Source organism: Vulpes lagopus, chromosome 5 (genome assembly GCF_018345385.1).
Source record: "Vulpes lagopus strain Blue_001 chromosome 5, ASM1834538v1, whole genome shotgun sequence".
NCBI classification, from domain to species: domain Eukaryota; kingdom Metazoa; phylum Chordata; class Mammalia; order Carnivora; family Canidae; genus Vulpes; species Vulpes lagopus.
The window spans coordinates 131,660,082-131,721,029 of record NC_054828.1 but is presented as its reverse complement, the minus strand read 5'-3'; the positions used below and the strand labels follow the sequence as shown (position 1 = coordinate 131,721,029).

The 60,948-nt window shown below is 55.0% G+C and overlaps 3 protein-coding genes and 1 long non-coding RNA gene across 11 annotated transcripts; 2 read left to right on the top strand and 2 right to left on the bottom strand.

The window, feature by feature from the left end:
* Positions 1-5,021: 5,021 nt before the first annotated feature.
* Positions 5,022-14,066, bottom strand: ADI1 (acireductone dioxygenase 1). The gene is made up of 4 exons (XM_041754741.1): positions 13,805-14,066; positions 10,787-10,906; positions 6,340-6,519; positions 5,022-5,428 (listed from the first exon to the last, which is right to left on the bottom strand). Exons 1-4 carry the CDS (start codon positions 13,922-13,924, stop codon positions 5,309-5,311), a joined length of 540 nt encoding a protein of 179 aa, XP_041610675.1. The 5' UTR covers positions 13,925-14,066; the 3' UTR covers positions 5,022-5,308.
* A 4,636-nt stretch (positions 14,067-18,702) lies between these two features.
* RNASEH1 (ribonuclease H1) lies at positions 18,703-44,648 on the bottom strand. Of its 7 annotated transcripts, none has more exons than XM_041754735.1 (10): positions 44,424-44,641; positions 43,899-44,014; positions 40,219-40,377; positions 38,050-38,149; positions 37,051-37,105; positions 36,764-36,848; positions 36,058-36,182; positions 34,441-34,559; positions 20,191-20,279; positions 18,707-19,589 (listed from the first exon to the last, which is right to left on the bottom strand). In XM_041754735.1, exons 1-8 carry the CDS (start codon positions 44,552-44,554, stop codon positions 34,473-34,475), a joined length of 858 nt encoding a protein of 285 aa, XP_041610669.1. In that variant the 5' UTR covers positions 44,555-44,641; the 3' UTR covers positions 18,707-19,589; positions 20,191-20,279; positions 34,441-34,472. The 7 variants fall into 7 exon arrangements, with proteins under 7 accessions (XP_041610672.1, XP_041610668.1, XP_041610669.1 ...); XM_041754736.1 differs by having other exon boundaries at positions 18,709-19,208; XM_041754738.1 differs by having other exon boundaries at positions 18,703-20,279; positions 34,441-34,537; positions 44,424-44,648.
* Positions 21,382-23,440, top strand: LOC121490758. Of its 2 annotated transcripts, none has more exons than XR_005987761.1 (3): positions 21,382-21,870; positions 22,051-22,229; positions 23,037-23,440. It is a non-coding gene; the product is annotated as an uncharacterized LOC121490758 (long non-coding RNA). The 2 variants fall into 2 exon arrangements; XR_005987762.1 differs by having other exon boundaries at positions 21,384-21,870; positions 23,245-23,436.
* An 11,251-nt stretch (positions 44,649-55,899) lies between the features above and the next one.
* Positions 55,900-60,297, top strand: RPS7 (ribosomal protein S7). The gene is made up of 7 exons (XM_041754740.1): positions 55,900-56,046; positions 56,261-56,344; positions 56,544-56,615; positions 56,705-56,848; positions 57,168-57,232; positions 59,553-59,703; positions 60,189-60,297. The coding sequence occupies exons 2-7, from the start codon at positions 56,270-56,272 to the stop codon at positions 60,264-60,266; spliced, it is 585 nt and encodes a 194-aa protein (XP_041610674.1). The 5' UTR covers positions 55,900-56,046; positions 56,261-56,269; the 3' UTR covers positions 60,267-60,297.
* The last annotated feature ends 651 nt before the right edge of the window (positions 60,298-60,948 follow it).

Genomic DNA, 60,948 nt, shown 5'->3' with positions numbered 1-60,948 from the left:
GCCGATCAGCACTGGGCACCCCGGGTAGAGCAGGTGTGCAAGGGTGCAGGGGTGCAGGGGTGTGGGTGCGTGGGTGTGCAGCAGTGCGGGTGTGGGTGTGCAGGGGTGCGGGTGTGCCGGGGTGTGGGGGATTCGGGGGTTTGGGTGTGCAGGGGTACGGGGGTGCGGGGTCTGGGGGTTGCAGGTGTGCAGGGGTGTGGGTGTGTGGGTGTGCAGGCATGCAGGGGTGCAGGGGTGCAAGGTGCAGGAGGGCAGGGTGCAGGGGGGCAGGGAGCAGGGGGGCAGGGGGCAGGGGTGCGGCGCCACCTGCCATGCTCGCCTCGCCCGACCTCCGCAGGGACCCTCCACAGCCCAATCGCCTCGCGCAGCAGAAGCCTGCCTGGGGCCACACGCGCGGTGGGAGGCCATCCAGGACACCTGGGACACCGGGGACACCCAGAGGGCGCCTCGGGGGCCAGCACCCGCTCACCCTGGGACAGGAGCCGCGGCTGGCAGGGCTCCGTGTGCGCTGGGCGCTGCTGACCTGGCCTGCCCGCCCGCGGGATTCGGGGGGCCGTGGCCCGGGGGCTGTGTGGCGGCGGCAGGTCGGGCCTCCCCGGGCAGCAGGGTGGTCCGCCTCCTCGGGTCACCCACGCCCCGTCCTGCCGCACACGGCAAGCGCCGGGCCGCCGGGATGAACCGATCACGTGCAGGGAACACCGAGGCGCGAGGCAAAGCACCGGATCTCAGGACTCCCAGCAGGCTGCACCCGCGCTCCGGGACAGGGGCGGGGCACCGGGTCGGGCCAAGCAAGTACAGCATCTTGGGCACGGAGGGGACACTGAACCCCCGGACCGGGCAGAGGCAGGGGCTCCCGCAGGAAGAGCGCCAGGCGACCCCGAGCCAGACCGGCCCCGGGAGGCCGCGCACACAGGCCGCACCCCCCATGGCCTCGGGTGCCCCGGCCCCGCTGCCTGGCACAGGGTGTCCTGGGACTCTGCGCCCTGGGGCAGGAGAGGGAGAGCGGGAGGCGAGCCAGACGCCCCCAGGTGCACCTGCGCCCCAGCCCCTGGCCCAGTGTAGGCTCGACCTCAGGCCGCCCTGTCCCCCGGGGCCTGGGGCGTCCTGTCCCCCAGGGCCTGGGGCAGCCAGGTGCACACCCTCGCCCGAGGCCTGGTGGGCAGCCTGGAGGCGGAGGTGCATGTTCCCACCGACAGAAAGAGGTTCAACTCCCGTTTCCAAAGGAAAGGCCTTTGCTTCTGCGGCTGTGCGTGCGCCCCCCAAGCTCAGGTGAAGGCCTAGACCCGGGGTGCCACAGGGGAGGCCGGGCCTCCGGGGGCGACTGGGGCCGGGGGGCCATGAGGGCGGGTGTCGGGGAAACCGGCAGCTCCAGAACCGTCTCCACTCCCCGTGAGGCCACCCCAGCAGGCGGCCCCTGCAAGAACCCCACGGCGCTGACCCCAGGGGCGCCCGGCCTCCAGGACCGCGGGAACCGAGGTGGCCGGGGGCGCCCTGCGAACCCACCGAGGAGCTTCTCGGGTGTCAAGGCGGCTGCTGAGGGGCACAGGGTACGGGCCGGGACCTGCCGCCCCCGGAGGCCGCACGTCATCCCGCGGGGCTGTCTGCTGAGCGCGGCCGGTGGCCAGGGTGGCGCACTGTGCAAACGGGGCTGCTCCCCTCTCTGGACCCGCCGACCCAGGGGCCGGTAGGAGGGGACGATGGGCAGCCGGGGGCGGGGGATGAGGGCTCCAGGCCCATCCGCGTCATCAGGGCGGCTGGGGGGCGCCCCGATCCTCTGGGGCCCGCGGCGGAAGCTCCTCCAGCCTGGTCGCCTGCAACCCGAGGCGACAGACAGGGTGGGACCACCGGCGGGACGGAGAGGGCTGACCCCGGGGTGCGCACTGGCCTCCGAGCACCTGCCGTGGCCGCCAGGGGCCCCACACATGCGGGGACAGGACGCGATGGCTCCGCACTCGGGGGGCCAAACCCACTGCCACTCCCGCTGGGCCGACTCCGCGGGGCCAATTTCTCAGACTTCCCGGGGCACCCACAGCCCGGGGCGGAGGGGCACCCGGAAGGCCTGGGGCGCCTCTGCCCTGTGCGGCGGTTAGGGACTGGGTCAGGGGCTGGGTTAGGGGCTGGGTCAGGGGCTGGGTCAGGGGCTGGGTTAGGGGCTAGGCTAGGGGCTAGGTCAGGGGCTGGGTTAGGCGGCCTGGGTAGGGCTGGGTCAGGGGCTGGGTCAGGGGCTGGGTCAGGGACTGGGTTAGGGGCTAGGCTAGGGGCTAGGTCAGGGGCTGGGTTAGGGGCTGGGTCAGGGGTTGGGTCAGGGGCTGGGTCAGGGGCTGGTTCAGGGGCTGGGTCAGGGACTGGGTCAGGGACTGGGTTAGGGGCTGGGTTAGGGGCTGGGTTAGGGGCTAGGTCAGGGGCTGGGTTAGGGGCTGGGTCAGGGACTAGGTTAGGGGCTGGGTCAGGGGCTAGGTCAGGAGCTGGGTTAGGGACTAGGTTAGGGGCCAGGGTAGGAGCCAGGTTAGGGGCCGGGTCAGGGGCTAGGTCAGGGACTGGGTTAGGGACTAGGTTAGGGACCCGCGCCGGCCCTGGAGGCAGCGAGGCCACACGTCACGGTCACCCACGAGGCTGTGGACAGTCACCCTGCTCGGGGGGGCTGCCCGGCCCTCCCCCCAGTCCTCCCGTCCATGGGGGCGGCTGGGGGCGCCCGTGGGAAGGACGGGCTGAGCGGGGGTGGGGGGCCACAAGGTGGACACGCCGAGGTGTCAGCTGGGGCGGGGCGGGGCAGGGTCTGCCCCCAGGCGGGGCTGCAGGTGTCTGGGGTCCAACAATCTTGCCCAGGACGCGGCGTGGGCGGAGAGCGCGGGGATCCCGGGCACACGCGGGGCAGCAGGGCGCCTGGTTCACGCGCACACCCGAGGCCCGCGCTGTGGGCACTGGGGGCACAGTCGGGGCACCACCCACTCGTGATTTCGGCCCAGGTCACCATCTCTGGGTCATGGGATCCAGGCCTGTGCTGGGCTCCGTGCGGGGCCTGGGACCTGCTTCAGATTGTTTTTTTTTTTAATCCCTTAAGAAAGGTCAGTGATGTTGGGAGGCGCAGAGGGGCACAAGCACGGCCCCTGGGAGCTCCCGAGGGGCGGGGGCAACGAAGGCCCAGCCGGGCTCCTGACAACCTCCCGGCCCTACAGGAAACATGGGCCGCGGGGGGCATGGGGGGCCATGAGGGGTGCGGGGGGGGCGGGGGGCCAGAGTGGGGTGGGGGCCCAAGGGGGCGCGAGGGGCGCGGGGTGGGCATGTGGTGGGCAGGGGGCGTGGGGGGGGGGCGAGGGGGCGCGAGGGGCATGGGGGTGGGGTGCTGGGGGGCGCAAGGGGCACGGGGCTGGCCGTGGCCGGACACCTGCAAAGAGCAGGCACGCAGGAGCCTGACAGGCCGGCTCCGAAGGTGGGGGGTGGCCGCGGGCTCGTGGCAGCAACACGCGCAGGGCTGAGCCTAAGTGGGAACTAGGCCAACAGGGAGGCCACTCGCAGCTCGGAGTGCGCACCCGGCTCCCAGCCCCCCCGCCCCCCCACACCCCGCCCAGCGCCTTCCACAGCAGGGCACCTTAGGGTGCCTGGCAGCCCGGGTGCTGGAGCCCCCACTCTTGATTTCAGCTCAGGTCATCTCAGGGTCGTGGGATGGAGCCCCGGCAGGTCTGCACCGGTTGGGGGGGGCACCGGTGGGCCTGAGACTTTTCTCTCCCTCACTCCGCACTGTCTCTGATAAATAAACCTTTAAAAAATAAGAATAGGGACGCCTGGGGGGCTCCGTGGGTGAGCGTCTGCCTTGGGCTCAGGCCGAGACCCCAGGGCCCCAGAACCGAGTCCCGCATCGCGCTCCCTGCAGGGAGCCTGCTCCTCCCTCTGCCTGTCTCTGCCTCTCATGAGTAAATAAAATCTTTTTTAAAATAAATAAAATAAAAATAAGCGGCACTTGCGAAGTGACAGCGCGGAGACCTACCCTGTTCAGCAAGCAGACGGCGGGCGGGCCGCGGGCCCTAAGCTGGGAAGGACACGGCCCCGAGGACGGCGGAGCCAGGACCGTTCTCCTGGGAGGCCGCGCTGCGACTCAGAGCCCGGGGGGGGGGGGGGGGGGGTGGTGACCGTACGAAGAAGGATCCCTCCTCTCGGGCTTCAGCCACCCACCGGCGCAGGGGCGCTGCCCTCAGGGGGCCCCCCACATCCCGGCGGGGTCAGCGAAGCCCGGATGCCCGTTGCCAGCCTCGCGTGGCCTGCACAGGGTCCCGTCCTCAAACTCCGTTCACTGGACCGTCTAAGACGGGAGTTTAATCCGTGCCTCAGACCCAGGGGAGGCGATGAGAGAGGAAGATTTTTAATCCGGTTTTAAAAATCTTTAAAATAATCTGCCCTTCAGGGCTACTGGGTGGCTCAGGGGTTGGCATCTGCCTTCAGCTCAGAGTGTGATCCCCGGGTCCTGGGATCGAGTCCCCATTGGGCTCCCTGCATGGAGCCTGCTTCTCCCTCTGCCTGTGTCTCTGCGTCTGTCTGCGTCTCTCACGAATAAATAAATAAAATCTTTTTTTTTTTTTTAATTTTTAGTTATTTATGATAGTCACAGAGAGAGAGAGAGGCAGAGACACAGGCAGAGGGAGAAGCAGGCTCCATGCACCGGGAGCCCGATGTGGGATTCGATCCCGGGTCTCCAGGATCGCGCCCTGGGCCAAAGGCAGGCGCCAAACCGCTGCACCACCCAGGGATCCCAATAAATAAAATCTTTAAAAAACACACAGGAAAACCCAATCTGCCCTTTAAAACATGAGGTTGGTTTGGAGTCTTCCTATGATCACAACAAATTAGGCAAAATTGTATCTCAGAATTGTTGAGGATAAAGATCATGTGCTAGTTTTCCTGTTCAAGGCAAACGCTTGGTTGTAAGAATTCACAGGGAAACGAGCCTGGAAATCTCAGCGACCGGACGGTAACGCAGGTACAACGTGAACCCATTGAACGCGCGAAGGAACGACCACGACACCGGGTGCGGCGGGGGGACTTTAATGAGGCCGAGTGAGCGCACAATCAGGGCCGCTGCTTTACGTGGAACAAGAAGGTGGCGCCCGCGGCTGCGACGCCCCAGGACGGGTGCGGGTGCACTGGGCCCCCCACCGGCCGCAGAGGAGCGTCTGGGCCTGGCGGGCCGGCGTCTACAGGGCCGGCCGGCGGCTGCACGTCTGCTTCACAGCCGGGTCCGAGGGGCGGCTCCGCTCACAGGGCTCAGGCGACGTCCGGCGCGGGGCAGCCCGGGCGCGAGGCGAGGCAGCCGGGCCTAGGCGGTCTGCGCCAGGAAGCGCACGTACTGGCCCCGGGCGTCCAGGTGGTCGGCGGGCCGGCCGTACGCCGTCCACACGGGTTGCCCCACGAACAGCCGCATGGCCTTCACGTAGTTCTGGAAGACACAGACACACCGGGCGTGAACAGCGTCCCCGTGACTGTGCTCGGGGCTCCACGCCTCAGCCACGCGTCGCCGGGGGAGGCCGAGGCTTGGGCCCCAGCGCCACGTCTCCGCCGCGGGCCCAGCCCCACTCGGGAGAAACTGCCTTCCGCGCCCACGGGCACCGACCCACGCCCGGGCTGCGGCCTCGGGACCAGGGGACAGCGCGCATCACCCCTCAAAGTACAAACGTGCGGTGACACTTCAATCCAGTTTTCGCTTCAGGAGCTTAAAGTCGTGTGACAAACGTGTAAGGTCACCAACTCCAGCCGCGCTTCCAGCAGGGAGAGAGCAGACGCCACCTGCACGCCCGACGTGGGGGGTCGTCCCCCAGGGACAGCCACGCGGTGACCCCGGAGCACGGCTGGCACCGGGGGACACAGGGACATGCCCTCGGGGCAGAGGACAGACCGGCGGGCGCTCGGCGGGTTGGCGGCCACTCCCTTTCCCGGGGTCCACCCCGCGGGACGCTGACCTTACCCGGTGCCCTCGGTCCCAGTTCAGAGTGTGCTTGTACCTCGGTCGGGCCCACGTCACGTCGGAGAAGCCAGCACTCGCCCACTTCTGTGCTCACCGCCACGCTCCGCGCGGGGACCACACCACCCCGACGCCCCAAACCGAAGCGCCCGGAGACGCCCCACAGAGCCGCACCCCTAGACCAACCCCGCTGGCTCACCCGGGACCCCCACCCCCGCACAGAGCCGGGGCCCCCGACGTCCACACGGAGGGGCTGCGGGCTCGGGGGCTCCCCGGCCTCCCCTGGGCCACAGGCTCATAGCGCCGCCGGCCTCCCCCCGAGCGCTGCGGGGGCCCCGGTTCCGACGGCCGTGCCCGCGCCACTTGCACCTCACGCACACGCGGCCGACCTTCTCGTCCAGCGTGAAGCGGTGATAAATCCCTGCGGGGAGAGTGATCATGTCTCCCTTTTCCATGAAAATGCGGATCCACTTGTCGTCTTTGTCTCGCACATCGAAGTACCCGCTGCCGTCCAAGATGTAGCGGATCTCCTCATCCACGTGCAGGTGCTCCTCGTAGAACATCCTGAGCTGCGGGCAGGCACACGCGGCTCTCAGGCACCATCGTGCCAACGGCACAGGTCCCGGCACCCGCCCGCGCCCTGCAGGCCCGGGGCCGGGGCACAGGATCCTCGCGACCACACTCGGACTACACGGGGAGCACGGGGAGCACGGGGATGCGGGGGCAGGGCAGGGGCTGTGACCTGAGACAATGAGCACTGACACTCTCCCCCTCTCCTCTCCCCCATCCCCTCTCCCCCTTCTCTCTCTCTCTCACACACACACACACACACACACACACACACACACTTCACGGCCACGTCCCCTCAAAGGCCTGGACTGGGCCCTGGAGCAGGGACCCCCGAGGAGCCATGAGGACTCACGGCGGGCTTCTAGGCCCGGGCACAGGGGGACTCCAGGGCCAGGTGGGGGGACGAGGCGGCACCGGCCCAGGGGGATGGAGCAAGGACAGAGCACGCAGGAGGATGCCAGGGACCATCAGAAGGAAGGAACCGGTCAGAAAGCCTCCTGCCTGCTCAGCCGGGGGCAACGCGACCATCGGAACCCATCACGGCAGGCAGGGGCTTCGGGCCAGGGAGCAGAGCTGGCATGCGTGAGGCCGCACCGACGCAAACAGAAGGGAAGGGGCGGCCTGTCCTTACACCCGGAGCGGAACTAGAGGACGGCGGACGGGCAGCGTGCCCAGCACCCCGAGGGCGGGACGGCCCAGCCGGGAACCATCCAGGCTCCCTGCAGGGTCAGAGTTCGAGAAGCAGCAGCCTGTTTACAACGTGACTCTCCACAAACGTCTTCTTAGGTAAGAGGGAAAAACGGTAACTTCACAGCGACGAACCTGATGAACACGAACCTAACCAAGCCTCCTGTCACCAGGAAAGGTCCCCGACACCACGCGCCTCCCAACGGGGCGCACTGAGCGATGCAACATCGGCCACGCAGGATTCCCGCCAAACGCATCACCTGACCCTAACCACGAGGGCACCTACACAAACATGACAGAGGTACAGAGTAAAGGTTTGCTTTAGAGACACGAGAGAGAAGCCCGTATCAGCAACAGAGTTTTCTTCCAGGAGAGAAGCTATTGTGCAAGCCTACGGCCACAGAGACAACATAATCACGAACGTCAACAGCACACGAGCCCCTTTGATGTGATAAGACAAAGCATTCTGGGGCACCTGCGTGGTGTTAAGTGTCCGACTCTTTTTTTTTTTTTAAGATTTATTTACTTATTCATAGAGAGAGAGAGAGAGAGGAGGGGCAGAGACACGGGCAGAGAGTCCCTGCATGAGGCCTCCAGAAAACAATGGGGATCCCTGGGTGGCTCAGCAGGTTAGCACCTGCCTTCGGCCCAGGGCATGATCCCGGGTCCCAGGATTGAGTCTCACACTGGCTCCCTGCATGGAGCCTGCTTCTCCCTCTGCCTGTGTCTCTGCCTCCCTCTCTCTCTGTCTCTCATGAATAAATAAAGAATAAAAATAAAAATCTTTATACTGCAGAAAACAAAAGAGCAAAAAACCTTGAAAGAAGCCAGAAGAAAATAACCTGCAGAAGAACAAGAATAAGAATGACATCAGACTTCTCAGAAACCATGCATGCAAGCAAGCAAAAAAATCCACCAACCTAGAATTCTGTTTCAGGTTAAGTTATCCCCTAAAACTGACGGAGAAATAAAGGCTTTCTTGGACAAACAAAAACAGGGAATTTGTCACCAGCACACCTTGCCTTGAAAGAATGTTAAAAGAATTTCTTCAAGTGGAGAGGATAACGATATAGGTCTGCAACTCAGATCTACATGAGAAGGAAAAAAGAAGAAATAAAGGTAAAATAAAAGATTTCACATTCCTAATAATAACAGTAACAACACCATGGGTAATTATAACATATGGATAAATGAAATGAAAGACAGCAATGTCATAAAGGACAGGATGGAAGGGTTGGGAACACTTAGTCACAGGATAAATGTGTATTGCGAGCTCTAAGGCAATCACTAAAACATTTTTTTTTTAATTATAAGCCAAGAGAAGAGAAAATTAATCATATAAAATGCTCAATTAAAACCAGACAAGGGATCCCTGGGTGGTGCAGCGGTTTGGCGCCTGCCTTTGGCCCAGGGTGCGATCCTGGAGACCCGGGATCGAATCCCACGTCGGGCTCCCAGTGCATGGAGCCTGCTTCTCCCTCTGCCTGTGTCTCTGCCTCTCTCTCTCTGTGTGTGACTATCATAAGTAAATAAAAATTTAAAAAAAAAAAAAAAAGTCAGGGACTTTTTTAAAAAAATAAAAAATAAAAAAAATTAAACCAGACAAGGCACAAAAAGGAAAATATTTTTTTTAAATAAAGGATAAGTGCTATAAATGTTTAAAATGTATAAATATGGTAGAAAATAATCAACAATACCAATAATCCATTTAAAAGACAGACTGTCAGAATAGACTTAAAAAAACACATAAACACACAAATCTCCAACTATATGTTGTCTCCAAGAAACCCATTTTTCTTTTTTTTTTTTTTTTTGAGAGAGAGCACACATGTACACAGGCCCAGAAGTGAGGGAGGGGAGCATCAGGAGAAGGAGAGAGAAAATCTTTTGTTTGGTTTTGTTTTCTCTGTTTCTCAGAGAGAGACCACAGGCAGGCATGAGCGAGGGGAGGGGCAGAGGGAAAGCAGACCCCAGCTGAGCAGGGACCCAACTCAGGGCTCAAGCCCAGGACCCCAGGATCATGAGCTGGGCCTAAAGCAGATGCTTAATCAACTAAGCCACCCAGGCCCCTCAAGAGATAGAGAATCTGTTTGTTCGTTTGTTTGTTTGTTTGAAAGATTTTATTTATTTATTCATGAGAAACACAGAGAGCGACAGAGAGAGAGAGAGACAGAGAGACAGAGAGACAGAGGCAGAGACACAGGCAAAGGGAGAAGCAGGCTCCATGCAGGGAGGCCAATGTGGGACTTGATCCCGGGTCTCCAGGATCGCGCCCTGGGCCAAAGGCGGCGCCAAACCTCTGAGCCATCCGGGCTGCCTGAGACAGAGAATCTTAAGCAGGCTCCACACCCAGCACAGAGCCTGACATGGGGCTCAATCTCACGACCCTCAGATCATTACTGGAGCAAAAATCAAGGGTCAGACACTTAACTAACTTCCTGGGTTTCCAGAAAAACCAAGAAACCCAATTTGAAATAAAGACACAGTCCGGTGGAGTCACCAAATAAATAAATAAATAAGTAAATAAATAAATAAATAAATAAAGACACAAATAGGTTAAAAGCTCATTTTTGGAGGAAGAGACACCATGTTAACAGTAGTCAAAAGAAAGCCTGGGGAGCTGTATTGTTTTTCAGACAAGGCAGACTTCAGCACAAGAAAAATAATTAGGGATAAAGGTGATTATCATGTAATAACAAAAGGGTCAAATCTCTAAGATGACATGACAACCTTGAACAGGTATGCGCCTAACAACAAACGTCAAAATCACAAGGCAAAGACTAAGAATGAGAAGAACAGATGAATCCTCTATTTTGTTGCAGATTTCAACACACCCATCAATAAGTGTCAGGTTCAACTAGCAGAAAATCAGTAACAGTCACTGACCAGCAGCACCAATCAACACTCATAGAATACACATTCTCCTCAAGCTCACATGGTACATTCACTAGGATAAACTACGTTCTGGCCCATAAAACAGCCTCAATATATTTACAAGGACTCAAGTCTTGCAAAATATATTCTCAGACTACAGTGGAATTAAATTGGAAAGCAACGAAAGTCTCTGGAAAAGTCCCCATGTAAGTGGAAATTAACACATATCAAAAAATCCACAGGGGACAAAGAAGAAATCAAAAAAGAAATTCATTTGGAAATATTCAAAATGAAAATGAAAATGATTCAAAATTTGGGTGATGCCACTTAAAGTAGTACCTAGGGGAAATGTACAGCACTAAATACCTACGTTAAAAGAGAAGGCTGCAAGTCGATGACCTCAGGAACCATGTTAAGAAATTAGAAAAAGGATAGCTCAGCCGGTTGAGCATCCAACTCTTGATTTTGGCTCAGGTTGTGATCTCAGGGTCATGAGATCCAGCCCCACATCTGGCTCCCTGCTCAGTGGGGAGTCTCTCGCGATCGCCCTCTGCCCCTCCTTCCACCTGCATGATCTCTCGCTCTCTCTCAAGTAAGTATGTCTTCTTTTAAAAAAGGATAAAAACAAAAAAACAAAGAGAAGCTTGTGTTCGATAGGGGTGAATATAATGATTCCCCTCTTCGAAGAATTTAGAGCTCCCTTACCTTTTCTTCATAATTTGGTAGTTTATCCTTGCTTATGGTTATTATGTCCATCCAGGAGTAGTTTCTCTCTTTTCGGATCTTTTCTAATTCTGGATCATTCTCATGTTTGTCAGCATCCAACTATTAGGGTTTAAACAAGGAAAACGGAGGTCACATTAACGCAAGGAAACTGAAACGTTCTCTTTCTGGGTCTCCAATATGATCACATTCCAAATTTATCATCCGGTCCTCCGTCAGTCGCAAATTAACCTTCCTTCCCCCACCTTCCCTATTCCTCGAGGGTTTCCCCATTCTCCACGACAGCTAAAGAGACTGCGCTGTGCTTAATTCTTGCCTCTTTTCTCCCCGGCAATTCTTCCCGGGGATTCTGTGTCACCGTTCTAGCCCCACTGCCAAGAGCCCAGGCGAAGCGCCCATGCCCAAGCCGGTCCGAAGGCGCCAACCCCACCTCCGCTCCAGCCCGCTCCTCCAGCACCAATCCCCTGCAGGTCTAGGGGATCTCTCTATGGTCAGCTGTTTCCCTGAGCTGAAATGACGGATACTCGGAAGCCTGCAAATACAACCCAAGTTCATTATGGCGGGAAGAGAGGACTTCCATCGTGTGGCCCCAGCTGCCTTTTCTACTCCATCTCTACTCCGTTTTTTTCTTTAATCGACGTGCTAAACCAAATACGATCATTTGCTACTCTCCAAAAGATACGTGATGCTTCACATCCCCACACCCTTGCTCCTGACAGCCTCCTGTACCTAGACAGCTCCTTCACCACTTTCATTCATCCCAGTTCTACCGATTCTTCAAGGTCCAATTCTAAGATGTCTGTCATGAAGCGTTCCCCTAGGACCCCAGCCAGAGACAGGAGTGCAGACCCCCTGCACTCCCACTTCAAAGTACCGGCAATGATTTTAGCGTACTTTGCATTATGCTGCAATACAATGCACGTTTTCTCCCAACTAGGGAATAGCAGACTCCAGGATATCGTGGTCATCAACCCATTAAACTCTACAAAGAGGACTCCCAAAATTATCAAATCCACCTCACGCTGTGCACAGTACTGCTCCACGCCCAAGCCACCCAACTTCAAACTGTATATAGGAGACAGAGCTCTCTATCCCTCTGCCACGTTCCTGGTAGCACATCTGCAAAAACGCTCCATTTGTACCCACTGGTCAAGAGTAGTTATTATGAAGAAAGTATAAAAACAGCAGGACGCCAAAACCACAGAGTATCTATTTATTTACACGTTCCACGTCCAACATGGGGCTTGAACTCACCACCCTGGCATCAGGCGTTGGATGCTGTGCAGACTGTGCCAGCTGGGCACCCCTACACAGTTTAACTTTGATAACCCTTTGACTTTCGCAGAACAGATCTAGAAGGTAGGAGAAACTGAGTCTGACCCTGTGGGACAGCTAAAAGATGCCTTTAAAATGTGGTATTTCGGGATCCCTGGGTGGCGCAGCGGTTTGGCGCCGGCCTTTGGCCCAGGGCGCGATCCTGGAGACCCGGGATCGAATCCCACGTCGGGCTCCTGGTGCATGGAGCCTGCTTCTCCCTCTGCCTGTGTCTCTGCCTCTCTCTCTCTCTCTCCCTCTCTCTCTGTGACTATCATAAATAAATAAAAATTTAAAAAAATAAAAATAAAATGTGGTATTTCATCCTCTGGATACATTCACAAGTTGACCAGTATCTTGGTCTTAAACTGTAAAAAAAGCAGCATGAAACCCCCAAAGTGCAGTAACTGGACTCTCCTGACGGCTCAGACGGCACATAAGTTGATGTCAGTGATGAAACAACTTATTTCCATGATGTACCACGTGACTGCCTCAAAGACGGTGCCTTCCAGCAGGGTAAGGACTACATCCTACTAGCCTGGGGAAAGATGAACATTCTAGAAAAATTAACGGGGCGGGGGGGGGGGGCACAGTGTTGAGCAGGGAGGCTGCTCACCGGGACCCGGAGGCCGCAGGGGGCCCCTCCGCAGAGGCCGCTCGGCAGGTGCAAGGGCTGGAGACCCGGCTCCCAGGGGCAGCGGAGGGCGCGTCTATACCCGCCCCAGCCCCAGCCCCAGCCCCACCGCCACCCCCGCCCCTTCGTTGAACCAAAGCTTGCTCGGCTCACTTATTGGGGGGACTCGCCTGTGGTTCTGCTTACAGGCTGGGCCGCAACTGTCTGCGATCCTAAGCGAACCCACCTGGGCGCCGGGGGCTCGGCGGGTTAGCGCCGCCTGCGGCCCAGGGCGTGACCCCGGGGCCCCGGGATCGAGTCCCGCGTGCAGCCCGCTCCGCCCTCCGCCTGGGTCTCTGCCCCCTCCTCCCTCCCTCTCTCTCTCATAAATAAATAAATAAGAATCTTTTCAAAGATGCCAGATGCACCCAGTTTCGCTGGTGGAGTGACTGGCGGGGACAGCGGACGCCGCCAGGGCGCGGCTGGGGCCGGGGAGCCCGCGGGGCCAGCGCCGCTCCGGGAGGTCCCCTGAGGGCCTGCGCAGGGCGCACAGCCCGGGGGCGGCGGGGAGGAGCCACTCGGGCGCCCGAGGAATCAGGAGCGCGCGGTCCCGCGGCGGCTGACGGAGCCCCCGCCCGAGGGCGCACCCGCAGGGGCTCCCGGGGGTCCCCAAGGCCTCCCGCCTGCGCGCCCCCCGGGGACTCCACTCCCCGCGCAGGCGCCCCACGCCCCCCGCGCACCCCCAGCGGCCGGGCCCCGCTCCGAGACCACCTGGGGCGTCGGCCCCGCACTGAGCATGCGCAGGCGCCCAGGTGGCCTAGAGCCCCGGACGCCGACCACCCGGCGCCCGCACTGAGCATGCGCACGGCGTGCAGGTCGCCCACGGCTCCCGACGCTGCGATTGAGCATGCGCGGCACGCTCCGGGCGCCGCCGACCACCCGGGCGCCCTACTGGGCACGCGCAGTGCCCCTGGCCCGTCCCGGCCAAGTGCCCTCTAGCTGCAGCTTGGGGCTGCGGGCGGCGCGGGGTACCCCAGGGGGGCTGCCCCCGCCCCCGCCCCCGCCCCGCGTACCTTCCAGTAAAGCACCCCAAGGCGGCGCAGCTGCTCCAGGCCGACTGGGCGGCTGGGCTCTGCGCGGTGGGGCCGCCTCGGGTCGTCGGCCGACTCGTCCATGTACCAGGCCTGCACCATGGCCGGACCGGGGCGCCGCGGGCACGCCCTGCACGCCCCCCACCCCGGCTTCGGCGCCCCCCGGCCGCGGGCTGCGGGAGGTGGCGGAGGGACAGCGGGTGCGCGGCGCCCAGGGGGCCCTTATCCCCGCGCGGAGACGGGGCGGGGCCCGGCGGGGGGGCGGGCGGGGGGCGGGGCCAGCGCCTCGCGGTCGCGGTGGGGGCGGGCGAGGGGCGGGGCTGCGGGGGGCGGGGCCAGCGCCTCGCGGTCTCCAGGGGGCAGGACGCGGACGCGGCAGGGCCAGGCGCCCGAGGTGCCCCGGGGGCGGGAGGAGGCCGTCGGTCCTGTCGACAGAACAATCAGGTGGACCAAGCAGTCCTGACCTTAGCCTGCACTGTGCGGAGCGGTAGCGTGATGGCACCCCTGGGCCCCTGGGCCCCTGGACCTCTGCACCCCTGGACCCCTGGACCCCTGGACCCCTGGACCCCTGGACCCCTGGACCCCTGGGCCCCTGGACCTCTGCACCCCTGGACCCCTGGACCCCTGGGCCCCTGGACCTCTGCACCCCTGGACCCCTGGACCCCTGGGCCCCTGGACCTCTGCACCCCTGGACCCCTGGACCCCTGGACCCCTGGACTGCAAGCGACGTGGGGCGCAGCGAGGCCTGAAGGCCGTGGTCAGCCCAGGCCCAGGTGTCGCTGGGGGGGGGGCCGCGCCCCCGTGCCCCAGTGGGTGCAGGTCCACCGGGCCGCCCGAGCACCCTTCTCCCTTCCCCAGGTTCCGGCGCCCCCTTCCCAGTCCGTGAATCATCAGTTTAGACGAGGAAGGGTCCGTGTTTCGGGCCAGGTGAGACCAGCGCAGCGGCCGGCAGCCGCCAGGAGCATCCTCCCAGCTGGCCCTGAGCCCGGCCCCGCCGCCTGCCAGCGCTGCGGGCCCAGGACCTCCCCCGCGGGCTGTGCATCTTCCCCTGCCCCAGGACGTCTCCGACGGCGATCCCGGCGCCCCCGGACCCCACCGGTGCAGCCCCAGTGCTCGCCCGTCCCTGGACACTGCTCTCAGAGTCGCCCCCGCCCCGAGCTCCCACACCCAGCCGGCCCGCGCCTTCCTGCAAGGGCTCTTCTCCCTTCCCTCCTGCGCCCTCCCGTCCTGCTCCTCCCCTGACCGCAGGGTCATGCAGGTCGGTCCTCTATGCACGCACAGTCCAGGCGACCTCAGGGCGTCCAGCACACGTGGTGACTTCCACATCCTCCTCTAGCCTGGATCTCTTTTGAGACCTGACTCGGGCACACGCGGTGAGTGAGGGTCTGGAACCTAACTCGGCAGAGACACGTCCAGATGTGTCCCTCCCCAGCCTTTGCCAACCCAGTCCGCAGCCCCACCAACCACCCAGGGCCTGAATCCCAGGGTCTAGGGGCTCGCGTTCCCTCTCCCTCACCCTCAGCATCCGGCCAGATCTAGCAGCAGGTCCTCACACCGCCACAAACCCACGCACTTCGCCCCAGCTCCTCCACCCTCTTTTCTTGATTGATTGATTGATAAAATTGTTTAGTGAAGTCGGCCCCCTGCTTCCACGCTGGCACCACTGCAGGCCATTCTGTGCAGAGCATGTATTTAAAAATACAAATGGGGCGGGGGGGGGGGGTTGCTCAGTCGGTTGTGGGCTCAGGTCGTAATCTCAGGGTGCTAAGTTCAAGCCTCGCCTTGGGCTCTACACTGGGCTTGGTGCCTACTTAAAAAATAAAAAATAAAAAATAGTAGAAACTAAATAAAAATACCAACAGGATCATGTCACTTGTGTGTTTAACCCTCCTCTCCCGGCTGCCCTGGCTCTGACCACCTCTCCAGCCGCCTTCCTCCCGCCGGTCCTCTGCCCACCACACACTCAGGCCCCTCCGCATCTCAATCTCACATCCGTGCCACTGGGCCTTTGCCCATGCAGCTTTCCCTCCTTGCGCCCTACGCGTCCTTCCCTACAGAGGCCTTCCCTGGCCCTCTGCGTGGCTGGGGAGGCCTCCCTGTCACCCTCCTGGAGCTGGTGTGCAGTGATCTACTTGGCTACTGTCAGCCTCCCCCTGAGGACCGTCAGCCCCACGTGCGTGGTACTCGCCGAGTGAGTGGGTTTGCGCTGCCGCTGACCACTTGCGTGTTGGGGTCAGGCTGAGTCTCATTAGTCTTCCGGGGCTGGGGGCCCACCCAGTATGTCAGTGAAGACGGTAAAGGAGAATCTGCTGAATGAACGTGGAAGGATGTAAAGAGAAGCCCCTCGCAGAGTTCACAGCCTTACTGCCACTGCCCTCACCCAAACCAGATCGGGTGACAGCCTGGAAGTGACAGCGCTGTGTGCGGGGAAATCTCACAGAGGCGCCATGCACGGTCTCATCCAGCCTCATGAGCAACTGGGGCACACGCAGCTCGAGCAACTCGCAGGGAAGGAGCAAGGCTGCGATGTGAGCCGGGGAGCCAGTCCCAGCCCTCTGACATTGGGGTGACAGCACCACGGGGACGGGGGTGCACAAGGCTGATCTTGGTCAGCACACGCAATCCCGCATCACCATTTGGGGGGGGCTTCCGACTTAAGCAGAGAAGGGGCTGTTTTATGTTGTTAAAAAAAAAAAAAAAAAAAAAAACATCCTACTTTGGAAAAGCAAGATGATTGGGACGCCCTGAAGGACTGTCCCCAGGAGCGGTTCAGGCAGGCTGGAGGGGATCAGAGCGGCACTCATTGTATTCCTGTGGCCACGCCGCCATGTGATTCCTCCTTGAAGGGACGTCTTTTGAAATTGAACTACTTCTTCCAGAAGAATCGCCAGCAGCAGCCAAAAAAGATGTTTTGTGACCAGAATTTATCACACGGCAGTAGGCAGCTTGGGGAGAATCCGTTAGACGTTCTGAAAGACAAAAGGCCCCTCGCCGCAGAGCTGCTGCGCACCCGGCCCAGGGACCCTCCCAGGAGAGCCGGTGCTCCCAGCCCAGGGATCAGCCCAGGAGAGCCGGTGACCCGGCCCAGGGACCCACCAGGAGAGCCGGTGACCCGGCCCAGGGACCACCAGCCAGCAGTGCAGCAAGAGCCAGAGCCGGGCCGGGGGCCTGGGGACGCTGAGACGTGACGCCCCTGGTCGGGCAGCCGACTTCCTCTGTGAAGGCCCAGGGGGAGGATCCTTCAGGCTCTGCAGGCCCAGAGGCAAAACTGAGGACAGGGGGTGGGTCCTGTCCTTGGGCAACGACCATTTTCAAGTGTGAAACCCATTCTTAGCTCACAGGCATCAGGCTGGACGGTGCTGGCCCCACTGTACCCCCTTAGTGACATTAACATTCCATGCGGCCACCCCTGGCCTGTGGGGACAGCTCTGACGGGTCCGGGCTTTCACCCCACTGACAAGCCACAGAGGGAGCCTGCCGTAAGCTCGCCGCCACTGAGGCTCCTGGGTCAGAGGCCAGGCCACTGTGCACTGCCAGCCTGAGCCGCTGGCAGCAGCTCCGCCCCCGCCCCCCCCCCCGCCCTCCCCCGTCTCCCGGAAGCTTAGGACGTGCTCCACGGGTGGCATTAGAGGCCGAGAACCAAGGCCTTGATTATCCTGGGTGGGGAGCACACCGGCCCTTGCTCCAGGGGGACCCTACGCCTGTCTTGCAAAGGCCATTCCCTTAGCAAATATCCCCGAAAGGAAACAGGATGTCATCCGCGGGTGCCCGGAAATGTCACAGGCCCTTGGAGAACTGTCTCCCGATGTTCTGTGTTATTTGCACGAAGGGATATAGTCTTAGAAGCGTGGCAGAGGGCTCTCAGCCCTGCACGCCTCAGCGTCCCACGGGGGTGCACACAGGGTAACTGGGGCTGCGGCCTTCCTGGAGCGGGCGCTTGGCACGGCCTGTTTTCTCCCTGGCTGTCGACCAGGAGCTGCTCTCGGTCCTTCCGTGTCCGGGGATGCCCGGGGCCCTCCGCCTGTACCAGAGAAGCTCATTTCTCTAAGCCGGCAGGAAAGGCTTTACCCCCTGGAGTCTCTTTGTCCCAGGAGATCTCGCCTGATTAGTTCAGGCTCACCAGAGATGATCTCCGTTTTAATGATCAGCTCAGAGACCAGCGGTCTGGGGCCTTCGTTCCATCTGCGAAATGCTTTTACCTCCAGCAGTGGTTTACCCAGCAGTCCCATGCAGGTTCCACCCGCACCCAAGGGTCTGCTCGTACACCCGGGGTGGAAATCTCGAAGGGCCGCCTACCACGGTAGGAGGTCTGCGTGTGGACTCGCTGTCCCAGTGCTGAGCAGAGCCTGCAGATGGTCACAACCGTGGCACCTGTCCACCTTTATATGTTTACTCGAGTCCGAGTTTTGGGTACAAGCACAGGGAGTGAAAGTCAGTGTTTCTTTGGAATCAGGTTAAAAGGCAGTGAAGCGAGCTCTCCGGAGGCGATCAGAATCACCTTTAGTCAAGCTTGGCACTGGGGGACACCATCACAAACCTGCCCCCTGGAGGGGAGGGTTCCGCAGGCTGTAGGCAGCGGGACCCCGTCCTCAGTCGGGGCTGCTTCCCTGGCGTTCCCGGCGCCCCTCCAGCCCCGCGTGCTGAGTCCGGCCACACCTCGCAGGCTTAGTTCATTCTTGGGGACGCGTCTGCCAAACCTGCTTTGCTGGGACAGTCATGGTGATCTGGTGGCGGGCTGGGCTGGCAAGGCCATCGTACGGGTCTCTGCCCTAGGAACCATCACCCTTTGCTTTATTTTAGTATTATTTTTTTAATGTTTGAATTATTTCTATTTCTTTTTTTTTTAAGATTTTATTTATTATTCGTGAAAGACACAGAGAGAGAGAAGCAGAGACACGGGCAGAGGGAGAAGCAGGCTCCCCGCAGGGAGCCCGAAGTGGGACTCGATCCCGGGACCCCAGGGTCACGCCCTGGGCCGAAGGCAGGTGCTCCACCGCTGAGCCCCCGGGCGTCCCACCCTTTGCTTTAAAGCGCACTTGCTTTCTGCGTTTTTCCCATTTTGTCACGAGAACATCAACATGTCAACTCCAAGGTCAGGATTTAGCAGAATCAGTTTTTACGGTTTCGCCAAGGACGTTCTGGAGAAACACCGGGCTTCGTTCTGTTCTGTCCCGCTTTGCTACACGTGCAGGCGGGGCAGGGACCGGGGCAGCTCTGGGCCACCGTGAGCCATGCACCAGCGCTGCCCTCGGCGGCCTTTGCCCCCTCACCGCGACATCCTGGCATCATCGCAGAGCTGCTGGCACCGCGCACGCCCTCGTGCCTGTCAGGACGCAGCTCTCATCTTTGCGGCTCCGGATTCGGGCAGCCGGTGCCCGGAGTGCAGCTTGCCAGGCAAACAAAACAAAGCAAAGCCGAGTTGGCTCAGGAGGGGGAGGCGGCCCCAGCCTCAGGCCGGAGGGCACTTGGGGCTCAGAGGCGGGGAGCAGCTCCCTCCTTCCCTGCCCGCCCTCCCCTCTGCGGCCTGGCCCGATTCCCTTCCCCCTGGGGGAGCTTCCTGCAGGTGCACGGAACACCCCAGTGGCTCTCAAACCACACCTGCTTGGAATTCAAGAAATAGGAGCTCTTTGGTGTGGTGCCCGGAGATCCAGTGTCATGGAAGATTCCAGATGGCTCCCTTAGAACCCCATGCCAGCCCCGAGGGTCTCTGCAGGGCCCGAGGTCAGGCTGGGCAGCCATGTGGGTGGCCCTGGGGGCAGGCCAAGCCCTGGGATGGGTGCAGGGAGAGGGCGGGGTCCAACAGGGGTCTGGGCAGACAGCCCGTCGGGGTTCACCATCACCAGACTGCCGAGGCCCTCCCGAAGGGAGCTGCTCTGGGCTGGGTGCTGCCCCTGGGTCCCGGGGCCCCTGCCTCCCGGCCCCTCCACATCTCAGCTCCTTTCCTGTCAGGGCCCCCACTCAGGAAAGTAACTCTTCTAAATGGAAAGCCTGGGGCAGCCCGGGCGGTGCAACGGTCTGGCACCGCCTTCCGCCTGGGGCGTGATCCTGGAGACCCAGGATCGAATCCCGCGTCCGGCTCCTTGCGTGGAGCCTGCTTCTCCTTCTGCCTGTGTCTCTGCCTCTCTCTCTCTCTCTCATGAATAAATACATTTAAAAATATTAAAAATAATAATAAATGGAAAGCCTGGAGGGCTTTGTGGATAGGAGAGCGAATGCTAAGGGAGGATGGGCGGCATAAATAACGGCAGACGGCCGATGGCCGGAAGCTGCACGGGGGCACCTGGGTACAACGGCTGTTCCGGGGCATTCTGGAATAAAGAGCTGAAAATAAGGTTTGCCTTGAAACACAAGGGCCCATCTATACAGACCTGGGACTGAAAACCGGTGGGAGTGTCCCCCGTCCTACGAGTCCAGAAAACCCGGCGGGCTCACGGACAGAGCCTCGGCTGCAGCGACCCTGGGGGACAGAGACAGGTGGACATCATGGAACTATTCTTTCTGTAGGGCCATCTGATTAATCCCAATGATATTTAGAGGAAGCTGTGGTATTTGGAATTAGACACCAGCCATCTGTGCTTGGACTTTCCTTACCTGGAGACGGGAGCGGGGAGAGCGGGCGCTCGGAGCCGCCCCGAGGCCACCGGCAGCAGAATCGCTGAAGAGCATTTCTCTGGGTCTTAAGACATCTTTGGAACAAGTCAGGAGCCCTTCAGCGGCGCGCGCCCTCCCTCCCCGGGGCCAAGGCAGGCCTATTGCCGGCCTTCCCCGTCCCACACGTCCCACACCGCGGCGCCTCCGGGAGGAAAATAAAACTGCGGAAAATAATAAAACTGCGTGTTTACTACAGCGGCAGGCGCCGGGCTCATCCTCCATTCGTCATCGTTTCTGGGATCGTTCTGTCCCCCGAACGCTCGCGCCAATAAAACTCTTCCCCAACCGTGCCCCACGGCACATACATTGAGAGAAATGATTGGCAAAAACCGTTTTGAGGTCAAAAACTTTGAGGGAATGGGGGCACTGGGGTGGCTCAGACGGTTACGCATCTGACTCTTGGTTTTGGCTCAGGTCATGATCCCAGGGTCGTGGAATCAAGCCCCACGTCGGGCTCCACGCTTGGCATGGAGCCTGCTTGGGATTCCCTCGCCCTCTGCCACCCCTCCTGCCACTAGTGCACACACACGTGGAAAGAAAGAAAGAAAAGAAGAAGGAAAGGGAAGGGAAGCGGAGGGGAGGGGAGGGGAGGGGAGGGGAGGGGAGGGGAGGGAAGGGAAGGGAAGGGAAGGGAAGGGAAGGGAGGGGAAGGGAGAAAAAAAAGAAAACCCACAACAAAAAACACCTTTGAGGAAATCTCCAGTGCTGCGTCTGTTCTGGAAAGTGCTAAGAAACTGTTTCTGGGTAACAAACCCTTCCCCGTGGCCGGGTGGGGCATCGCCCCGATTCCAAAACGACCCCAACCAACGTTCCTTGGGCAACACTGTCAAAGGCGCGGTCAATCTCCGAAGCGGTAGTTTGCGGGACATACACCAAGGAGACGGATTGCAGACCCGGAGCCCTTAAACCAAAACAAGGAGGGGGCTCGGGTGCTGAGGAGGGGCGAGGTCCCCGCTCCCAGTAAGTGGTTACAACATTAGAATTTTCTTAAATGCCAGAGAATTGGTTAGTGGGTACCTCCTACCAACTTTTGGGAAACACTGCGCTTGGCTCACGATTTCCGGGGGCACGAGGGGAGGTGACCCAGGTCAAGCTAGCCTTGCCGAGCTAATCTGTTTGTATGACCGAGCTGGGGTTGTTTGCTCAGGGAAGGCTCAAGGCTGGTGTCTGTTTGCTTTGGATGCTGACACGCACCGGCGCTGGCGGGCGGGGAAGGGGGCCGAGCGCACCGGGCCCCACCGTGAGCGGCAGGACCCGATCTTCTTAGTAATAAAACCCACAAGAATGTATAAATACTAGACGCCGAGGGCCGGACCGTGAGGGTAGTTTCTCAGAAAGCCAATCCCACTCTCATGGAAAATGAACTTCGACCCGCGTGATAGATTCTCACGGGCCAGGTGTGGGCGGGGAGGATGGGGGGGCACCCCCCAGAGAGACAGCGGGGTCCCCTGGGGCACAGGTCTCACCGAGGGGGCCCAGTACCCCCTACGCCCGCCCCCCCACCCCGTCAGTCCTCAACCTCCCTGCTCTGCCCCACTTCCCGCTGAGAACTGAACCTGCTTTTCTGCTTCGCTCAGACCCCGGCGCTCCGTGTACCAGTCCATTCCGCAAATATCTCCTGCGCCAGGACGTGCTCCAGGCCCTGGGCTCCCTCCACACAGCCGCAGGGAGCACGCAGGCAAAGGGAATCCCTGCCTCCACAGAGCTTAAATCCTAGTGGGGGAGACCAACCGAAAAGCCCTACCTGGGGCTCCAGGTAGGTCAGGGGAGGTGGGAGCATGACGCGGGGAGAGGGGAGTAAGGGTGACGGCGTGAGTGTGCGCAGACGTGTGCGTGTGGCAGAGTCAGGGAGGCGGGAGGAGGGGCAGGGAGCAGAGCCACAGGCCTGCAGGCGCTGAGGGAGCACCCCCCCCCTGCCCCCAGCAGAGTGGAGGAGGGGCCGCGTGCACCTGCAGAGGCTGCCCCAGAAGAGAAGGCCGGGTGCGGGCCTGGGTGCGGGCCTCCCTACCCGGGGGAGCCCCTAGGGAGCTCCCGTGGCCCTGGGAGCAGAGGCTGGGGCGCGACAGGACAGGTTCTGGAGTGGATCTGAGGAGGCAGGCGGGCCGGGGTGTCCACGGCCGCGGAGGACACTGCGCAGGTGGACGCTGAGTGGGGACGCTGGGCCTTCGGGGCAGGGGTGACGGTGGGGTCCCGGCAGGGTCGGTGTCCTGCGAGCTGCAGCAGGAGCTGTGAGGCCACCCCTGGAGCACCGCAGGGGCTGAGGCCCTGTAGTCTGTCCAACCATCCGTCCGTCTGGGGGAGAGAAGGGGTCGCCGGGCATCCCCCCACCCACCCAGCCCCGCCGGCCTGGTTTCCCTCCTCGCTCAGCCCCTGCACCCCTGCCCAGGCCCAGCACAAGGTGCGTGGGGGACAGAACCCCAGGAAGCCCACCTGCGCTCCCCTTCCCTGACCTGCATGTGCGATGCGTACCTGTTTGTATTAGACACGGTATGTTAGTTGGGAAAAATCAGAAAAATAACTCGGGGCTTCCAGAGTGTTCTCATGCACACCCTTCCTGTCTCAGTGAAGGTTTTCACGGACCCCGGACCCGAAGGAACACCGGCCAGCTCCACGTAGGAAGGAAGTAGTTGGGTCCAAGAGCAAGAGCATTTGGGGAGCAGAGGGGAGGCTGGCACCTGCGGGGAGGCAGGGGGAGGCGACGGAGGGCACCGCAGAAGTGCGGCATGGAGCCCGGACGGCCCGGTAGCCCCATGACCACCCGTGTGACACAGGAAAACCGCGCGGGGCACTGGACGCCGGGGAAATGCCAGAGAGGCCCGAGGCGGCGCTGTGACCTCTACACAGGAAGCACGCGTGGCCGAAAGTGTTTGGCTCAGGGCGTGACCCCGGGTCCCAGCCTACTTCTCCCTCTGCCTGTGTCTCTGCCTCTCTTTCTCTCTCATAAATAAATAAATAAATAAATTTTTTAAAGAAAAAGAAGAAGAAAGTGTTTTGCTCTGCTGCATTCCATCGCCTCAGTGCACGGGCTGCGGGGGGGACGGTCAGGAAGGGCCAGAGGAGGCCGTCACACGTGGGGCTGTCGCAGGGACGTAAGGACAGGAGAGAAGAAATGAAACGACTATTTTTTTTTAAAATATTTTATGTATGTACTTGACAGAGAGAGAGTAGGGCCAGGGGGAGCAGCAGAGGGAGAGGGAGAAGCAGCTCCCCGCTGAGCAGGGGGCGGATGTGGGGCTGGATCCAGGGACCCCGAGATCACGACCTGAGCCCAAAGCAGACACTCAACCAGCGGAGCCACCCCGCTGCCCCTGAAATGACTATTCTTAGCAGATGACAGGATCGTAAAGCCCAAGGCAAAGAATGGGAGCAGCTTCAGAAACAGTCAGAGCCGCGTAACGTATTACAAAGTCAGTGTTAGGAGAGACAGAGGCTTCTCCATAGGCGAACAGTGATCAGTCTCGATAACTGCATTAAAAAGCGGATTAACTTGGAATAAACCTAATAGCCATCCTGAAGGTGCCATGGGCACGTTTCTCCTTTTTCCCACTCGGTTATTCAGTTAACACGGACCGTTTGCACCCTCCCCGCCCCCCCCCCCCAGCTTTCCTGGGGCACAACTGACAAAACTGCATGTATGTAAATGTATGTGACGTTCACGAAGGCTTGATTGCTTTAGGGTAGTTTTAGGTTCACAGAAAAGTTAGGAGGAAGCACAGAGATTTCCCCGCGAGCCCCCTCCCCCGAAGCCCGCCCGGCCAGTGTAGACGAAACAGGGTGCAAACTGAGGCATCGTCAATACCCAGAGTCCAGAGTTCGCCTTAGGACACGCTTTTGGTGTGTAGGCGGACGGGGGTAACCACGTGCAGCCATCACCATGGCGTCACGGCCCTAAAACCCCTGTGAGCCCCACCGGCTCATCCCTCCCTCCAGCCCCCCAGCCCCCCAACCGGCTCTGCTGTCTCCACGAGGTCACACAGCTGTGATCGTGCGGTGGCCTTTTCGGGCTGGCCTCTTCACTTGGCTCGCACGTCGGCCCCTCCGTGTCTCTCCGTGGCTCGGTGGCTCATCGCTCGGCGGTGGCCGGGGGTGGGTGGGGTCCCACCGCTTAACCGTTCCCGTGCTTGCTTCCACGGGCGGCTGGCAGCTGGGAACAAGGCCGGGCGCAGGTTCTGCGTGGCCCGGAGTTTTCGGCTCCTTGGGGCGCACACCAGGAGCGCCTGCTGACCGTGGGGGGCACATCGGGCTTTGTCAGAAGCGGCCCCCCTGTCCTCCGCAGGGGCCACACCGTTCTGCGTCCCCACCAGCGAGGAGCGTTCGCGCTGCTCACATCGTCGCCAGAGCTGGCGTCGAGCGTTCTCGGGCGGCCGCGGGGCCCGGCAGGATCTGAGCTTGCATTTCCCTGCCCGACGGGAGGCGGGCGTCTTCCCCGGGCTCACCGGCCAGCTCGGGTCTCCCTCGGTGACGGTCGGCTAAGGTCACGGATCTGGCTTTCAGGGGGCCGTTGGTTCTCTTATCCCTGAGTGTTAAGTCTCTTGTGTAGTTTGGATACCGGCCCTTTCGCAGGTGTGTCTTCCGTCCCCGGGCTTTGTGGGTCTTCTCACTCTCTCCACATTGTCTTTCACACTTTTACATTTTAACAGGATCCCGCTCTGCCTGTTCCTTCCCAGATCGTGCCTGTGGCGTCGGAGCTAAGAAGGCACCGCCTCACCAAGGGCACCTAGGCCTTCTGCTACCTTCTCTTCCAGGAGTTTCATGTCCTGGGTTTTCCATTCAGGTCTACGATCCATTCTGAGTTAATTCTTGTGAAGGTGTCCGGCCTGGGCCTGGAGTCCTTCCGCACGTGGATGCAGTTCTCCGGCAGCATCTGTTGGAAAGACGATCTTTGTTCCGTCGCAAGGCCTCTGCTCTTGGTCAGAGACCACGTGCCTATGCTCACGTGGCTCGACTTTTGGCCGATTGATGATTTGTGTATATGTCATCAAATGGTCATCACGATCAAGCTAATTAACACAGCCATGGCCTCGCAGGTGACCTTTTAGTCGTACGTGCGTGTGACAAGTATACAGCACGGTCTCATCACCTACAGTCACCGGGACGTATTTCTGTTCCCTTAAGTGCCTTTAAAAAGCCTTGAGTAAATAGATGGGAAGCCATACACACAGGTGATCAATAGATTTATAAAAAGACCAAGCCCGACCTCTCCAGCAATCTCAAGTGTAAGTCAGAGCAAGGAGTCTGGTAAGGCCTTGGCAGACGGGAAGGAGGGTGACCAGTGAAGCTTTGGGGAGACTTCATATTAGCTTGTGGCAAAATGCAAACTTGTGTCAAGTTCTCTGAAAAGCAGTATGGACACACGCCCAGCACCCCCACACCCACACACTGTGTGCATTCCCCGGGCTGCCCCCTCCCCGGGGAATCACAGAACAAAGTAAGGTGCCGTCCCTTAGAGTAGATGACGTGACAACTGGCCTCTCACGACGTCTTTCTAGATGAGTGGTTCTCCTGCCCTCACTGCAGGGAAGGATAAGGAGACCCTCGTCTCTCGTGTCCCAGTGTGCGTTCACGGGACAGGTACCAAGGGGAGTAGAAGAGAGACATCACGTCCCCAGCCAAGCTGGGTCATGATGTCGCTCGAGAACAGGTCCTACATGGAGCCTCGCCAATTCATTGTGACTAACAGTGAGGCCCAGACAGACGCCCTTCTGACGGTGGGTCAGCCACACAGCCTTAGGAAAAGATGTGGGTCACCCTGGATCGTGACGCCGTGGTGGCCAAGGAGCCATAATTGAATGACCCAAGAACCTTTTTCAGAGCCTTTTTAAAGAGCCATAAAGGATGTGCTTCTTTGGGGTATTATGGGGACAGGAGCCCCATGACCTGTTAAATTCCTTAATTCCAGTTTCCCTTTTTACATCTCATTCTCTTGCCACCCAATACTCTCCATGCGGGACTTCCCCATCACATTCTAACAAACACAAAACCAAAACCACAGGGACTGCTCTCACCGTGCTAAGTGACCAACGCCCTCAGCGGGGAGACCCCGGGTGACCCCCTCTGCTCCGAGGGGATGGCAGGCTGGCTGGCTGGGGTCGGGGAGGCTTCCGAGTGAGCAGTCTGCCTCCTGACCAACTGGAACTCCTCGTGCAGTGTCTGTCTTCGCCCAGTCCTGCCATCCCCTCAACACTCTCCTCCAGATCCGGGGAGCACTGGAAAGAGAAGCACGATTCAACAATAACGAGGTGGGGACTAGACAGGAGATTTTTAGAGATGAGATCATTAAAGATGAGATTTTTAGCACGTGTAAAAATTTTAGAAAGTCCCCGAGAATTTTTTGAGAGAAAACATGTGTAGAAGCCGGAAGGGGGGTTGGGGGGGCAAAGGGAAGAGGGGGAGAGAGGGAGAATTTTTTTTTAAAGATTTTATTTATTCATTCATGAGAGACACAGAGAGAGGCAGAGACACAGGCAGAGGGAGAAGCAGGCTCCCTACGGGGAGCCCGATGTGGGACTCGATCCCGGAACCCCGGGATCACGCCCTGAGCCCAAGGTAGACGCTCAACCGCTGAGCCACCCGGGCTGCACTTTTTTTTTTTAAAGATTTTATTTATTGGGGAAAAGAGAGCAAGCACACAGGGAGAAGGAGAGGGAGAAGCAAGCTTCCTGCTGAGCAGGGAGCCGGATGTGGGGCTCCATCCCAGGACCCCGAGATCATGACCTGAGCCGAAGGCAGACGCGTCACCAGCAGAGCCACCCAGGAGCCCCTACAGTTCTATTTCTTAATTTTTATTTTTGTTCTTTTGGGGCTTCAGCAAAACGACATGGATGCTATGAGCTTAACAATTCCATTTGGGAAAATCTGTCACCTAACAAAGCAAAGCTGCCTCACTGCCACACGCAGAGCAGAGTGAGAAGAATCACGCGTGCTGCCTCCCACGGCTGAGGAAAGCTCGCCCGTGGTGAGGGGAGAGGAGGGTCGGCATCCGAGGGGCAGAGGACCAGACGGCAACTTCATTCTCTCCCCAAAAAAGAGGGGACTGGACTTCCCTGGGGACCTGGCTCAGGCTCCCCCCACACTGCCGCGATGGGGCCCTTAAGCATCTCTCAGTCCCAGGGACCTGAGGTCCTAGATCGAGGTGGCAGCAGGTCGGGGTTCTGGGGAGGCGCCCCTCCAGGCTTCCGCGTGTCCTCAGGTGCCCTTTCCTGTTCTCGGTGGCAGGGCAGGGCGGGAGCGAGCTCACTTGACCCGAATCACTGCCTCGAGGCCCGTCTCCACGCACAGCCACCCCGGGGGTATCAGGAACCGGGGTGTGTCCCCCAGTCCGTCACAGCTAGGACTCAGGTTGGCCCCGGGTTTAGGACGTTAGGTGCACGGCGTTCGTCGTCCCGTGCCTCCCAGTGAAGGGGTGCGGGGCCTGAGGAGCCCGGGGGAGCCGGGGGACGAGGGTGAGCAGAGGCTGGAGCCCACAACCCCGCGAGGCCTGCCCTCCCAGCGGGAGTCCCAAGGGCGAGCGCCCGCTCCCTCCCGTTCCCTCTGAAAACAGGCCTCTGGAATAGTCATTTTTGACAACGTGATTCAAAATCAAGATGACAGGCCCGGGTTCACACGTGCAGGGTGCCCCCGCCGCCCCCCTCAGTGCTCCCGCACCAGTGGGCGTATCCCCCCCTCCTGCACAAACCGCTGCAGGGGCCCCTCGCTCTGCTTCTCGAGGGGTCAGGGGACCGACTGTGAGCCGCCCGGGGGACTGCGGCGAGCGCCCGGTGTCCTTTCCTTTTCAGATACTACAAACCTTGCCTCGGTCTGCGGTGCAAATTCCAAAACGTGGCAAAGGGTGGAGCAAAGGTAAGGAAGTGCCCTCCGCATTTCAGCAGACAGGGCAGCGGTCTCCACTGGCGCTCACCCCAACGGCACGGGGGCGCGCGGGTTCCCAGCAGCCTCACTGACCTACGGATTTTCGCTAATAAATCCAGTACAACGAGGTATTAACAGGATACAGAAAAATGATGTCTCGGTGTACTGACAACTTGCACGCTCTCAGGAGTGAAGCTGAACATCTTTCCCTTGCTCGAGGGCACGTGTCCCGGAGTGATCTATGACCGGCCCGTTCTTCTATTATTAGTTTTCTCACTTCCTACAAGTTCTTTATGTATCAGAAAAATCAGCCTCCTGTCACAGCAGCTCCAGATCCTTTTCTGAGTTTGTCTATGCTTATGGCTTTTTAAAGTCTTTTTAGTTCAAGGGGCACCTGGGGGCTCAGTCGGTTAAGCATCCAGCGCTTGATTTAGGCTCAGGCCATGATCTCAGGATTGTGGGATCGAGCCCTGCTTGGGATGCTCTCCGTCCTTCTCCTCCTGCCCCCACCACCTCACTGTGTGTGCACGTGTGTTCTTTCTTTAAAATAATAAATAATAATAAAGTCTTTTTAGTTCTTTATATTTTGATTTTTATGTGGTCTTTTTTAAAAATGGGGTTTGTTTTTTTTAGATTTTTTTAATTTGACAGAGAGAGCACCAGCAGGGGGAATGGCAGGCAGAGGGAGAGGGAGAAGCAGACTCCCCACTGAGCAGAGAGCCCGATGTGGGGCTTGATCCCAGGACCCTGAGATCATGACCTGTGCCAAAGGTCTTCACTGACTGAGCCACCCAGTGCGCCATTTTTATGTGGTTTTTAACTTATTTTTATGATTAATGGATTATTGAGTCCTAGGGGAAAAGACTCTGTTTACCCCACTGGTGAGTTATCACCCTTTATATTAAATTCTTGTGGGATCCCTGGGTGATGCAGCGGTTTGGCGCCTGCCTTTGGCTCAGGGCGCGATCCTGGAGACCCGGGATCGAATCCCACGTCAGGCTCCCGGTGCATGGAGCCTGCTTCTCCCTCTGCCTGTGTCTCTGCCTCTCTCTCTCTCTCTGTGTGTGTGACTATCATAAATAAATAAAAGATTAAAAAAAAACAAAAACGTACTGCCCTTAAAAACAAAAATCAGGTTTTCAGAGGGTAGTGGCAGCAGCAACAGCACTTTTGGATCCTCTCAAATCTTGACCCGAAACAGAACCACAGGCATCTATAACAGAATTAGGGACAGGCAGCACTGACAGGGGTGGGCAATGCCCTGCTGAGGGGAAAGTCAAATGGTGAAGATGTGAGCTGGGGTTTCTTAGAGTCGAGTACACACCTGCCGTATGACCCAGCCATTCCACTCAAGAGAAATAAAAGCACATGTTCACAAAAAGACGAGTACATAAATGTTCACAGCGGCTTTATTTACAACAGCCCAAATGTCCATAAACAGGAGGACGGGCACACAAACCGTGGTGTCCCCACACAATGGCCACCCCTTAGCAATAAGAAGGAGTGTTACTACCAACAGACACGGCACGGGCGAATGGCAAAATAATTATAGGGAGTGAAACAAGCTCCTGCCACAGAGTTAATGCTGTAGCACCCGATTTATATAAAATCCTAGAAAAATACAAATTGGTTTATAGTGACAGAAAGTAGATCAGTGGTCGCCTGGAGCTGGGATCAGGAAAGGACGGATTTCAGAGTCGCGTGAGAAAACCCTGCGGTGACAGGCCGTTCTGGCAGGGGCTTCACAGGGGACTCCGTAGCCCACTTTACACGGGTGCCATCTGCCGCCCCCAAGCACAGTCCCACAAAGACATTAAAAAGCAAAGTGGTGTGGCGACTCCACAAAGCCGACACGCGGATATGAGGGACAGGGCCCGCCCACCAGGGTCTGCTTATCTGTGGGGAAAAGCATGGCTTTTCAGAGGGACCACGAAAGGACGTCCCAAAGGAGCCAACAGGCGTCCACTGTCCACTGCGAAGTGTGGTGGGCCAGCCTGAGGACAGCGGCTGGAGTAGGACACTTGTCCCCCCTGGTGGTGAATGGGTGCAAGGGACCTGCTGCAAGGAGGTCTGAGGGCTGGAGCCAGGTGGCCTAAGATCCAGAGCAGCCGTCCCAGCAGGGACCCATGCTGTGGGGACAGAGCCAGCAGCAGCGGGACAGGGTCAACGGAGACAGGAAGAAGGACTCGATGCAGGTGGGGCAGGGCCAGAGCCGGGAGAGCTCTGGAAGCTAGCTGCCATACTTTTAACATTAGTCAGAATTCAACAGAAAAGAGAACTATGTGAAGTGAGAAAAACTACCTGAACTTAATGTTTATAAAAATGAGCAACAGGAAAGTATCGATCCCACACAGAACTATTCTCAGAAAAAAAAGACAAAGGAGCAGAACAAACACCTTACAGACATCAAGACATGCCAGAAAGATGTACCCACCGAATAGACCCAAATGAACTGTTTCGAAACACAAAAAATGAGATCCAAGATGGGAAGACGACAAATTAGCATGAGAAAATACCAGAAATAAGGTGACAGAGCTCAAGCAAACTAGAAAGACAAGAAAATTAATTTCAGAAATGAGAATCAAGAGCAATGACAAAAAATAATGCCTTTAGAGATGGGACATCAACAGGAGGAAAACTTTTAAAAAAAACAAACAAGAGATGCAAGAGATTCAAGAAAATGTGGAAAATATAGGGGATGGGCAAATCAGATTTCAACAAAGAGATAACAAAGTCCCCCCAAAACAGAACGCCAAAGCAAGAAACACAGAACACTAAGCCGCTGTGCCAGGAACCCCTCCTGAAATAGCGGATTTGAAAGTACGCACACCGAGCTCCTGAGCACCTGCAAACGCCAACCCCGGGTGGTCAACACATGACACGGTCTAACACAGTCACAGGGAATCCCTGGGTGGCTCAGTGGTTTGATGCCTGCCTTTGGCCCAGGGTGTGATCCTGGAGTCCCCGGATCGAATCCCACATCGGGCTCCCTGCATGGAGCCTGCTTCTATCTCTGCCTGTGTCTCTGCCTCTCTCTCTGTGTCTCTCATGAATAAATAAAAATATAAAAAAAAAAAAAAAAAGCCACAGTCACAGAGTAGCAGGGAAACCACACCTCGGGACATGGAAGCAAAAAGAGGATGTGACTCGTAAGAAAAAGAGACTCATTAGGCTTTTCTTTTTAATTTTTTTTTAATTTTTATTTATTTATGGTAGTCACACAGAGAGAAAGAGAGAGGCAGAGACATAGGCAGAGGGAGAAGCAGGCTCCATGCACCGGGAGCCCGATGTGGGATTCGATCCCGGGTCTCCAGGATCGCGCCCTGGGCCAAAGGCAGGCGCCAAACCACTGAGCCACCCAGGGATCCCTCATTAGGCTTTTCATGGTGGAAGAGAACGAAATAAATATTTCAGATACTCAAGGAAGGAAATTGTGAGCCAAGGATTTCATATCCTACAAAACTGATCTCAAGCATAAAGCAAACTAAGTTCAACGGGGGAGTCAGGGCGTGTGGTTCCCAAGGTGACGCTGACCCAACGCGCTTGTGCGAGTAAGTACATAGAAGTGAGACGAGATGAGGTGAGGACAAGTGGGGCAGATTTTATTGTACAGTGGTCGACACTGTACATCCAGTGCTGTTCTCATCATCACAGCAGAATATATTAGAATCCACAATACTTCGTGTTGAAGTGGAAAAAGCAAGTGCATACTTAAGGAGTATCAGTCCCATGAGTCTCAGCAAGGAAGGACACACAGATACAATATAGAAGAGTTAAGTACTCTGAAATCCTGAGTTTCTATTGGGAATATCAATATGAGCTCAAATATTGTATCTTTAAATGTGTGTACATGTTAATTGTTTGATAATTCTATTCACTAAAAGGCCTAGAAGCCATGACCAATCCTCTAGCGATGAGCACCAAGCATCTGAAATACCTTTTCTGGCATTAAAAGAAACTAGACATTCTGGGGCTCCTGGCTGACTCTGAGGAGGAGCAAGCCCTTGAGGTCATGAGTTCCAGCCCCTCCCCTTGAAGGAAGGAAGGGAGGGAGGGAGGGAGGGAGGGAGGGAGAGAGGGAGGGAGGGAGGGAGGGAGGGAGGGAGGGAGGGAGGGAGGAAGGAAGGAAGGAAGGAAGGAAGGAAGGAAGGAAGGAAGGAAGGAAGGGAGACAAACTAGAGATTCTGTGAGAAACAGCCAATTCCAGATCTGGAGCAGGAAAAGTACAAGATGGGTCTAGAGAACCTTGACACACCAGACTGCACCAGAGCCAGTGATGACTGGGTACACATGCGTGCGGGGTCTGTACACGTACGTGTGTGCACATGTGTGTGAGTGGGCCCACGGTGTGCACCTAGGTACGGGTGTGGTCCGTGCATGTGTGTGCACGTGTGATTATAAAACAAATCGAGCCAACCTGAAGAGCCTCCGTCCTACAGGCCAAAGCTACAATTTGGGTTCAATGAAGATAAAAATTGCAATGACCTGAAACCTATTAAACAGGCTTAAGTACATGATCTCATGATACATACATGTTATAAAAATACATAAATAGAAAACCTTAAGTGGTCACTTTCTAAGGATGACAGGGAATTAATGATCTTTGCATGTACCCTATCCTGCCTTTCCAAAATGAACGCTACCACTGGGTAACCAAATAGCAGATGAGAGAAAGTGTCTTCTTCTAAAACTGTTCCAGCCAGTAAATCTAAGCAAAATCACAGAATACCACTATTCTGGAACCCCCGAGTCATCAATCCTAGGCACTGAGCACCAGCAGCTGCTGACACCATAAAGACGAGAGCAGCCTCTGCCCACTGATGAAAGCACGTGGCCACCCACCATCCGCTGAGGGTGTGGAAGCTGCTTCGGACCAAGCCTCTGGGTCCAGCCGCCAATCTGCAGAAATACAGAGGCCGGAAGAAAATGCTGGACTCTGCACCCGGGAGAACCCATGTGGCAACATGTAGACCCAGGCAACCAACAGGACAAACGGCCAGGCTCCTCAACAGAGAAACCTGACATGGAGACCAATACACGCAATAAAGAGACTTCAGAAATATCCAGTCTAAAAAAAGTAGACAAGGCTCAACTGCCTTTAAGAAACGCAAAGAAGTCATTCCTATAAAACTCAGGATTCACTCTGGAGGGCGGGCAGGGCTAGGGTTGGAAGAGCACGTGGAGAGCTTTCTGGGGTGTCTGCAAAGTTCTAGTTCTTGGCCTGAGTGGTGGTCATGAGGGTATTCACCTTATAGTAATAACTCAATCAGCAATACATTCGTGTCCGTTTCTGTATGTTTTTGATGATAAAGTAGTAAAAAAAAAAAAAAAAGATAAAAATAAATGATCATATCAAACTTTAACTTGCATAGTGTTTTTTATTTTTTTAAAAAGTAGGCTCCATGCCCAGCGTGGAGCCCAATGAGAGGCTTGAACTCACAACCCGGAGATCAAGACCTGAGTTAAGAGATGGACGCTTAACTGACTGAGCCACCCAGACACCCCATCTTTCACCGCGCTTTTAACAAAAACAGCCAAAGAAATTTTAAGAGATTTATTTACACATCTTGCTCTGTAAGTAACGGTTCCTAATCAAAGATCAAGAGCCAGGGCTATGTGCAGGCTTGTCTTGTACACGGCTGCCAGCCAGGTAAGCCCCGGGCTGCACTCCCTCTGCTACGGCGGGGGCCCGGGCGTGGGCTGCAGCCACCAGGAGAGCACTGCCTCGCTCTAATCCACAGGAAGGTACAAGTCAACTCGAACCTCCTGAGACTCGATGCTGCCAACTGGAAGGTAAATGGACACTTTCAGAGCACTTCCAGACCCTGCCTGCATCTGTAAACCACTGCTGTGTTCATGCCTTATTAGATCAGAGTCCTAAAATTTCTGTCCAGACTGCAGTAAAACTAATGAGAACAGCATCAAACTCAATCGAGCATAACACTGAAATCTCAAATAATGCTCAAATCTCAAAGGACGTTCAATTTGTTATACATTTAACCATGTGGTATCCCAGGATATCCCAGAATGACTGATTTACTTTGCAAGTCGTGTCTGCCCATCTACTCCAAGCTTTATTTTTCACAGCAGTAAGGAGAGGTAAGAGAACAGTCACTCACTCAAGTTCTTCCAAGAATTAAAATCATTTCGTTCAGTCTTCAGATTGCTTAGCTCCTTCTCTTGCTAATCTGTCAGCTTCTTCATTGCCTGTAAATCCTGAATGACCAGGAACATGCATCTGTCAAATAAATTTTTTTCCCTTTTATCTTTACTGATTTTTTTTTTAAGATTTTTACCTATTTATTCATGAGAGACACATGGGAGAGAAGCAGGGACACAGGCAGAGGGAGAAGCAGGCTCCCTGCAGAGAGCCCAATGCGGGACTCGATCCCAGGACCCCGGGATCATGACACTGAGCCACCCAGGTGCCCATTTACTGATTTTTTACACACACAACACAGGAGTGCATCCTGTTTCCAGTGGGTGGAGAACGGCTCCTCCCACACCCCCACTTCAACACAGTTCTAAACAGCACAAACTGTATGCCCAATGCATCGATGCGTGCAGGCATTTACTAAAATCCCATCTTGATTCTCCACAAATTGGGTTACACCGTTTTTATTGATTTTTTTTTCCCCACTTAATGATGGAACTTGGAAAGCTTTCCAGGTAAAACACATGTATGTACTGACGGACGGATACATATCTAATATACTTTATTCTCTTTAAATGCTGTCAGAAAGAAGGGCTATACTTCTGGGATTTATTTTCATTTTTTTTCTAAGTACGTTCCACACCCAGTGTGAGCCCAACACAGGGTTTGAACTCATAACTGTGAGATCAAGACTAGAGTGAGATCAAGAGTCAGACGCTTAACTGTCTGAGCCACCCAGGTGTGTACTTATGTGGTATGACCACTGCTGACGTTTACATTGCTGAAAGGCAGATTTAAACCTCAGGTTACCAAGCTGTTCTCAGTGATCTGGGGGTGGAAGAGCAAGGCAGGGTTAAGACAATGACTGCAGTTTAACTTGCTCTGTAGTGTTTGAAAAAACATTTTAATAAAAACTATCTATTATAAGAAAAATATTTCCATTTTGGAAAAAAAAGTTATGCTCTTCAAGTCTTACCACCCTTTTCCAGAATACCTTATAAATTAGTTTTATTTTGACATTACGACTGATTCCAAAGAATCCTACAGGTTGACTGCCAGGAGTCACTTAACAGGGCGGAGGTGAGCCCAGGTGGGGCACTCCCAAGCACAGCTGAGACTATGTGAAGAATGTCGAATACCCCTCAGTCACGCTGCCAGAACACTGTGTTCCACACACAGTCAGGCCAAGAACAAGAAGTATTACTTACACAATGATCAAGAGTCAACTGTGTTCCAATTTCTAATACATGCTATGATATTAATTTTGTGGAAACTGTTATTTTAACTTAACTCACTAAATCATTTAAAGAAACCACTACTCTCCCCAGTTAATTTAGAATATTTGGTCCTAGACGTTTGGGGGCTCAGTCAGTTAAATGTCTGGCTCCTGATTTCAGCTTGGGTCATGATCTCAGGGTTGTGGGATCGAGCTTTACTTCGGGCTCCATACTGGGCGTGGAGCCTGCTTGAGATTCTCTCTCTGCCTCTATCCTTCCTCCCTCTCCCTCCCAAAACAAAAAACAAAAAACACAAAACACACAAAAATAAGTCCCAGGACATGAGTGGTTAAGAAAACACTTACCCACTGGATGTCCATGCCCTGGGTGAGCTGCTCCAGGGCCACAAAGTCCTCCTTGTTGATCACTTCTTTCCCTGTGCTCGTTTTCCAACCATTCTTCTTCCAACCTTGAACCCAATTAGTGATACCTACAAAAAACACACAGTTGATGGAGCTCCAATGTCCTGGTCTCCTTTCCTCCCTAGACTTATACCTGTTCTACTTGTCTTCAGAGCAGCGGGCGGACTTGCCACTTGCCCACACAGGCTGTACTCTGTCTGGGGCATAGACCTGGCTACTCCTCTGCTCATCCCTTTGCTCAGACTGGCGCGGACTCACAAGCCCCAGCCTAGGAGGACACCTCCTCCACCTCTTCCACCCCCCTTCCCATGTCCTAAACATGCTATTTCCCAAAGGAGACATCAGCACACCACCTTAGGTTACCGATGCCTGTTTAGACTCAAAGGACCATGAGAGCAGGGACACATCTATCCTGTCAATCCCACCGCCCCTCCTTAGGTGCGGGGCAAAGATATGCCTGGGTGGCAAACATTGGGGCAGCAGAACTGGGCCCCAGAACCCCCATCGTCTCTTTATACCTGACAAACCACACGTCCTCATTTACCACTTAGGTCCCAATAGGATACAACACCTCCTACTGGAGAAGGAAATACCAATTTCCCTTCATGTTTATTAGAAAAACACTAGAAGTAAAAACGTAAAAGCTTACCATTTATAGTAAACATACTGTCCGTATACAGAACTAACTTCTTAATGTTTTGCGCCTTTGCTTGCTCGATGGCTTTGCAGGCTGCCTTGAAGAAACAAGTCAGTCATCATGCCATTGAAACTGTTCAACTTGCAACATTACTGATGTTCACAATCACTTCACCATTTAAACATTTTTTTCTGTGCTAAGTGTAACGATCACACTCTGTGTGAAATAATGCTCCACATACGGTTCTGTTTGCATATCTATTTGAATGGGAAATGTGGGAAATGTGTCTGACAACTTACATGAATTTCTGCTCTTTGGTTGGTCTGCCGCCCAGGAAGCCTAATGCCTACATTCCTGGTTTCAAAACAATAAAAAAGAAAACGAAGTTAATTTAAAAAGCTAATTTTCAAAGTGGTTCCTTAAGCCTCTCAATGGAAGAAATGCTTGATATATTTTTTTGACATTTGAAAGCATCATACAAAAACAGTCTGTAAAAATCAAACCAAGAGTACTAACATTTTATGGAAAAGCACCATGAGATGGTTTGTGAAGAACACTGGGCCAGAAATCAAAAGTGAAGTTCTATTTTTGGCCCTGAAATACATTACAGTGTGTGGTCTTGGGTGAGCACTAAGCCAGCCGCAGACACTCAGTGCCATACAAGCTGGCTACCTCTTACAGGATTTGAAGCTAAAACTAGGTATCAAAGAGAAAGTGCTTCGTAGATCACAAGTCAAGAGAAATGTAAAATCTTATTATTACTGGACAGTTTACATTACATTATGCCCAACACTGCTGTGGGCTCCTGTGAATGCTGAAGGACAAAGCTCAGAGGGATATGGCTATGTCACGGGCTCAGATCCCTCTGTTACACTGAATTTTAGGGCTGCCCAGCGTATCTGAAAGATCACACTTTCCATCACCCTGACCTTGTGCCTTGTGAAAACTGAGAGGTCCCCTCTAAGCTCACACAACTTCAGAAGAGTCTGGTGACCTGTTCCTTGGACATCTTTGTCAAAACCATCCCTCAGGAGACAGATGACTCCTCCAGAGGGGCAGGGAAGTCATTCTGGTGTAAGAGGTTATCAGTGAGACACAGACTCATCAAGATCCAGGGGAAAGAAAACGATGCTGAGGCATTTTACGTTCTGAAGAACAAAGCCATCAGGGTCGACATGAGCCAAAGCTTGTTCTTGTGCTAACTCTGCCAACGCTAAGCAAACAATAAGCAGACCCTGTGTAACTCTTGACAAGGTTTAGAATATAATTCACTTAGATCTGAAGCCTTGTTTACTTACCAAGGATGGCCCGGCCCCCAGTAAACACCGATTCCTGCTCGTGCCCTCCTGCGTCCGTTACTGGAGCAGCAGCCATCAGTGTAGACGACGACAAATTCTCCTGCAAGAGGGAACTTGGTGAGTGTCACTGGGACCAAAGCACTAACAACTGAGACTCATTTAACACATTCACTAAGCCTGAATTCATAAAGTGAAAGTATTATACAATGCAACAATGCAGTCTACATCTTCTGCCTAGGAAAACAAGATCAATTCCTCACATATGAGCCCGACACTGTGATTAGAACATACTCACACCTAGGTTCCACATGACAGACCAATTAACAGCAAAGGCAGTCACTGTGAACCTAGAACCTGCTACCGTGAGAGCTGTTGTCGCATCCCCCACGATGGAGGTCACAACAGTGCCTCTCTCCCTCTCCTCATGGGGGGCAGGGCGCACACTCACTCCCAGGAGCTGTCCATGCAGACAAGTAACACCTGGGCACGATGAGGACCTGTCTGCCAGAAGGTCTAGTCCTCCAACAGATGTCGGTCTAAATTGTTTCTTAGTATATTTGCCTCTAGTGGACTACGGTCCACTGTTTTTGAGACAGAAAGTCCGATCAACATTGCTGTAAAGCAGAAGGCAGAAGAGGACTGGTATGAGGCCACTCTAGGGCCACTGGTGACCAGAATGCTCCCAGCAGAGCAGCAGGACAAGTCAGGTCGACAGGTCTTGAAGAGAAGGACCATGGGAGCAAGTAGGGGCCTTGCGCTATGTGCTATTTGTCAGAAGGATGATAGAGCGGACAAGGCAGAGGCAAAGGGAAGAGGAGGGAAGATAGAGAGTGGGAGAACGAGTGCGTTGGACAAGAATCCTTGGTTCCACTGAATTTGACACTATCAACACAACTGCCTTTCTGGTCACTGAATTCTGTCTCAACTCTGAGTACCTATCAGGTACTGCGTTAAGTGCCACTGTGAGTGCCTTGGAAATGGCTCATCCCCCCGTCACCCCACAAGTATGTGCTCTGATGACCGCTGGCAAATAACCAAATCAACATTTTTTTTTTTACATAACTGCAAAATTCATTTATGCAGTTTTAATATGGCTTAACAAAACATTTTCTATTGGTTTTCCTTGAATTAAATGATAAGATAGCTTATTCCTAGAGAAAAATTGGAACCTACAAATATACTGATTTATATAAAAATGCCACTTACTAAAATAAAAAGAAAACCCCACTTACTCCTACTTTTTGTTTATATATATATAAAAACAAAAAGTAAATTCATATACCATAAGTCACTAACTATAAACTGATCTCCCACAGTTAAAGGTAGAGGAAATATTCATATTACTTTGCCTCTCTAGACAAGGTAAGATCACTTACGTTTTGAAAAGGCTAAATGTAAATGGTAAAGATATTGGTGCTAAAGAAAAACTCTGAAAAATATAAATAAAATAAAATGAAGAAGAACTCTGTCCAGGCCCTTTCTTCTTTTTTAAAGATTTACTTATCTAGGGCGCCTGGGTGGCTCAGTTGGTGAAGCATTTGCCTTCAGCACAGGTCAGGATCTCAGGGCCCTGGGATCAAGTCCCATGTCGGGCTCCCTGCTCCTTGGGGAGTCTGTTTCTCCCTCTGCCTTTGTGTCTCATAAATAAATAAAATCTTTAAAAAAATTTATTTATCTATTTAAGAGATAGACACACGAGCATGTGCACAGAAGGAGGAGCAGAGGGTAAAGGTGAGGGGAAGCAGGCTCTCTGCTGAGGGCTGAGATCTTGGCTTGAACTGAAACCAAGAGCTGGATGCCTAACCAACTGGGCACCTCAGGGTCTTTCTTATTTGAAGAAGCTGAGGCCTTTGCATTCTCGCAGTGACCTGAAATGCTGTGTGCACAGAGAATACCAGTATTTCAAAAGATTACTGTTTTTCATTTGTAGGCCATGTAATGCTTTTCCAATGAACGTCCAAAGTTTTAATAATTCCACACAGTTCGATCAACTATCAAATAGTAACCTTTGAGATTTTTAAGAAAAGAATGAAATGCTAAACATTAGCTTTTCAGATAAGAATGAAAATGCTGAACATTAGCTCAGTTTCCCCTAATAAGGGGGGAAAAATTCTTACACTTATTTCATGATTATTATATAGAAAATTTAAGAATCCAAGAGAGATGTACCCATATAAGAAAACATGTCTTTGCTAACTGGAGGCATGGATTCCGTGTTCTGTCTCATATGCTTCGCACGTGGCTCTGCATTTTCCTCTCCATCCAAGGGCTCACGGAGTCGCTTGCTGGCTTTCACTTGTGATTCTTTTTCATGTTTATTTTCTGGCCCTGAAAGATCAACTCTACTTAAAAACCAGGAAAAAAATAAACATAACAAGAAATGCTTAAGAATCCAGAAATTGAGGAAGTGATTAGTGTCACTAAGACTGAGATACCCTCTGTATGCAGCCCTATAAAGAGGAAATGACTTAAGACTGTCAACACTGTCTCAGATTTCGGTGTCCTATGAAATTACTCTAAGTTTTCCATGATAAGCTTGGTAAGAGCAACAAGAAGACAAGAGCAACATTCCTATTAAAGTAGAAATCTTCTTCTGACAGAGCAGAGATACCAAAGCTGGTGAACCCTCCAGGTATGGTGGGCAGTTTGACAATCTGAGGGACTCTTTCCCCATAAAGAAACAAGGACTAGAATTTTGTAGACACCACTCTAGATGCTTCATCTCCCTCAATGTCAAGCCGAGAACCTCCAGGGAAGTTGGGAGGGCACAGGTAACTGGACCTTAAGTAAACAGATAGCGGGCCTCACTGAGAGAGGGAAACAGAAACCTGACAGCAGAGGGGACCAGGTTCCTTCAGAAGCTCGGCCGGTGGACGCAGGATTAACCCCAAAGGCTTCTCACAGACTCTCTCAGGTTATACGGGAGCAGCTTTTCCTATGTTCTCATTTTATGGAGTAGAAAAAGGGCACAGAAGGAGCAACTAATTGTATCTCCAAAATAACCACTAAACCCAACACTACAGATTCACTTTCAGCTCTAAACCAGGGATGGGGAAATGGAGCTCCAATGTTGACTGAACACCTCCACGTGGGTCCAAGTCAGAACATGCTCCCTGGAGCAGCTTCTCCACCCATACCTGTCAGAGGACTGCTAAAGATTTTTTAGCAAAATCTGGGCAAAGCCTCTATAGTAAGCAAAGTTTGCTGTTCCCACCCTGCTATATTTGTGTTACCCTGCATTTACCTTTAAAATATTCCTCTAGGTATTTCAAGTAAGTAAACCCAAAAACACAAGTACAGGTCAAAGGCTAATTTTATACAATTTTATTACAACATAAATATTGTTTTATTTGTAGTAAAGTTAAGTTCAAATGAAAGTTTTTAAAGGACAGATAAGACTTTGAAGAAAAAAAGAGGCATGGTTGTCAGATAATTTTGCCTTCACAAAATTAGGTTGAGTAAATAAGTTAAGCCCAAAACAGCTTACATAAATCACAATAAGTGGCAAGTAGCTCAAGAATCCTAAAATAAGAGATGCCTGTGTGGCTCAGCAGTTGAGCATCTGCCTTTGGTTCAGGGCATGAAGCTGGAGTCCTGGGATCGAGTCCCACATTGGGCTCCCTGCATGGAGCCTGCTTCTCCCTCTGCCTGTGTCTCTGCCTCTCTCTGTGCGTCTCTCATGAATAAATACATAAAAAATCTTAAAACAAACAAACTTTAAATCCCATGGGATGCCTGGGTGGCTCAGCAGTTGATCATCTGCCTCCGGCTCAGGGTGTGATCCCAGTCTTGGGATCGAGTCCCACAATCAGGCTCCCTGCCAGGAGCCTGCTTCTCCCTCTGCCTGTGTCTTTACCTTTCTGTGTGTGTCTCTTATAATAATAAATAAATAAATAAATAAATAAATAATAAATAAAATTAAAAATTTTTATAAAATTTTATAAAATTTTTATAAAATAAATAAATAAAAATAAATAAATAAAATTTAAAAATTTTTAAAAAGTCTTTTATGGAAAAAGAAAAAGACATTAAATCCCAACTTACATATATGTCACTAGCTAGATCTCTAACCTTTTAAGAAAGGTGATTCATAGGTATAAAGAACTACTTTGCCTTAGAATTTAGAGTATTAAACACACAGAAACATACTTATCCTGGAAGAATTGAAGTATGGATAAGTCACTAATTGGTTAAAACAAAAGATTAGTGAAAAGAAAGTATTGAGAATCCAACTAAGGTGACAGCCATACTTCCAGACTTGTTTTCTGTCCTGAACCAATTTCTCCATTGGGGCAGAAAATGTAACCGTCACATCACAGCTTCCTTAAAGCTGGTGGGGAGACCTAGAGGGTGCAGCAGATGCACAGCGAGTAAGGCTCTGGCCTGCTTCAGGAACTCGTCATTCGGGCAGATTCCTGAGCACGATGGCCTCTCCTTGACTTGCGCTGTCCACAACTGTTCTGGCCTCTCAAAGGAGCAGCTGTTTGAAGTTTGAGCATCTCCATGGACTCTAGAGAGCCTGCTCAAAAAAAGCCAATTCAAACCATTGTCTCCTCACCTTAACCCACTAGTAAAAAAATTTGTGAGTAAAGCTAATGAGACACAACTTCTTCAAAGTAGGTTAAGATCTACAGTTTACTCCAAACCACATGGGGGTCTGATCCTTGGTGCAGTCGAAAATCTGAGCATAACCTGTGACTCCCCCGAGACCTTACTACTGCTAGCCTGTTAACTGGAACCCTTACTGATAACATAAACAGCTGATTCACAGCTATTTTATAAATGTCTTATGCACTGTGGTCTTACAATGAATAGAGACTAGAAGATGTTAAGAAAATCATAAAGATATAATAATAATAAATGTATATGAGTGTAATAGAGTGAAGCCTCCACATAAGTTGACCCACACAGCTCAAGCTCATGGTGCTCAAGGGTTAACAGTACTTTAAACATTTTGTTGGGATCCCTGGGTGGCACAGTGGTTTGGCGCCTGCCTTTGGCCCAGGGCGCGATCCTGGAGACCCGGGATCGAGTCCCACATCGGGCTCCCAGTGCATGGAGCCTGCTTCTCCCTCTGCCTGTGTCTCTGTCTCTCTCTGTCTCTGTGTGACTATCTTAAATAAATAAAAATTCTAAAAAAATTTAAAAAAAATAAAAATTAAAAAAAAAACAACAACACTTTGTGCTTTCAGTGACCCTTAGTCCTTTGTACTTGACGCTCCTCATACTGGGACCCAAGCTTCAATCACCTACACTTTCTGCAACATGTGAAATTGGAGGAAATTCTGATTGTGTGACCCTGTACCAGTAAGAAGGAAACACCCTACAGGAGCAAGCCATGAAACAAACTGCATGCATCACTTTAAAACTGTAGCCCGGGGGATCCCTGGGTGGCTCAGCGGTTGAGCACCTGCCTTCAGCCTGGGGTGTGATCCTGGAGACCCGGGATCGAGTCCTGCATACGGCTCCCTGCATGGAGCCTGCTTCTCCCTCTGCCTGTGTCTCTGCCTCTCTCTCTCTCTGTCTCTGTGTCTGTCATGAATGAATAAATAAAGCCTTTAATAAAAAATAAAAGTGTCGCCCGTTTAATTCAATGACAGGACAAGCATTTAAACACAGAGTTAGCAGAGCGAGGACTCCAAGTGGACCAGGAGGCTGGAGTCCCAGCCTGTCTCTAACGCTGTCACCAACGGAAACCGCTGAGCTAAACCGCTCTCTGCCTGCTGGGAACATGGAAACAACCATCACATCTCCTCTATTTAGGAGGCCGCTCTGCAGACCAGGTGACCCTGGGGCCGTGCAAGGCTTCCGGCAGGTCAAGTCGCCACAGTGAGGGGGGCAGGGCCTACCTTCCGAGCCATCTGGGCTGGCAGGCTTCCTGACGAAGGCCCAGGCCTCCTCCTCCGTGGCAAACTTCTTAAATCTGGCAGCGGGGAACCGGTCCACCTGGGCTCTGCACTCGCTCCTGGAACAGAGGGCCGCGTTACTGCCTTCCTCCCTTACTGGTCCTTCCTAACCGGTTCTTTGCTTAGGCCGGGAATGGTGTGAAAAGGGCTGGGGCACAGCGGGCCGCCCCTGCTCACACCTGCTCACACCTGCTCACACCTGCTCGCAGCCGCCTTGCACCCTGCGGGGCGCTACACCAGCAGTCACGTAGGAGAATGTGGGGGGGGGGGCCACCTCCCAGGACGCTGCCCGGCACCCAGGCGTCACACAGGGGCGAGGAGGCCGGGTGCTACCAGAGGAGGCCGGGTGCTCCCACCACGTGTCACCGCTTGGAAATTCCCTCCCCGAAACTGAAAGGGAGGCTCAGGCGGGGGCTCCGGGGCCGCCCCCACGCCAGGCCAGGGCCGCCCGCCGCGGGCTCCACTCACCAGGTCTGGAAGACCCCCGCCTTGCGGCCCCTCCTCACGGCGTAAAACATGCTGAGACTGCCGCAGCCGCGCGCACTGCAGCTCACGGCGGCCAGGACGACTCTGCGCGCCGCGCCCAGAAGCCTGGTCATCGCTCCCCGCCCGCCATCGCCGAGCGTCTCAGCTCGCCGCCCCGAGCCACCATCGCGCAGACCCAACTTCCGGCGGCGGCGCGGGGAGATGACGCGCATCCCCGCGGGCCTGGGGGCGGGGCCTAGGGGCCTGGCGCCCGGCGCTTTTTCCGGAGATCCGGGAGAAACGTGCTAGGGCGGTCCCGGGTGGGGCGGGACCTACGCAGGTGGGTGGGCACTAGGGCGGGGTGGGCGGGGTGGGGCCGCGTGAGGGGCGGGGTCCGGGCGGTGGTGTGGGCGGGGCGGTCCCCTGAGGGGCGGGGCCCGGGAGGTGGTGTGGGCGGGGCGGCGCCATGAGGGGCGGGGTCCGGGCGGTGGTGTGGGCGGGGCGGCGCCATGAGGGGCGGTGGTGTGGGCGGGGCGGCGCCATGAGGGGCGGTGGTGTGGGCGGGGCAACGCCTAGAGGGGCGTGGTCTCGGCAGTGATGTACGGGGACGGTGCCTTGGGGGAGGCGGTGTGGGCGGGGTCCGGGCGGCGGTGTGGGCGGGGCGATGCCATGAGGGGGTCTGGGCGGTGGTGTAGGTGGGCGGTGCCTACGAGGAGCGGTACAGTGGGCGGGGCGGTGCCCTGAGGGGTGGGGTCTGGGCGGTGGTGTAGGTGGGCGGTGCCTACGAGGGGCGGTACGGCGCCCTGAGGGGCGGTGGTGTGGGCGGGGCAACGCCTAGAGGGGCGTGGCCTTGGCAGTGGTGTGGGCGGGGCAACACCTAAAGGGGCGGAGTCTGGGATGCGTGTGTGGGCGAGACCTCAAGAGGCCCCTCCTCTCGCCCCTCTTGGGCCTCGCGGCCTTGGGGGGCTGTCCAGGGTCCCCCGTGCGCTCAGGGCCGTCCAGCCTTGGGAAGAGGTGACTTACCCCCTAACTGCCGTAGGGGCGGGAAGGAAGAGCTGAGGCCGAGGAAGGGTGGCGCCCCCCACGTGGGTGCGTGACCCGCAGGGTGTCCCGTAGCTAATGCCCTGGAACCAGACAGAGAATTTAGCTGTAAAGGCAATTCGTCAGAATTCTGCGCGGTATCTGACTTTTTGCTCTGTAAGCAAAGCAACTTCTTTGAAAAGTCCTGTCCACTGAAGCCTTGCTTTTGAGATTAATTGTACGGGACTTTAGTTTTCTCTAGGTGTTCGGCTGGCGAGGCTCCCGTGGCACCTGCCGCGCGCTGCCCGGCCCGGCTTCGCGCAGGTGGGTCAGGCTGCCCACCCGGGAGCCGCCGAGATGCGCGCGGGATCCCGCAGACCGCGGGGCGCAGCCACCTGTTCGAGGAGGGCGGGGGTCCGGGGGGAGTGACTGCCTGGGGGCGGGGGCGCGGGCTTGATGGGCAGAGAGTTCAGTCACGCGCATTAGGCGGAGAAGGAAGACCAACAGCAAAGGGGAAGGCGGGCCTTGCAGGGGTCGGGGGCGGTCATGCTTGTGAACCCCAAGAACATCCATTTAAAAAATTTCAACTTTCCTAATTTAAATTTAAATTGGCTGCAGTCCATTCTTCATTCCTATTTTTATTGCACGTCAAGATAGCTTCTTTAAAAAGAAAAAATATTTGATTTTAGAGAGAAAGAGAGCAGAAGCAGGAAGGGCAGGGAGAGAGAGAATCTCAAGCTGACTTTGTGCCCCCGGACTGGGGGCTCAATCCCAAGACTTTGAGAGCATGACCTGAGATGATACCAGGAGTTGGACTCTTACCAACGGCAACACCCAGGTGCCCCCAAGATAGTTTCTGTAAATAATTGTCCTTGGGGCACCTGGCTGGCTCAGTCCAAAGAGCATGCGAATCTTGATCTGTGGGTTGTGAATTTGAGCCCCATGTTGGGTATAAAGCTTATTAAAAATAAGCTGAAAATTTTTTAAATTGCACTGAACAATCATGAATGATTGATCGTAAAATCTCTTCTCACGTAGCTGTGAAACCCAGGATGCCCTGGCCACTGCTCTCAGGATGGCTGCAGCCCCCGTTTTTACTGTGATTCATTCTGTCTTCACCCAAGGCCTTTGGAGCACCAGTGGCTCTGAGTGAGCTCAGGCTAGACCTTGGAAAATTCATTTCTAGTCTTGCTTTCTGCAGAAGCATCACTAGCTCACCTTTTCCGGGTGACAACAGGTTAGATTATGAACAAAGATGGCACCAGGAGAACTGGTTCCAGATTAGGAAGCGGAGTGGAAGCAGATGAAGGGCTGTGGGCCAAAAGCAAAAGTCTTCACTTTAAAACTCAGAGCTGGGACAGTCAGTCGGATATGAAACGACAGTAGTACGGGTTATAGCCACAGCTGTGCCCGTGGTGGTCCCTAGGGGAGAAGGAGCCGGGGCTCCTGGAGAAGTGCTGCCTGACACCTACTGCCCCTCCCACTGGCTTGATCCACGGGTCACACCTACTTGGGACTTGCTTTTCCATGCAAACTGGCTGGCCATGGTCCTTTATCACAGGGCACTCATCACCCCTATAGACTTCTAGGTTAGAGTCATCTGAGTATTTTAAGGAAATCACCCATGTGGCTTTCTCTAATTCCAAAAATATTTCTTCCAGTGTTTAATTAATCAGTTGCTCATCTGAAAATCTTTTTTTTAAAAAGATTTTATTTATTTATTTATTCATGAGAGACAGAGAGAGAGAGAGAGAGAGAGAGAAAGGCAGAGACCCAGGCAGAGGGAGAAGCAGGCTCCATGCAAGGAGCCTGATGTGAGACTCGATCCCGGGTCTCCAGGATCATGCCCTGGATTGAAGGCGGCGCTAAACCACTGAGCCACCCAGGGATCCCTGAAAAGCTTTTCTATTTTAATCTCTGGCTCGAAGTGCCTGAGACTTTCCCTGTCCGGAGCAAAAACTGGCCCATTCTCTGTAAGGTACTGAGAACTGCCCAGAAGTCAGTGAGACTCTACAGCATTCAAAATGAGGGAACTTTGACACACACAATTATGGATGAATGTCAGTAATATGATACTAAGTGGATAAAGCAAGTCTCCAAGTGGAGATAGGACATCATTCTTATAAAAGTAACTAAAATGAAAACACATACTGTGTTACACATGCCTGCAGAAAGCAGTATATTTAAAGGAAAAGAGAGGAGTAAACATGGTCTTCCTCTAAGACATCACTGACATTTGCAAAAGGCAAAATCAATGCTACTCTTCTCACTTTGAGGGGGAATATAGTTATTTTTAATAAAATATATTACTTATATTAACTTGAAATGAGTTATTTTATTTTGGGGGGTTATTATTTTAATGAATAATTTGAAATTCTTCTCCATTTTATGTTTTGTGTAGTAAATATCAATAGTTGTAACCTACAAAAAAAAATCTTCAAGGTCTTCAATAACTTTTTTAAAAGTTCAGAGTCCTGAGGTCAAAATCCTAGGAACTGCTGACCTAGAAAATAATTATAGATCAACACAGGAACACATGAAAAATAATATATTTGAACAATGTCCTTGTAATTCCAACTTACATTCTTCCTGCAAACTGTATTTTTTGAATAAAAGTTTCTACCAGTCTGTAACTGCTTCTGTAAAACACATTAGGATTTCCCAAAATGTGCAATTTGGGATAGGTAACTGTGAAGCCACCCCTTGCTTCAGAAGGAACATGTGCTTATTAGCACCCGCAGGGCACCGATGCACGGAATCCCTTTCCCTGGCGTCCCAGGCCCTGTGCTGAGTACGACGTGCACACAGCCAGGACTGACGCCGGTGATGCCGCACTAACGTCGCCCAGTTCACCTCCGAGAAAGTGAGATCCTGAGAGATCGGGTGCCTTGCCCACAGCCGTGCAGACAGGCAGGGCTGCAGCTGGGACCCAGACCCCAAGCCGGCACCCACCCAGGCAAACCTAAGTCGTGGTTCTCAAAGTGCGGTCGTCAGACCAGCCACAAAACCATCCCCTGGGGACTTGGAAGGGGAGTTCCGCTGCACCTCTGCAGGGCCTGAACTCCACGGGGGTGAGGGGGTACCCAGCAGTTTGTGTTTTAGCAAGCCCCCCGGGAGGCTCCGAAGCACACTCTGGTGTGAGAACACTCCTCCCCACTGTCGCCTCCCACCCCAGTCCTGGGAGGTCAACAGGCCACCTCAGATTATTTGACAGATGAAGAAACCGGCTTCAGGAGCCTTAGTGACTTGCCCCAGGTCATCTAGTTAGGTGTGGGACTGGCACTCGGTCCCCAACCTTCCTGCTGTTGTCTGCAGCAGTGACTAGCAGTAAGGAGGAGTCTGGGGCGGGGGGGGGGGGGGGGGGAAGCCAACCGTGGCATCTCCGTGACTGCGAAGAGGAAGACATCGGATTGGAACTCACAACACCTCTCTCTGTCATTCCCTGTGGTCACTTGTGTTATGAATTAGACGGTGAAATGGCAGTGAGAGCCACGAGGTGACATGTTTTTGTTAAAGAGCAGATTTTAGGGGAGCCTGGCCGGCTCAGGCACAGGAGCCTGCAACTCTTGATCTCAGAGTTGTGAGTTCGAGCCCCATGTTGGGAGCAGAGATGACTGACATAAAAATAAAGAGACTTTTTTTTTACATTAAATATTTTACATAATTCGAACAATGTCTTTGAGACGGAAATGTACTCTTTAAATGTTAATGGTTGATTTTAAAAAGAGTGACTGAGGAAGGTGATGACGACTAGGACTCTGTTATACCTGAAAATACTCTTATTGCCTGGAGAATGATGCTGCTGGTAAGCCACTGACATGAGCATACTGGGGATGCCCCTGCCCCCCCCAGTGGCCCCTAACACGGGCACCCCGGCTTCCTCCTGGTCCTGGGGCGTCATCCCAGCCTGGCCCCCTCAGCCTGAAGAGCTGTAGAAAATGCCCCTGCGTAGCTCCAGGAACATGATTACCCAGACAAGGGCATCTCAGCTGCAGTCTTCCACAGACAACAGACTTCTGTTATTGACCTAAAGGTGACCTGTCACCAAGAACAATCCCAGCAAAGTGTGATACCTGAGGGGCATCAGGCCTGCGGAGCTCTGGTGCTCCATCAATCAGCTGCCCTGACCTCGGTGGGGGATGGGAGGCCCTTGGCTGGGGGGGTGGGGTTCTGGGGTGCTGGCTGGGCACACTGGCTGTGGACTTCGGAGGTGCACGGGATGAGCCCGCTGGAGGACCCAGGGGCACCAGGCCGTGTGTGCACCCCCACCCCCAGCTCTCCTGCTGTCCCCGCGCCCTGCCCAGGCAGCTCACACGCACTCTAGGTTCCAGCTCTACGACCCATGGCCCTGTAAATCTGGTGCGTCGCTGAAGTCTCTGTTCTCTCATTGGAAACCGGAGAAAAGGACGGCGTGTGTGGCGGCTGTGGACACAGCCGTGTGCAGCCTCTAATCTGGCCTGACACACAGCGTGTTCCCCAGGTCACGTTACTTTTCATCCTGTGCATGTTTCGTGAAGATTCAGAAGACAATGGTGCTGCTTTTGATGAAATATACTGAAGATGAGCAAATTATCCATTTATGTATAATAAAAATCAAGTGAATTCTCTATATCTTAAATATTAATATTTGAGCAGACACCTTTCATCCACCTGATATGATGGATCACCCGTGTCTACAGATCAGATAGTTACACTGGAAGAGTGACTTTGAAACCTTCCAGTAGAAGCCAGTGACCTTGCTTCATTACACGCAGTCGATTTCCACATTCACTGCAGGCTTGCACCTTTGTTTCATCCCCCTGCTCCCTACTGGCCGCTGCGTAATAATCATAAAAACCTGGCAGCTGTAAGTGGAGGGGAGAGACACAACCTTTTGCTAAATCCAATCCATTAATTCTTGATCGGCCAGACAGGTCCATAAATTTGTTTTATGTGCAAGGACTCTGCAGTAACTCTCCTCCTGCCACTTAATCGTTACCACCGGGAGCAGCGGTGTGGAAGGAAGGGCTCTGCAGTCTGGGGTCCCTCTGTGGGACCTCTAGCTTCCTGCCTCGGGCACGGACATTCTAAGTTCCCGGCATAGGGTCCTTTGTAATAGGGGACTTTACACCATATGTATGTATATAGAGAGAATGAGAACAGATCTAGGCTAACGGCAACCCCACCCCAATGGTACTCTCTCCTGGGCCAGAACTACCCAGGCCGGGTCTCTTGGTCCCTCCAGGATAAAACCGTAGATTCTGTAATTCATTTCCTTCATGCTGTAAGGGAGCTTTCTTAGTTTCCTGTTACTTTGTAAGTCCTCTCTACATCTGGGATCTTGTCACTCAGTTTGGTCCCTGGACCAGCCTCATGGGTGTCCTTGGGAGCAAGTTAGAACTAGAAAATATTGAGCCCAGCCCAGAACTTCTGAATCAGAATCTGCATTTTTACAGTGATCACTAGGTGATTCCTTTGCACATTAAGCTGGAGAAACACTGATTTTTTTCCCCCCAAAGATCTTTTACTTGGCAGAGAGAGTGCGAGCACAAGCAGGGGGAGTGGCAGGCAGAGGACAGAGGGATAAGCAGATCCCCGCTGAGCAGGGAGCCCCACGTGGGGATTGATCCCAGGACCCTGAGATCATGGCCTGAGCCAAAGGCACATCCCACCCAGGCACCCCAGAAACACTGATTTTTCAAGAATATAATTTTTTTGTATTTTTGTAAAAGATTTTATTCATTCATGAGAAACACACAGAGAGGCAGAGACACAGGCAGAGGGAGAAGCTGGCTCCTCACAGGGAGCCTGAAATAGGACTCGATACCGCCCCCCAGGGTCACGACCAGAGCCACAGGCAGATGCTCAATCACTGAGCCACCAAGGTGTTCCATAATTTTGTGTTTTAATGACAAATGCGTAGTAGAGAATTCAGGACACGACAATTTTTTTTCTTTTATTATTTTTAAAAATTTTATTCATGAGAGACCAGAGAGAGAAGCAGAGACACAGGCAGAGGGAGAAGCGGGCTCCACGCAGCAGGGAGCCTGAGGTGGGACTTGATCCTGAGTTTCCAGCATCACGCCCTGGGCTGAAGGCAGGTACCAAACCACTGAGCCACCCAGGGATCCCGGAGGGAGAGATTGTTATGTAAGAGGTATGTAAGTCGATTCTGTGACTTATGGCATTTTTTATTCTCCTAGAAAGGACTGTAAGGTTTATAGATAAACACGAGGGTTAGTAAATCAATCATGAATGTAAGAACACCTACTGAAGATCATCATGCTAGTTACTAAGATCAAGGAGGCAAGAGGATCCCCATGAGGTGCCCTTGTGCCAAGATTCTGCTCTCCAATACCATTTTTTCAATAAAAGGAACCAAGGCTTTTTGGAGAAAAGGTGGATCCCATGTCTGAGAGAGAACTGTCCAGAATGAGCTTGGAACACCTTGTGCTAGAAAGCAAGAGGTTAGATTAACGGAGGTGATGGGGCACAGAAACTCATCTAAAAGGAGCTTATGGTTTAAAATCTTCTCCAAGTTTTGCTGGACAAAACTGAGTGAGACAGTCTGAACGTCAAAGCAGAATACTGGCAGGTTGATTGATAGTAGATCTGAGCAGTCGCGAGTTCTAACAATACACACACAACAGTTGACAGAGAGTAAGTGAATAACAGGCCGCATTACATTCCTGACTCATTCAGGTTCCCAGTTTTAAAAATTCAGCATATTCCATCAGGCTTATGATAATGTGTTGATTTGAAAGTTCTCTGTGAAATCTACTTTAAAAAGTTAGGAACAGAAAAAGAATAGTGAGAGATGATGATGAACAACTCTACTCACATAAATTCAACAATCTAAATGAAATGGAGCAGCTCCTCTGAGAGCACAAACTACCAAATCTCATCCGACACGAAACATCATTTTAATACCCTTGTAACTGTTAAGTTTGTCATTTTAAAAACCCCTAAAAAGGGAAATCTCAGGCCTGGATGATTTCATGGCCAAATTCAACTAGATGCCTGAAGAATTAACGATTCTACACAATGTTTTCAGGGAAACCAAGGATGAGGGAATACCGCCCTATACTTCTCATGTTGCTGGTGTGAGGCTGACACCCAAACCAGGCAACAGTAGCACAATACAGAAAACTACAGATCAGTGACCCTCATGAGCACAAATGCGACAAAGTCATCAACAAGATATTAGTAAATGGAACCCAGCAACATTAAAGAGAACGCGATTCCATGACCAAGTGGGGTTTGTCACAGAGATTCAAGGCGGGCTCAGTACTTGAAAATCAATTAATGTAGTCACCAGATTAACACGTTAAGAGGAAAACCTCACATGGTCCTGTTAATTGATTCATAAACAGCATCCAACATAGTATCAGTCAAGATAACAACTGTCAGGAAAACGGGGATAGAGGGGATCTTCCTCCACCCGACAAGGAACATCCTGCAAAGAAACCTAATGCTACCACCATACTACCGATGGGACGGCGCGTTCCCTGAGATGGGTGCAGGCAAGCTGTGCTCTCGGACCCTTCCTGTTCAACAAGTACCAGAAACCAGCAAGAACGTCCTTCAACACCCCCACCTGCTGCGCTACTTTGGCAGAACGGGCAGGGACGAAGGCCTGGCACATACAGGAGGGAAACGGAAATGGTTCATCAAGCGGGTTCAGGACAAGCGGCCCAGGTAAGATCAGAGGAGCAGCTATACTTTTCTTTCCTTCTGGAATAAGTGTCAAGTTGACTCTTAATTTTCCAAGGAGATACTGGCGTTTAATTTTTTTTTTTTTAGCATAATTAGCAAAACACATCTACTTTAGAAATCTGAGATGAACACCACTGCACCTTAGCCAAGACGGACGCAAACCTTAGGGATGGCCTAGCATGATACTGTCAGCACCTCTCCATGCTTGGTCCGTCAGGACAGTGACAGTCGAACCTGATATGTGAGGACACTGAACACCCAGATTAAATCCCGTGGCCGCAGCCAGAGTGTCCGGCACAAGTTGCCCCTGCCTGGAATGCTCCTCTCCCTGGGGCATAGCTCCTACCTCTCTTCCAAACACTCCCCTGACCTCTAAAGCATGAATCCTCCTGGTCCCCCTGGATGTGGGAAGCAAAAGCAAAATAAAACTTAAAATTTCCTCCCTAAGCCAAATGTCAAAGTCCCTGAAGCAGGTTGCAGACTGACCTTCCTTGGGGGCTGGGCTGCCCCCATGTGGACACTTGCTAAGGGCAAGAGGTAGTGTCAGCCTGAACCCCAGGATCCTTTGGAAACCTCCGGTCTCTACCCCCCAGATGCAGGCGGGCGCTCATCCCCCAACACACGGCCCACAGATACCCCTCTGAGGGGTCTCATGACTGAGCGGACACTGAACACTAACAGTGACCTTCTCCCAACCAGGTAGCCCCTCAGGGTCCTGGAAAACACCGAGGAGGTCTGTGCTGCCCTGCCCCCCCCCCCCAAGTAGAAAGCCAGGCCCTCAGGACCTCAGCACAGCTCCTTCTGCCCTGCAGATCTTGCCTGAGTTTCACTAAAACCACCTTCTGGCATCAGAGGCCTCAAGAGTTCTTTCTTGGCCCTGGGCCGCAGACCCCAGCACTTCCACGTCACCCTTACTCACTTTACTTCAGTCTTCCGCAGCTTCCGTCCTTACACACTTGCACCCTTTACCGAGGTCTTCCTCACCCCAGGTAATCTCCCTGAGGACAGGGACTCCGCGGCCGACAACCACGAGCACCTGGCTGGGCACTAGCAGAGTAGGAGCATCGGACGTTACTGTGAACAGTGTTGCCGCTTCCTCTCGAGGGCAGGGAGTCGACCTCTACACGGGACCTTGAACCCACAGCTTGGGACAGACGTGGGCACTGTTCAGTTCACGGGCCTTGGTCCCCCGCGGGAGTTTTGTGCCATCACCCAGGTTGTCACCACACTGTGCTGGCTTTCGGGTCAGGCTCTGCCCACCGGGAAAACCACCTCGGGGGCCCACCCCTGCCTCGGCCTGTTACCAACCCACCCTGTCCCCCCCTGACCCCAGGCCTGGTACCCTGTCCGTTAACCCCCGCCGTCCACCCCCCCCCCCGGCCCGTTACCCCCGCCATCCACCCCTCCCAGCCCATTACCCCCGCCGTCCGCCCCTCCCAGCCCGTTACCCCCGCCGTCCGCCCCTCCCAGCCCGTTACCCCCGCCGTCCACACCCCCCCAGCCCGTTACCCCCGCCGTCCACCCCCCCAGCCCGTTACCCCCGCCATCCGCCCCTCCCAGCCCATTACCCCCGCCGTCCGCCCCTCCCAGCCCGTTACCCCCGCCGTCCGCCCCTCCCAGCCCGTTACCCCCGCCGTCCACACCCCCCCAGCCCGTTACCCCCGCCGTCCACCCCCCCAGCCCGTTACCCCCGCCATCCGCCCCTCCCAGCCTGTTACCCCCGCCGTCCGCCCCTCCCAGCCCGTTACCCCCGCCGTCCGCCCCTCCCAGCCCGTTACCCCCGCCGTCCGCCCCTCCCAGCCCGTTACCCCCGCCGTCCACACCCCACCCCCCAGCCCGTTACCCCCGCCGTCCACCCCCCCAGCCCGTTACCCTCGCCATCCGCCCCTCCCAGCCCATTACCCCCACCGTCCGCCCCTCCCAGCCCGTTACCCCCGCCGTCCGCCCCTCCCAGCCCGTTACCCCCGCCGTCCACACCCCCCCAGCCCGTTACCCCCGCCATCCGCCCCTCCCAGCCCATTACCCCCGCCGTCCGCCCCTCCCAGCCCGTTACCCCCGCCGTCCGCCCCTCCCAGCCCGTTACCCCCGCCGTCCACACCCCCCCAGCCCGTTACCCCCGCCGTCCACCCCCCCCAGCCCGTTACCCCCGCCGTCCGCCCCTCCCAGCCCGTTACCCCCGCCGTCCGCCCCTCCCAGCCCGTTACCCCCGCCGTCCGCCCCTCCCAGCCCGTTACCCCCGCCGTCCGCCCCTCCCAGCCCGTTACCCCCGCCGTCCACACCCCCCCAGCCCGTTACCCCCGCCGTCCACCCCCCCAGCCCGTTACCCCCGCCGTCCACCCCCCCCGCCCGTTACCCCCGCCGTCCACTCCTCCCAGCCCGTTACCCCCGCTGCCCAGCCCCCGCCCACCTCGGGAACCCCGAGCCCCCCACCCCCCGGGACGCCCGCCCCCGCCAGCTGACCCGACCCGAGGGCTAAGTGTTTACGGCCCGGAAAGCACGTCTAGTCGTAAAGCACTTGGCTGCCGCGGCGCTACCGCACGTCGTGCCGCCGGGGCCTCTGGGCACACCTGGAATCCGAGCCCGCTCCTTTCGCCCGGCTTCCGCGGGGAAGCGAGACGCCTCGGGTTCGGAAAGTGTTTTTCCAAGTCCTCGCCTCGGGGCGGGGTTGCTTTTCGCGGGCCCCGGCCCCCGGCTCCGGCTCCGGCCCGGAACTTCCGCAGCTGCCCCAGGCAGCGCTCGCCAACCACCGGGGACAGGAAACGCGGAGGGCGGAGGAGCCTCTTCCGGGGGCTCTCTAGGCTCCCACGCTCCTCGGTGGTTCTTCCTGCTCCCGCCTCTTCCGCCTCGCCGCCGGGATTTGAGGAGCTCTCGCGAGACCCGGGCCTCTTCCCAAGCCGGCGCCCTCAGCAAGGTATGTCGGCGGCCTGGCCTCCGCCGGACTTTTCCGCCCACTTTGAGGAGAACAAGTTTCGGAGTCGGCCGAGCGCCCGCGGGCGCTGCTCGCCGGGCGGGGATGCGGCCGATTCCGCGGGCGGTGCCCCCCGATGGCTTCGGGGCGGGGGGAGCGGGGCCGGCGGGGGCCGCACCCGCGGCGGCCGCTCAGCTGGGGCGCCCTGTGCTCGCAGGCCGAGGCCATGTTCAGCTCGAGCGCCAAGATCGTGAAGCCCAACGGCGAGAAGCCGGACGAGTTCGAGTCCGGCATCTCCCAGGTGAGGGGGCGCGGGGGGGCCGGCGGGGTGTCCCCCCCGCCCCGACCCCGACCCCGACCCCGACCCCGGGCCCCGGCGGGGGGAGGTCGGGGCCGCCCGAGCGCGGGGAGCCCCCGAGTGTCCGCGGCCGCGCACGTGGGCGGGTCGCCCCCCGCCCCGCGCGTCCGCTGAGCCCCCCCGCCCCGCCCCCGCCCCCCAGGCTCTCCTGGAGCTGGAGATGAACTCCGACCTCAAAGCCCAGCTGAGGGAGCTGAACATCACGGCGGCCAAGGTGAGGCCCGTGTGGGAGCCGCGGGGCGGGGGGCGGGGGGCGCGGCGGGCGGGGGCGGCCGTCAGCGTGCGCTCGGCGTCTTCCCCCAGGAGATTGAAGTTGGCGGCGGCCGCAAAGCCATCATCATCTTCGTCCCCGTCCCGCAACTGAAGTCTTTCCAGAAGATCCAAGTGCGGCTCGTGCGGGAGTTGGAGAAGAAGTTCAGCGGGAAGCACGTGGTGTTCATCGCTCAGGTGTCGGCGCTTCTCGCGGCGCTTGGGGGCACGGCGGAGGGCGGCCGGGGGCGCGCCTCGACGGCGACGGGAGGGGCTCCCTGTGAGGGGCTCCCTGTGGCGTCCGCAGCGGTGGCCGCGGTGGCGGAGGGAGGGACGGACGCGCACCCACGCGCGACTCGGGCTGCTTTGCTCTGGGTTGCTGGACTTCCACGATTTCCGAAGGGATTCTCTTGCCTTTTTTGTTGTTTTTTGTTTTTTTTTTTTTTAAAGCTGCTTGACAGTTTCCTGCCCACTTAAAGTTTTTTTTTTTTTCTCCAACGTCATTTCTCTCTTACAGAGGAGAATTCTACCCAAGCCAACTCGAAAAAGCCGTACAAAAAATAAGCAAAAGCGTCCGAGGAGGTGAGTGCCTCGCCCAGGGGCGGTCGCGCTGACCTCCGTGGGAGTGCTGCCCCGTGGGGAGCCTACTTTAGAAAAACACGTACTGTGGCCTGTTTGTTAAGCGTCGTTGGTTCACGTGGTTTTGTGACTGTGGTGGGTTCCCGAAGTTAAACGCGGATTGTCTAGGAAAACTATGTGGCACGTTTTACTGAGCGACTGGTTCTTCTGTGATTACTGCAAGAAGCGTTCTGAAGTTAGTTCTGGAGGCAGGAGCTCCGTGTTGACACAGTGGCACACACCTAGGTCCCTGCTGTCGCAGAAGATGAGACTGTGCCTCCCGTTCTGTGGGCGGGGGAGGAGCAGGGGGGGCGTTGTTGGGGTGGCGCAGGGGTGCTGGGAGGCTCTGTATTTCACGTTTTACTGCGAATTAAGGCTAAGAAATGAGGTGGATTTCTCTGGTGCTGACAGGACAGGTGACACGCTGCAGTCGTGGATGCTGGTGGACGTGTGCTCTGGGCCGAGGTGTGGGGTTACTGGACCCCCGCAGGCCCTGCCCCAGGGACAGGTTTGGGAAGAACAGTGTGGTGTCTGACTGCCAGGCGGGCAGCCCGCTCATGGAGTCTGCCCTTTATTCCTAAAGAGATGAGGAGAGAGACAGGGGGCTTGGAGAATGCGATTGCAGCCAGTGCTGGCGATGCTGGGGCTTGTCATCTGCTGGGAGGTCGTGCCAGGTCACCAGCGGGCCGATGTCGCTGTGGAGAGGAGTGGAGGGGAGGCTGGAAGGGCAGGTGCTGGGTTCTGGAGCTTGAGGTGTACGGCTCCGTGCGCTGAACCTTTTAATGGGCAGTTGGAGCAGTAAGAATTGAGGGATTGTTTCGGTGGTGTGCAGTTTGTGAGACACGAAATACAGGAGGTCACCAAGGGCATCTAGTCTGTTGGAGCCTGAGTGTGTACTTGAGCGTGAAGGACGGCCCCCCACCCGCAGCCCTAGTTGTCCCTCCTCCCACGCGTGTTCTCCACGTTTTCTCAGGTGATGACTTCGCCATGTTCCTGGCGACCTAATGTCCACATCCACGGCCTTCTGTTGACTGCCAGGGTCTGGGCGGCAGGCGTGGTGATGCCGCCGCTTCCCACTGCCTTCAGACTTCCTTTCCTTCCATAGGACTTGGCTTTCTACACAGATGAAACCCCGAGAGTGACTTTTTTTGGTGTCTAGTCTGTAGCAGGGTTTCCGTTCATTTTCTCTGAGGCATAGCTGCATTCCCATCGCTCCCTCTTGTAAACGACGATGTTGGCATCTGAGAGAACATGCCACAGCTGGCTTTGATGCCATTCTGATTTGTTGTAAAGGACACAGTTGACAAATTTTCCATTCATGTGCCTTCCTAGTGCTGGAGGAGGAGGCTGGATTACTGGGTAGCAGTGATCCGTTGGGCCACCTGTGTCGTTTGCTTTCTGAAAGGTGACGAAGGCCTTGGGAATGGGAAGTGGATTCCCTTAAGCTTGCTCTGCGGCCCCGGAGCAGGCGTCGGGAGCCCTGCCATGTGTGTGCTTTGTGTGGGAACTACCATGAGTGGAGCTTAGTATCCCGTTCGCTGAGGCTAAGGCGGCCTGGACGCGCTCCTGCTGCAGGGGAGCTCCGTAACACTGGGAACAACTACCTCTGCTCCCTCTCCTTGGGCTCCCGGAGTACACGGCAGATCCCTGAGAGGCCTGGAGTTCGTCGAACCATGTCGCTGTCGGGCAGCCAGTTAGGTTATGAACTCAAAGTGCTACCAGGAGGAGTGAGGGCACGGCCTCAAGTTGTGTGATGGGGTGAAGTTGGGGGCCCAGGAGGGGCTGTCCTCCCAGAGCTGGTGATAGAGCAGTGCTCCATCCCGTCCTAGAGAACGAGGAGCACGCGTGCAGGTATTTTGGGAGCTGTGGAGCGTTCTCAAAGGAGCTTTTCCTAGTAAAAGTTGTGGGATCGCGTAGGTTTTTAGATTAATTTGACAACATTGGAGAGGGATGGTTTTGGAGATGAGCGAGGAGTAGAGCGGCTGGTGCAGCGGTTTAGTCAAGAAATCGAGTGAAGGTAAACCTGAGACCTCGATCCCCCGTTATCTGGAGATGATCACCTGGAATGGCCTGGGGTATGTGTGGCTCGTAAGGTCTTGAAGTACCTCAGTAGGGTCTTGGCCACCCTGTCTAGTTTGGCAGCGGCTCCGATGCGGTCTCTTGAAAGCTGGTGTGATTTTGGTTTCAGAAACCTGTGGTTTGCTGTTTACCCTTTTGACTTTAAAGGGGCTCTCAGGAGGGCGGGCCTTCCTAGATTTCTTACCACGTCACCACATTCTTTCAGCCGCACTTTGACAGCGGTGCACGACGCGATCCTGGAGGACTTGGTTTTCCCAAGTGAAATTGTGGGCAAGAGAATCCGCGTGAAACTGGACGGCAGCCGGCTCATAAAGGTTCATTTGGACAAAGCACAGCAGAACAACGTGGAGCACAAGGTGAGGGCGCAGCTGCCCTGCGGGAGGGTCCGCATGCAGAGCACCAGCCCTCGGGGTGCCACCGCACCCCCTTCCCTTTGGAGGGGAGGTCGGGTTTTGCAGTGTGGGTGTTTGGAGAATCGGAATTCTCTGCCTTTGGAGTTATTTGGAAAATTGGAAATAAAGTAATTCCTTTTAGTAAGGCTGCATATTCTCCAGGGTGAGATGTCAGTAGTGGTGGAACCTGGGGGGACTGTCCCTTCCCTTCATTCCTGGTAAAGCGTGGCTGATGGGGGCACCCCTGGGCTCCCTCTCATCCGCGTAGCTCAGAGGTGTAGGCCCTCCACTCAGTGTTGCTGGGGAGCTCGCCTGCAGGCCCGTCTCTTCCTCAGTACCTGGCTGCTGAGGGAAGAACCACGCGGGGCGTCAGCTCACGGAATCATTAGGCTTTGAGATGAATGTGTGTATTTAAAAGCTTTCTGATGAATTCTTTTCTTTCCTCGTAGGTTGAAACCTTTTCTGGGGTCTATAAGAAGCTGACGGGCAAGGATGTTAACTTTGAGTTCCCAGAGTTCCAGTTGTAAACAAAAATGATTAAATAAAACTTTCACAGTATTCTGTTTTAGTGTGTTTTTCAACATTTCAGAGATGTGGTTGTACAGCCGTCCATGTCAGTAGCCCCTGCATGGGTGGGAAGATTGTGAACAGAGAGGGTGCAGTTTAATGCACGGGAGGGATAGACTTGTATCCAGGGATGTTGTAATAGGTATAATCCTAGGAAATTGCCCCAAGCGGCCAAGTATGGGCACTTTGACAATTCGACCTAAAGGACACGGCACCAGAGCTGTGAACAAGAGGGTGACAGCCTACATCCTAGTGCCAGCGTGGGTGCCCCACCCGAATGCTGGTCTCCGGGAAGCCTGCCTGAAAGTCCAGCCGGAGAGAAGCACCTGGAATCAGGCCGGGAACAGTTCTTGAAAACTACGTGATAGAAAGTTTTTTCCAAGAGCAAAATGTGCTGAAGTTGTGTTCTCACTGAATGTTTTTGTGAAAGACGCACATATGCAGAATTTACCATTTTATCCTTTGTAAGTGTACAGTTCAGAAGCTGTGAGTGTACTTAGGGCGCCGGGAGACGGACCCACAGCAGCCCCTGCCTCCTTCCCAACCCCTGAGCTTACGCGTTCACGATCCTCATAGATGGACTTGACCAGTGAGGCCTGAGTAGGATGAGACGATTTAGTCTATGTGGTACGTGAGCGAGGC

Excerpts from the sequence above, each read along its gene's own strand:
- ADI1 (XM_041754741.1), bottom strand. The coding sequence starts at position 13,924 with ATGGTGCAGGCCTGGTACATGGACGAGTCGGCCGACGACCCGAGGCGG. Across the intron at positions 6,520-10,786 it reads TACCAAATTATGAAGAAAAG|CTCAGGATGTTCTACGAGGA; the intron begins GTAAGGGAGCTC and ends GCCTGCCCGCAG. Across the intron at positions 5,429-6,339 it reads GCTTCACGCTGGACGAGAAG|AACTACGTGAAGGCCATGCG; the intron begins GTCGGCCGCGTG and ends TGTGTCTTCCAG.
- RNASEH1 (XM_041754734.1), bottom strand. The coding sequence starts at position 44,554 with ATGACCAGGCTTCTGGGCGCGGCGCGCAGAGTCGTCCTGGCCGCCGTG. Across the intron at positions 38,150-40,218 it reads AGACATGTTTTCTTATATGG|GAGAATTTGTCGTCGTCTAC; the intron begins GTACATCTCTCT and ends TCCCTCTTGCAG. Across the intron at positions 34,560-36,057 it reads AGGGCATGGACATCCAGTGG|ATGCATGTTCCTGGTCATTC; the intron begins GTAAGTGTTTTC and ends TTTATTTGACAG.
- RPS7 (XM_041754740.1), top strand. The coding sequence starts at position 56,270 with ATGTTCAGCTCGAGCGCCAAGATCGTGAAGCCCAACGGCGAGAAGCCG. Across the intron at positions 56,616-56,704 it reads TGAACATCACGGCGGCCAAG|GAGATTGAAGTTGGCGGCGG; the intron begins GTGAGGCCCGTG and ends GTCTTCCCCCAG. Across the intron at positions 59,704-60,188 it reads AGAACAACGTGGAGCACAAG|GTTGAAACCTTTTCTGGGGT; the intron begins GTGAGGGCGCAG and ends CTTTCCTCGTAG.